General features: G+C 32.7%; 4 protein-coding genes across 11 annotated transcripts in view; 2 read left to right on the top strand and 2 right to left on the bottom strand.

Annotated features, from left to right (window-relative positions):
• LOC133669746 (F-box/kelch-repeat protein At5g60570-like) overlaps positions 1-900 on the top strand; it is a 2,779-nt gene extending 1,879 nt beyond the window's left edge. For all 3 annotated transcript variants that reach the window (XM_062090009.1, XM_062090008.1, XM_062090010.1), the window contains exon 2: positions 1-900. This exon is cut by the window's left edge. In XM_062090009.1, the coding sequence (XP_061945993.1) occupies positions 1-314 (314 nt within the window). In that variant the 3' untranslated portion in view covers positions 315-900.
• A 2,126-nt stretch (positions 901-3,026) lies between these two features.
• Positions 3,027-14,934, bottom strand: LOC133669745 (GPCR-type G protein 2). 6 transcript variants are annotated; one of them, XR_009833968.1, is made up of 15 exons: positions 14,482-14,934; positions 14,293-14,393; positions 14,083-14,190; positions 13,721-13,841; positions 12,286-12,415; positions 10,642-10,720; positions 9,534-9,622; positions 8,897-8,989; positions 7,385-7,411; positions 7,166-7,252; positions 6,409-6,480; positions 5,741-5,871; positions 5,030-5,199; positions 3,608-4,022; positions 3,027-3,316 (listed from the first exon to the last, which is right to left on the bottom strand). XR_009833968.1 is itself a non-coding variant. In XM_062090005.1 (14 exons), exons 1-13 carry the CDS (start codon positions 14,697-14,699, stop codon positions 5,046-5,048), a joined length of 1,410 nt encoding a protein of 469 aa, XP_061945989.1. In that variant the 5' UTR covers positions 14,700-14,934; the 3' UTR covers positions 3,027-3,326; positions 5,030-5,045. The 6 variants fall into 6 exon arrangements, 4 of the variants coding, with proteins under 4 accessions (XP_061945989.1, XP_061945991.1, XP_061945988.1 ...); XR_009833967.1 differs by having other exon boundaries at positions 5,034-5,199; XM_062090005.1 differs by lacking the exon at positions 3,608-4,022 and having other exon boundaries at positions 3,027-3,326.
• Positions 14,935-26,546: 11,612 nt separating this feature from the next.
• On the bottom strand, positions 26,547-32,201 carry LOC133669424 (growth-regulating factor 4-like). Its single transcript, XM_062089551.1, has 4 exons — positions 31,262-32,201; positions 29,891-30,245; positions 27,249-27,652; positions 26,547-27,066 (listed from the first exon to the last, which is right to left on the bottom strand). Exons 1-4 carry the CDS (start codon positions 31,515-31,517, stop codon positions 27,059-27,061), a joined length of 1,023 nt encoding a protein of 340 aa, XP_061945535.1. The 5' UTR covers positions 31,518-32,201; the 3' UTR covers positions 26,547-27,058.
• Positions 32,202-52,349: 20,148 nt separating this feature from the next.
• LOC133669369 (origin of replication complex subunit 3) lies at positions 52,350-66,953 on the top strand. Its single transcript, XM_062089469.1, has 17 exons — positions 52,350-52,457; positions 52,714-52,932; positions 53,304-53,478; positions 54,055-54,224; positions 54,323-54,453; positions 55,995-56,268; positions 56,374-56,448; positions 56,992-57,077; positions 57,170-57,260; positions 57,952-58,163; positions 60,894-60,963; positions 61,892-61,977; positions 63,671-63,757; positions 64,413-64,488; positions 65,535-65,662; positions 66,034-66,210; positions 66,586-66,953. Exons 1-17 carry the CDS (start codon positions 52,383-52,385, stop codon positions 66,689-66,691), a joined length of 2,238 nt encoding a protein of 745 aa, XP_061945453.1. The 5' UTR covers positions 52,350-52,382; the 3' UTR covers positions 66,692-66,953.
• The last annotated feature ends 5,136 nt before the right edge of the window (positions 66,954-72,089 follow it).

Raw genomic sequence — 72,089 nt, 5'->3', positions numbered from 1 at the left:
TAAATAATCAACTTTATTCTGCTGATCAAGCAACCAACGAGGTCAAGAGATACAACAAAACTAATAATTCTTGGAGTGTTGTGAAGAGGTTGCCAGTTAGGGCTGACTCTTCTAATGGCTGGGGATTAGCATTTAAAGCATGTGGTAGCAGCTTATTGGTAATAGGAGGGCACAGAGGTCCTCAAGGTGAAGTTATTGTGCTCCATACTTGGGATCCTCAGGACAGAAGCACGGGCAGATCAGAATGGAATGTTCTTGCTGTCAAGGAGCGAGCAGGTGCCTTTGTGGCCAACTGTGCTGTAATGGGATGTTAATGCTCTCTTTCATCCCTATCTTGGGTGCAAACCTTTGACTTACAGACAAAACCAAATGTTAAATTGATTGCGAAGGTGACACTTGTTTTGTCATTATCATTTTTATCGAGAATTTTACAATGTTAACCTGTACTTCATTTCTATTTTGATGCTTATTGATTTCATGGCACATGAAAGATGGTTTGTTATCCCGATGTGATTCCAACTGAAGCAGGATCTTGAGAGGAAGAACTTGAATGCACAGTCCTTACCTTCAGTATTTTTTATATGAAGTGGCTGCTCTCAAGACGTAAACCTGGACACATGTGATACCATGTGATTGCAAGCCCATAATTATCTATTTGTAGCGTTCTGTATTTGAGTTGTAAAAGGTAATCAGATGATCATAATTGACCACACGTTGGAAAATCTTTATGATTTGGTCTGGATCTCATTATGCTCATTTCTTTTCTTTTTTCTTTTTCTTTTTCTTTTTTTTTAGGAGGTGCTCTGATTTTATTTATCCTCACGGATTGTTCTTTTTTTGTGGTTTCGTTGTTGAATAGTATTTTTTTTTAATCCATTCATAATGTAGGAGTTATCTTTATGGCTGTTTCATGCTTTGCTTGCTTTTGTGGTTATGCTCCTTCTCTTCCCGGCATTAAATTTAATTTCTTGAAACTCATGTTTGTTCCATTCTGTGGATAGCAATGGCTTGAAACTGGGTAGGAGAGGGTATATTTTTCTGATGCGGAATTTTATTAAAAAAATGCTCTGTTGAGAACAGGATCAGCACTGTGAGTGTAGAAAAACTAACAAGTCTGTTTGAATCCTGAAAAGAAGCTTGTGTATAGAGTATTTCTCTTGCATCTCAATGATAGCACATGAAAACATCATAGTACTATATTAGTCTAACTTGCCGTACCAGAGTATAACTGGATGATGATGTCCAGAGAGTTAGGGAACAGTAAAATCTGGGAAAACCTCTTTAGAATCCAAATACCTTCTTTTCTTGCCGGCTAGAGGTTTAAGGCTTGGCTTGCAAATGATGTGGTGATTGGCTCTGGACATTATGTTTTTTGGTCTGAATTCCAGGTGAAACAGAGTCAGCATCTGGTTTCTTGATTGTTTGCTCAGAGGATAGAAAAGTGGAAGGTGTGGCGCCATGGGAACATGGGCCTGGTATAACTGCTCTAAGAAAGATACTCTGGACATTTTAGATGGAAGTCAGTTTATTCTTACTGGAGGGAATGAAGAGAATGGTGGCTATTGGAGGCCTTCGAGGAAAACTTTGCCGTATAAGTTTTGGCAGATCAGTGAGCTGGAGATTGCACGAGTTTTGCTGGGTCTGATTTCATCGAAGAAGCTTGTAAAGTTTCCTAAGTGGTTGATGGAGCTCTGGCATTGACAAGTGTGCTGAGTGAATGTGGTTAGACATTAGGTGAAGATAAACTTTGGATTAAATTGAGGCATTTGAGAATTCTGGAAGCCATGTCTCCACTCGAATTGTGTTCTTGGTAGCTTTTTGTATAGATAAAGAAACTGTAATTGATAGCTTGTCATGTCATCTGTTTGAAGTTGTTTTCTAATATTACCCTTTTTTAAAAAAAGAAAAAGAAAAAAGAAAAAAATGTAATGTTCTTTTAGTGGTATCTTGAGATTAAAAAGAAATCTTCTTTCCTAACAAAACCAAACTGACAATGACAAAAATGCAATGACGATGTTAGAATTGCTTGTAATGAGATATTACACACTCAGCATGACTTGTAAGAAAGACGACAAATTTGATATAAATAAGGTCCTTTACTTTTTCCATGTTCATTAAAATAAATAAATAAAATTGAGGGTCTAATAATAATAATAATAATAATAATAATACGACAGGGTTACTTGAGATTTTCTACTTTTATCTTGTTTTTTATTTGAGCAAACTTTGGAGTATCTAAAAGGAGAGATTGGTTGAATCTTTAAAAAATAAAAATTAAGGGAGTTGTAAACAGGGGTATAATAATAATAATAATAATAAAGAATAAATTTTCTGTGTGCCGTCTAATCTTTAGTTTCTTGACTCTTTCAACTCACCACCGCCGGGGGGGCAGGGCATGGTCCTTTCTGCAGGACAGTGATGCCATACAATGGTTGCTCGCCTGAGAGTGTTTCAAGATAATTACTCTGCTTTTGGGAGGAAAAAAAGGGTCTTCTTCCCTTCACCCCTGTACTTGCCTCAAAGATCTTTCAATTGCCGCCTCGAGGTCTTAACATTCCATTTGCAGGACGGCCGTCCCTGACTGAGAGGAGAATCGCTTTCTTTTTTCTTCCCCACTGAAATGAAAAGAAAACAGCCTATTTTGAGGGGAGGGTCTACTCTGCACTGCTTATTAGCAGAAGGTGCATGGTACGTCCCTTCAGAAGAAGATAATGATTGGGGTGGGGTGCCTCTGCGTAAATTTCACTCCCTCCCACCTCTGATGGGACGGGACAGTTTCGATGCTCTTTTGCTTTTTCATTAATGTTTTTGCTTTTTCAAAGTAGGTATCGGATGCCATCACAGTAGAAGCTCATTTATTTATTTGCTTTTTAGCAGCAAATGTCAATCAGTTCTTGCTAGCATGACCTGTCTGAGTGTGATCGATCCAGCCATTTCTTACGAGTCATCCAGTGGCAACCGGCGAGCCTCAACATCGGCGGCGGTCACCGCTCGCAGGTCTAATTTTCAATCAAGGAACAATCAAATAAATAAATCAGACTTTTCATAAACACCATCATTGACTACAAGCTGAAAAGTCACGGCTCAGGATTGGCAGTGACCCAGATCGTTGAGCCACAAGGTGTCATTTTCATTCATGGAATAATATAATAATCAGACACAAACATTCATAAAGTTGACCACGACGTTAATTTCCCATTACACATGTATCATATGCACACAACAAATGGCATACCAAAATCCTACGGTGGTACAGAGCTGCTGCTGTTGACCTTGAAAACAAAATCTGTCTCGAGCGCCTTAAAATCCTTTTAACCTGCAATAAGCTGTCAACAATTTATTACTCTCCCTGGATAGGAAAACATTATAAATGTCTTTAACGAGGCAAGTAGCTGTGACCCCAGCAAGGGTGGTCAAACATCTCAAAAGATCTGGACATTAAAGTAATCCAAGCATTTATCTTCGTGGTGTCAGAATGAAATGCACAACTTGAACATTTTGCAGTCATCCCAAAAATAATAATTAGAGAGAGAGAGAGAGAGAGAGAGAGAGCATTGCACACTACTAATTACGAAGAAACCAAAATAGGTGTGAATAATAGAGGTACCGTCACTCCAATGGTGATTGTCCTATTGCCCTTTTCTTTTGATGCGTGCATACGCACATTTTCTATTTCTAATTAGACAAGTTGTGGTACACAGCTAATGCAGAATCCAAGGAACATCCTTGGCTGGGGTGATCTACACGCCTCCACCTCCTTTTCCAGTCACAATTTAGGCCCTTTAGCAATAAGTGGAATCTGCCAGAGTAACCCGCTACCCATAGAATATCTACTAGCCGGTATCATCTTGAAATGCCAAAATACACATGTATTCTTGCATGCTAGCCCCTATTCCATCAATTTGCTTTGATAATATCATTGAAGATAGAAGAACATCAGAAACTTTTAGAGCCCCTTCATGCAAAACTGCTGAAATCTAAGACGTCAAGATCATCCCACCAAGGACTCTTCGTTTCTGACACTGTAACTTTTCTGTCAGAAACTGGTATCCTCCAAAAACAATTAAAGAACAGTTTTGGCTGGTCTTGCATTTGTGATATTGAATAACCAATGGCATGACTGAATGACCCATTTATGATGATAAAATTGGCAACAGTAAAATACTTTCACATGGCAATTACTGTATGAATTCAGTTTGACTCATTTCACCACTAATCTATCCAAGTTCATTCACTAATTCAAGCACAACTCACATGACCAAACGATTGAAATGAATTGCAAAACAGAACTCAACTCTGTTCCACAAATTTGTTTTAGCTTATTTAAATTTTGTTATCCTCGGGAATATATGAGACATGGAATGCTAGCGTGCTCATGATAAAAAGCTGGAGCGTATCCTAATTTTGCAGTCAGCTAGCAGCAATATGTTATTCATAAACAACTTTTTATTAGAACAGTATAGCCAAAGGTGGACCAGTTTACTATAAAGTGATGAAAAGGAAATCCAGTGAGTGGGAGTCTGAAGAAGTGGGTACCTAGTTTGGGATTGTAGTGATCATCTTACGAGTATGCTTCCTGCATGACAGACATAGTAGCAAAATACATGGTCCGCGTATGGAGTACTCGGCATGATAACTCTAATATAATGATGAGGTTACTGTATATGCAAGAAACACAGGAGGGTTCCAACCACCATAAGTGTTTTTCAGGCGATGCTAACTAAGGGCTGGTGCTGGGGAAGGAAGACAGACATCTCTCTTCCTTTAAAACACCACGATGGCAGAAAACAATTTGATTTGTCTCATGCATTTTGCCATTTTTCAACTTTTTTCTCATAGCAAGCATAGAACACAAACCCAGTGGCACCAAAAATGGATTGTGTATTGATTATGACACTACTTGAAAATCTCTAGCTTCCTAAATGTCTACCGTCAAATTTGTCGTTTCTTAAAATCTGGTCATCCAACAGTACACATTTGGGATGAGACATATAACGCAGGATAAAAGAATGATTCATTTAGCACATACTTACGCAACGCATGTATCAATCAATCGGGTGTTTGTCAGCCTGGCGAGACGTGTAATGTGCAGAAAGCAAAAGAAGAGAAAGGAAAGCACTTGCTACAAAGATCGCATCAAACCACCGGTGATAGAAGTCAAACTGAATTTCTCCACCCAAGACAGCTGTTATGGTTGTCCTACCAATAGACACCAGTTCAAACAAAATCAATAATGCTTTGAAAGCAGCCGACTCAAGCAAAAAATAACTAAGTAGCACAACTAATCTGTATTCGTGTAATGTTTTCACTTTGCATTTGCATAGTTGCTTTAATTTAAGAAAAGATCAGGTGGGGGAGATTTTCAGAAACTAAAAGGTTTCAGTAATCTGATTCCAAGCAAGATCATAGAATGTGTGTGGTTACCTTTAGCATAAACACAAAATGCTAAAGGCAAGCTAGCTGCTAAAGAACTGATCATGCACTGCATAAATTCTTCTAATTGCAAGGAAATTGTGTCACAGCTGCAATTTTGACAACTTTCCCACACTGAGAAAGTTATTGTTTCATTATGACAAAATAGGGAATGAGAGAGTTTTCTGGTTTTACTGCAAGGGTGTCCACTTGAAAGCGAAAATTAGTAACATGTTTAAATCAATCACAGAGACAATCACAAATAGATCGCTAACAAAATCTAATATGCAGAATCAGTTATTTGACCTTTCATCAACAATTAACATACCTGTACTCAGTTGCTAAGCTTTTTCTTATCAAAAGTATAGAAGAGACAAAGTACATTCCCATAATTTCAGACAGAAAAAGTACAACATTGCTTGAAGATCCACTCCCAACTCTGGAAACGGCAAAGAAGAACTGCATATAGCCAAACAATATATGTTAATTACTAAGATAAGCTACTTCTTACCTGCCATCTATAAAACCATCAGCTTCAATAGATTATTGCTAAAAGTTAGTTGAGAACAACTTAGGCATGCATCTGTAGCAGTCAAGTCAAAAAAACTTCACTACTTTAGGCTTGTGCATTGATTTGATCTGGTGAGGACAACAAGTCTAGTTGCTAATCATTATCATTACAGACTCTCATAGAGTTTGGAGAGTATCTTGTAATATGAATTCAGCATTCACCTGGACTAATTAAAGCCATTCATAGTTTAAGTAATCCATAAGGTGTGGACTCAAATTTGTCCATCTTTCAGAGGTTCTTTGTTGTCCATTATTTATTCACTTATCCGATAATAAAACAAAGGAAAGAAAAAAAAATACAGAGCCTTGTAGATTTCTCTCTTCAAAGAGTTCATGTCCTATTAAAATCTGTCATGATTAGCAAATAAGGCAAGATAAGTCTCCAATACACAAATTAACAAAACAGGAAATGGAAATCAAAATTACCTTCATGAGATTAGTTAAAAATCCTCGAACTGATATGACGACCAAGATGCCAATGAATAGTAGGGAAATGTACTGTACACCATAAAAATATGAAAGACAACAGCTTCAGCCGTGAAATACTTATTACAATTCTTTTCACAGAAACATCTTTCAGAAGAAACTCTACAGACTGCATTCAAAAATACACTCTTAACTTTAGTTGATGGTCAAGCAATAGTTGCATCACGTGAATATAGCTTTCTAATATAATCTAAAGCATCCACCATGAGCGAACAGTTTATTATGTAGAAGGCAAGAATCATCTTTGAATTTTGTAAGAATGCACAATCAGGAAACAATCAAACCAATTTTCATCATTTTAAAACCAAGAAATTTACTTTAAATTAATATCTGGTATTGCCACACTTTCTCAACATCATGTAAGGTTCACTTATCATTCTCACTTCAGTTAGCTCCAGCAAAAGGACATGATTTAAACTGCCTAAAATCCTACCATAAAACTCAGACCTTTTTGGCAACGCATCACTGACCCAACTGTTGATAGATTAACTTTGTAGCCCTGTCTTGCTGGAATTTTACTTATGTCACTTTGTTTATTAAGTTAGTGATCCTACAAAACATAACAAAATACAATGATAACCTTTAATCATTACAAAAGGTTGCAGGTCACAAACAACACATGCTGGGAGCTTGAACAGTGAAGAGTAACATGCAAGTGATAACATGTTTACTATTACAAGCAACATTTATAACCAACCTGCGATAATAATGCAGCATTAATTCCTATGTCAAAGAACTGCAAAAATAAGCTAATAGTCCTTGTCACAGGATCAACTGAGCCGGCCTGTAAAAAGAGTATATTGTATAAGCATTGTGTAAAAAAGTTGGTGTGAAATGATTTAGGATTTGAAATCATACATTGAATTACAAAGTTGAACAAGTCAACAGAAGGAATCATTTAGAGGCAGGAATTTACCTCCTTGAATATAACACTTTGCAAAGACTGCACCAAGCAAATAGAGTAATCAGTCACCTTACTTTATTCATGCATTGAATTGAAATTAGAAAAGGAAAAGCATATAAATGAACAGCTAAAAAAGTTCTTTACATTGCCAAGGCAAAAATTATAACATCACATTCAACAGAATTTTGGAATTGAAAACAGGAAAATAAATTATAAAGAAAATTATTGTGTTCACTAAAATGGCAGGTTGTAATTTAATGACAGATCAATTGTTTTCTTTGGTTATAGGAGGTAAACCTTTAGTTTTTTCACATTAAGTGACAGACTTCCACTAATCTCTCATTCATACTACAGAAAACATAACAATTCATCTCACATGAGAAAAGGTAGAACATCAAGAAAAGCAACTCCCTAAATCTGATACCACTTGACCAGAATCTGAATTTAATGACATTACTGCAGGATTTTGATTAGTTGCTAATCCATAAATTTAGTAAATCATTATGGGCTTGGCGCTTCAAACCCATTACTGGAACTCATTCAACTCACACAGTCGAAGAGCAATTCAAATCCAGATCTTCAAAAAGCACTTCTTGAACATTGTGTTCATAAAATAAAAATTTTGGGTGGCCAATATCCTTTCATTAAATGGGTACAAGATTTGATGAATAATTCAGAACTAAGAATTTCATAAAAATAAAAATTTGATGGATTCAAAAGTCCATAAAAATGACAACTCAAACTAATCACAACCAAAGGAAGAATTGAGATTTTTTGTTTAAAAACAAACAAATTTCATAGATTTGAGGTATGGCTATTGGTTAATGCTTGGGTTCTGAAATTGGAAGTGGAAGCAAAATTGGCAATAAAGAAGACTCGTTGTGTCAATAATACCAGCAGTTTGCAATGAGCAAAAATGTCATCTGAATTTTGTTGTCAAATATGAAATTCAGTTTTATACACTGCACACAGGCATTTTTCTCAAGGAAGACAAATCTTAAATGTCTTGAGTACTTGTTAAATGTCCAAAAGATAAATCTTACAAGTATTGGAAACTTGTTTATGGGTTAAAAAAGAAAAAGAAACCCTAATTGGTGCCACACTTTTGGGTTTAGTTCAAGCACTAAGGGGTGAGGAGGGATTTGCTAAGGTCCTAGGGAAAATCCTACCGATCAAAATTTATCTACTCTTCTCACAAATCTATCCTTTCTAGGAAATCAACCCATTAAAAAATCAAATCCAGGAATAAAAACACTTATCTGAAACAATTTTAATGGACCTTAAGGTAACATTTGTCTTCAACCCCCCAGCACACGCACATAGCCCTAAAAAACATGAGTATTAATGAGCAGCGAGGGTTTTTTCTACTATTCATTTCAATTTTATTCCGAGGGAGAAACACAATAGAAACTGAATATCACATGAGATAAATATTATTGCCACACTGGCATGCATAAATCAGTGCACACACAAAAGGCATCCAGAAGATCCTCATTCTTCCGTCAAAGAATGTTTCAACCATACCTTAATCATTTTGTACACACAATAAACAGAACATGCATAGCCAAGTAAATTCTGCATGTGGCCCCTCCAAGTTCGAGAAAAAGCAGCTGCCTCCTGCAAAGTAAAGGAAGCACAGATATAAAAAATTGGTTGTTCACAAAGAGGGGAAAAAAAAACCAATTATAGAGAAATCCATGAAAACATGTTCGTTGTTGTTGTTGTTAAAATGGGGATAATTAACACATCCACCTAGTCATATAAGTACCCCATTATCAAGACTCACATATAAAACCCTCTCTTCAAGTGACCAAACTCCTTTCTCTGAACCTGACTACTATTTTCCCTATCTCCAAATTCAGACCAAAATAAATCAAAGACTCAGAACACCCTAATTTCAGCTGTGAAATGGCATATTTTCATCACTTCTAAAGTTTGGCAAGTCTAACAAGTCTTAATCAAGATATCTAAAAGTCACAGTTTGACCAGCTAGACATCAGAGTGTCATTTAATGTACTCTCAAGAAGGGTCATGACCATCTGAAACTCCATCTAATAACTCTCCCACGTGTTTAATAACAAAATATCTCATCCATGAGCTAGAAAGAAATTGAGAATGATCAAGATTTGCTAGAGCCAAAGAGAATATACTAGAAATGAACCTTAGCTTGGCGAAGCTCATATATTTCCAAAAATAGCTGCTTTGAAAGCTCTTCTAAGGCTTCAACCTCTGCTTCCATGTTTTTGATATCTGAAAAGGGGGGAAAAAGCACTCTGTAACTATGAATCATAAGAAGCTTGGGGACAAACTAAAAGTTAAATGATTATATCGTGAATGAAAAAACAAAACCCATTATAATACTAAAAAATCTAAGGCCCTATTTTAACTGGAATGAAAAAAAGGGAGTAGAGATGAAAAAAAGGGAGTAGAGATGAAAAAATGTGAATGGACACAGAAACAGGGAGATGGAATGGGGATTAATGAGAATAGTTAATGAAAGGCCATCATTGTGTTTGATATATAACTGGGATTGCAGTGGCGTTGGCAGTATGGTGAGATGGGGGGTTGGTGGTGGTGGTGGTGGTGGTGGTCATGCTGGTTGTCGGATTTTGAAAGGGGTTTTTTTAGACTGGAAGTGGTGATGGCAGCTGTATGCTGGTGCTGGTGCTGGTGCGACCGTAGATGTGCTCAAGTTAATATTGTTGTATTTAAAACCACATCCCATGGTTACAGATAAAAAAAAGGCCAAACTCTCGTTCTCATTCTTTGATTTTTTTCTGAGCTTCATTTTGATATATTTCCCCTTCCTAGGCTCCAACTCCAAGATATAACTAGAGCTTAAGAGTATGACTACAACAATGACAAAACCATGTTCCAAGGCTATGTTGGGGAGAGAAAAATGTGTACACAACTATACACAAGCAGAAAAGGTATGAAGATTTTTAAGACAAGAATTACCCAGTAACTTCAGCCACCTTGCTGATCAAAATCTTCATCACCAATTCACTAAGATTACATTCACTTACAATTGTAACAACTTGTACACGATATCTAGATAATAACTGGAACTAACTAAACAATTAAAAGAAACATCATGAGATTACAAATAGCTACAAATTTAATAACCACTGAAAGTAAATACAAACAAAGTAGCAAGCAAAAAAAGCTCTTAGCCTGTGGAAAAACCACATCTTTTCATTTCGATATTTACTTGAGAAAAACATATCAAACAATATTATCATGGCCAGAAGAGGTAAAGCAACTGTTACCTTGCTCCTTTTGATCATCTTGCACGGATCGTACAACTGTGCCAACTATCCGTTTGAAGAAAGATCTAGCATTTAACTTCTGCAATGTACAACCACAAGTGAGAATATCTATGTGGTAGGATTTCTAACGATTGATAGTGATAAAAACCATGTGTAAAGTATAAGGTCTAAAATATTTAACAAGGGGGGAAAATATTTGTCAAATAAAACATGATGGCAGGCGTGTCCCCATAAATATATACAGACATGTTTATTCATGTGCAAGAGTGAGTGCATGTACTTGCAAACTTGCAAACACATGTGGGCAAATAGGATGGTGAGCCAAATGATGTCATAAAAAAGTGAGACAATCAGCAAACTCAGTTTTGCATCTAGTTTGGGCCTAAACCAAATACCTTATTTGTCACCTGGTCATTAATGCCAAGCAGAATTCCTACAAGAGCTTTTTCCCAAAGTCAGAACTTCAGGGAAAAGAGGTTGCAGCAGAATTTACACTTTTTCCTCAAACCTGGAGGAATATAAATGTCTAGACCAACCTCATTATGTCTAGTCTAGAAATGAGTTTTTTTGTCTAAGGAGATACATAATGTAGGTAATTGATAAGTGTTAAGATAACGGGATGAAGCAAAATTAGTTCAAGTTATCTTTTAAATGTTCCCTAAAACATATATTCTATCCACTAGAACTCCTTTAGGGTATTAAAAGAATTTCCTAGTATGTGGATTGATACTGACTTATGGTTCTACGATTTAACAACTTGAGGAAGGGAGCACAAATTTTTTAAAGTAATTTAAACATTGCTATACATTTTTCTCAACAACCACCGAGTGGAGTAACAACTATCCAATTCTGCCCCTAGCAATACATAATTGTTTGATATACATGTCAAATTAGATTTTCTCTTTTTTATTCATGTATTATAATGTCTTTTTATACACAGTCAAATAGCTATGCTCTCCCTAATAACATATTTGTTTCTGAAGTACATAGATTAACATTCTGCCCATGTTTCTAGTTTTATCTCTTTTAAATGTGTTTTATCCAGCCTAACTTTAGAACTGTATATAGAAAGTAAATTTTCAACACAATTATTTGTGCAATAGGTGTTGGTTGCTCCAGTTTAAACCTCTCACAATGAGATAACTTTTTCCGTGTTTTCTCTACAGATTTAGAACATGTTTGGGAACGCGATTGACCACACATTTCCAAAATTTTGATTTTTTTTGCTTTAAATTAATTAATTTTTGTATGTTTTTTGATCATTTTGATTTGTTGATATCAAAAATGATTTTTTTTTTTAAAAAAAAATATTATTTAGATGCATTTTCAAGTGAAGCATTTTGAAAAGCAACTACTACCACAATACCAAACACGCTCTTACTTCAATAATAAAAAGCTGCATTGTATTTCAAGCACAATGTCTCCCTAGGCAATAGATGCTTTGATAACTTTAAGACATTGAGCAAGAGTGGAGTGTAAATTGGAAATTGAATTTGATTAAAAAAAAAAGACAATGAAAATCAAATCTCATCCAAGCATATTGATTTTTTAAAGACCTGATATCCAACATTTGCTGGAAACAGAAACACTGCCATGAAAATGCACAAGAAAGAAAGTAAGAAGAAAAATAGCAAGATAAGAAACCTCCTCCGATCCCTGGATTCGTTCCATCTCCATTTGAGAAAGGACAATCTTCTTTTTCTTCGCAACACAAGTCTCAATGGATTGCATTAATTGTCTTTCCAAGGCTTTGATCTCTGAATCCCCAATTTCTCTACCATGCTCAACATATCCAGTCATTAGAACAAAAAACCAGCAATTACATAATTGAATAAACAACAGACACAGTGAAAGAATCTGAATGATTTTAGCTCCATAAATCTATTCAAGAATATAGCCAAGTGAAGCATCAAAACTACATGGCAACGCTGGTAGACAAAGCCATGAAATATCATTGGTGCAGAGAAAGCAAACAACTTGGTTATAAGAACCCTTTAGATGTCACACAATAATATGCTGTGAATATCTAATTTCTAGTTTGGTACAAAGAAAGCAAATAAATTGATTAAAAAACTTTTATATGTCACACAATAATAAGTAGTGAATATCTAAAATATATCGTCTGTACATAATGCAGCAAACTCAAGTGTAATTTTGACACTTCTGAAATATTAGCATGCATGGAAGAGCAAATCCGTATCGAGTGCGGTAGATACTTTGCTCAATTCCAGCAAAACTTACTTCCACCACTTGTGATTTACCAGAGTGTAATGAATTCCCACCAACCCACTCTTACCAATAATGAACCTTAAATTTGACGATGCATAAAAAAGCTAAGGCATGATCCCATCCACAGGAAGTGAGGAAGCTTTAAAATAATACTGCAGATAACCCACTGAACCTATTCTCTAATGCAAAATTTACACAAAGACACGTCCTCTTTTGCCATTTCTGATATTCATCCACATTTCTTGTCCAGATGAGATTATATGTTGACAATGTTTCTTCAATGTTCATTCCACTCTTTGGTCTGTCTCTCACTCCGCAGTATATCTGACTATGCTGATTCATGAATCATGCGACATCCTATCGGTGAAGGGTTCGGTTATTCTTGCATAAGGAAAAAATAGGTGAACGCTATGTGCCTTTCACTGATTAATTTGCAAATCATAAACATGTTCACTTGCTTTGTCAACACAGATGACTCTATATTGATATTAAAAGACGTGTTGTAAAATAACCTGGCACCTTAACATTCTCTAACAAAGCTACATATTACGTTTATACTTCCACCACTATTGCCTATCCAAAGATAGTTGCAATGTCATATAAAAATGTTGGCTATAGAAGAAATGGAGGTGCTACTGGGCAGAATTTGAGCCAAAGCAAACTCTTTCCACAAGAATTAAAAGACGTGTTGTAAAATGACTCTTTTTCCAGTTAATCAGCGAATTGGTTAGAAAAATGTACATAGGATGCACCTGGTTTAAGATAAAAAGTAGTGCCAACACACAGCCACACAAATGGTATAAAAATCTTGTAGAAAGAAACATTGACCAGTATTCTTTTATTTGATTACCTAATGAAGAGAGATAAATAACTGTAGGGTAAATTTACAGCTCCAAAACCAGACAAAACAGCCATAACAGTGACACCAATAACCCCAATTCTGCTGACTAGCTGAGGCATTGTGAAGAAACCTGGAAATAAAATTATGAAGCATAAAAGCAGCAAAAAATGCAGGTAAGCTTCTGAACCACCAAATCAATAAGTGAATTCTTAGAGTAACAACAAGGTATAGGTGACAGAAGTAACAAAGACAAAGGGAAATAAGCAGCAACTCGGGGAAAAGTAGATTCACTCCCATATTTGGAGTCATTAGAGAATAGAAATTATGGAGCCAAAAGAAAACTTGCATTCTCATTTGGGCTAAACAAGAACCTTTTTCAGGCGAAGGCATGGGGAAGTGAACGCCCATGCGCCAAAAAGCATAGAGAAAGGCCAACAAGAATATGATGGCTCCGAGTGCAGCCCTTTCCCTCCTCACGCCTGAAAATATATATCATGTATATATCAAAACAAATTCATCAATGCGATGGCACAAAGAAAAAAAACACACATACACACACACACGCATACATACATACGTACCGTTGTTGCGAAGCATCAAGTAGCAGTGATAATACGGCAACATGAAGACAAGTAACAATATTAAACAAAACAGATCCACCTTCCAATTTATCCATCTTGCCCTTCATTTTACCCCAAAAAACAAAACCCAATTATTAATTTGTGTAGATAGAAACAATAAAGAAATGAAGATTAGTTAGAGTTACAGACTGTTTGGAGAGGAGAGGGATGATTTCGAAGAGGACAAGTTGAAGGAGATTGCAAGAGAAAGCAAAAACAACACTGAAAATGATCTGAACCAATGCTCTTTTCTCTTCGTATTCTTTGTAAAGTCTTCTGTTTAAGAACCAAAGACCTGCCCATCCTAATAGACACAGTGATCCTACCACCACTATTCCTTCAAATATGGCCCCCAATCCCCAACCCATTTCGGATCTACTCTTCTTCTGCTACAGCTACAGCTACAGCTACAACTATATTGACAAATCTACACTGCCCATCATTTTCTCTCTCAATCTTGCTTTTGCTTTACCCGACTTTGTTCTGTTTTCATGGAAAATCGAGCGAAACGTTTCTTTCTTCCACTGTTTCTGTTCTCCTCTCTGCTTCCCTCTCTCTCTCTCTCAACCCCCAAGTACCAAGGACTAAGCTATAACTTCGTCACTGTAGTTTAATAATATTAAAATGAAACTAATAATTAATAAGTCCTATTTGTTTAAAAAACTATATGTATTTATTCTCTATATTTTCTTAATTCATTTATAATTTGCTATTTTATCTTTCCATTTTTCTTTTAAAAATAATAAAATAAAAGTCGGTAAATAAAGAGACTGATTAAAAAAATTATTTTGAAAAACAAAATATTAAATTAAAAATATTGACAAGATGAAGAGCACTATTTTAAAAACCAAACCAACAAGTTGTCCAATACTTAAATGATTCAGGGTTTAAATCAAATTGAGTTTCAACAAAATCCAAACTAATCTAATAAATTGCCTCATGACTGGAATGATTTAAAGTCTAGATCATGTTGAGTTTTAACAAAAAAAATAAAAAAAAATGACCTGAATAACTTAGTTACGAACTTGAATTGACTTGCACCTTGTTAGTCTAAAAATATTTTAAAAAAATCTAGGTAAATAAATATTTATTTTTTTTATATATTTTTTATTTTTTATAAAATAAAAAGTTAGATAAATCTAACCCCGTGACTAGAGACGGAGGATTGGTTTTAAAAACTAAAGTCAGGAGACTATTTGAATATTTCTAATACTATCATGATTAATTGGCCTGCAAGTCGAAACTAATCAAAGAGGAGGGATTTGCTTAGACAAAAATCAAATAAATGAGCTCGGGACTTAGATAGAAATTAGTTTAGGTTGCTCCCTTATACTTTTATAAAAAAAAAACTTGGTTTTTTATGCTAGTAGACCCAAGTCTATTTTAGGTTTGGCAACTGGAAGACTTAAGGATAGTTGGGTCTTAACACAGCTCAAACACTACATGTGCACTAGGGTATGCGCAGCACACAGCAGGCAACCTAAGCACCACATGTGTGATTGGTCTGCTAACATATAGACAACTCAAGCGTCATGTGTCCCATGTGGTTTTTCTTCGATAATGATAACAGTTTTTTAAATTTTATTAATAATAGTAGTAGTAGTAGTAATAGTAGTAATTTTTAATTTTAGCTTTCAAATAAAATTTATAAAAAAAAAAAACTTGGTTTTTTATGCTAGTAGACCCAAGTCTATTTTAGGTTTGGCAACTGGAAGACTTAAGGATAGTTGGGTCTTAACACAGCTCAAACACTACATGTGCACTAGGGTATGCGCAGCACACAGCAGGCAACCCAAGCACCACATGTGTGATTGGTCTGCTAACATATAGACAACTCAAGCGTCATGTGTCCCATGTGGTTTTTCTTCGATAGTGATAACAGTTTTTTAAATTTTATTAATAATAGTAGTAGTAGTAGTAATAGTAGTAATTTTTAATTTTAGCTTTCAAATCAAATTTATGGTTGTTTTTTAATAATAATAATAATTTTTTTCTAATTTAGTAATTATTTTCTTAATAATATTCATTATTATAATAATAATAATATTAATAACACAAAAGATAATATTTTTTAATAATAATACTTTTGATTATAGTAAAAATAATAATAATCATAACATAAATAATACTATTTTTAATTCCAAGAATATTTAGAACATAAATAATAATATTTTTTTATATTAAAACTTTGAATTATTATAAAAAATAATAATATTATAACAAAAATAATAATATCTTTGATATGAATATGTTGAATTATAAGAAAAACAATAATATTTAAAACACAAATAATAATATTTTAATATGAAGACTTTTAATTATAAGAAAAATAATAATATTTAGAACATAAATAATAATATTTTTTATATAAATAATTTGTATTAGAAGAAAAATAATAATATTTACAACACAAATTCTAATATTTTTTATATTAATACTTAGAAATGTTGACTATTTTTAATAATACTACGTCGCAGGCTCACTTTTTATTTTTACAAAAAATATCATAAAAATTTATAATATAAATAATAATATGTTTTTAATATTGATAATAATATTTTCTTTCAAATTTATTAATTATAAATAATAATATGTTTTCAATTTAATAATAATATGTCCAAGTCCAACATGGAGATGGGCGTGGTCGCGTCCAGACCCAACGTGGCGGTCGGGCGTGCACGCGTCCACGTCCAACACGGCGGTGGACGCGGTCGCTTCCAGGCTTAACGTGGGGTTAGAAAGATGATGAGTCAATCTTTGAGGGTAAGGAAATGGTTAAACCTAAACATTGCAAAGAAAAAACTGATTCCTCACCAGTATTTCCATTTCTTCATGTCATTACCAAACAAAGAAAAGTCAATCACAATTCTGAAATCTTTGAAACTTTCAAACAAGTAATGATCAATATACCTTTGTTGGATGCTATTAAACAAGTACCTTTTTATGCTAAATTTTTGAAAGACTTGTGCACCATAAAGAGAAAACTGAATATGAAAAGGAAACCCTTTTTAGCTGAACAAGTAAGTGTCGTTCTTCAAAACAATAATACTTTGAATATAAAGACCCTGGTTGTCCTACAAATTTATGCTTTGTTGGAGAACAGAAAATTGAAAAAGTTTTACTTGATCATGGAGCTAGTGTGAATTTACTTCCATATTCAGTTTTTCAAAGTCTCAATATAGGTGAGTTAAAACCAACTTCTGTAACTCTTTTACTTATTGATAGATCTGTAAAGGTGCCTAGAGGAAAAATTAAAGATGTGTTAGTACAAGTTGATAAATTCATCTTTACTATAGATTTTATTGTTTTAGATACACAACTTGTTGAATAATGTAATTCAATTCCAGTTATTTTAGAACATCCATTTCTTGCGACTTCTAACACATTGATTAATTATAGGAATTGACTGATGAAGTTTTCTTTTGAAAACATGACATTGGAGATGAATGTTTTTAACATTTACAAGCAACCTGGAGACGATAATGATTTACAGGAAGTAGATTTTATTGAAGAGCTAGTGTATGATCAATTTGAAACTACTTTAAGTAAAACTGAGTTCAATGAATCTGAAGATTTGCAAATGCATTATTCTCATAAAGAAATAAAGGACAAGACAAAAACTGAAAATGTTATCGCGGATCATTTGTCAAGATTAACAATAGATTCCACATCTAACATCACACCAATCAAATATTACTTCCCTGACAAATCTTTATTTTTTATTTATGCAATGCCTTGGTTTGCTAATATTGTCAATTTCCTTGCAACAGGAGATGTGCCAGCTCATTGGAGTACCCAAGACAAAAAAAAGTTTTTGAATGAAGTGAAGAATTTTTATTGGGATAACCCTTACTTATTCAAATATTATCCTGATTAAATATTTCAAAGATGCATTCCCAACAATAAGGTAAGTAGTATCATTAAATTTGTCATTCTAAGTCATGTGGGGGTCATTTCTCATCAAAGAAGACGACTGCAAAAAACTTACAATGTGGATTCTATTGGCCCACCATGTTCAAAGACACACATGCATTCTACAAAACTTATGAAAATTGTTAAAAGTTAGGGTCTATTTCAAAACATCACATGATGCCTTTAAATCATATTCTTGTAATTGAAATCTTTGATTGTTGGGGTATAGATTTCATAAGTCCATTTCCTCCATCATTTGGTTTTGTGTACATATTAGTCGCAGTAAATTATGTTTTAAAATGGATAGAGGCAATTCCAAGTCGAAACAATGATCACAAAACAATGATCAAGTTTTTAAAAGAAAATATTTTGAGTCGGTTTGAAATCTTTTAAGCCATGATAAGCGATGGTGGAACACATTTCTACAATAAACCATTTGAATCTTTCATGAAGAAATATAGAATCACACATAAAGTTGCCACCCCTTATCACCCTCAGACAAGTGGACAAGTAGAACTTGTTAATAGGAAGATCAAACAAATCTTGAAAAAAATAGTAAACCCTAATAAGAAGGACTAGTCTTTAAGACTTAATGATGCACTTTGGGCTTATCTAGCTGCTTTTAAAACATCATTAGGTATGTCACCTTATAGGTTGGTTTATGGAAAATCTTGTCACTTGCCTGTGGAACTTGAACATAAAGCTTATTGGGCTATTAAAGCTTTCAATTCAAACCTTGATGATGCTAGCCAGCTGCGTAAGTTACAAATAAATGAGCTTGAGAGAATAAGAAATGATGCATATGAGAATTCAAAAATTCATAAAGCAAGAATAAAAAAGTTTCATGATAAGAAAAATCTTGAGAAAAACATTCAATGTTGGTCAAAAAGTTTTGCTTTATAATTCTCGACTCCATTTATTTCTTGGAAAGCTAAGATCAAGATATAGCGGTCCATTTATTGTGAAACATGTGTATCCTTATAGGGCCTTTGATATTGAGAATCCAAATAATGACAATGTTTTTAAGGTAAATGGTCATCGTTTGAAAGCTTACTTTGATAATTTTCCTAGTGAAAATAAATCTATTGATTTAGGTGATCCTATTTATAAAGATTGATTATTTTGTTTTTATCACATTATTTTTGTGTTTTTTTTGTATGACTTTTTTTTTACTAGTTTCTCTCCAACCCCGATCAAATGGTGGATAACGATATATTTAGGGACTTTTTTTTTTGTATGACTTTTTTTATATATTTAGTCCTTTCCTTGTAAATTCTCTTTTCTTTGCATCTCTTATCCACTTCTCATCTAAAAAAATGGACACCACTCTCAAAAAATTAAAAAAGTATTTTCCCGCTTTACCTCAAAATGCTATTATAAAAATTTACTGTGCTAGGTGTGAAAGATTGAGGTTGTTAATGAATCATGGAATTCCTGAAGATATTTGCTAGATAATTAAAGCAAAGGTTCAATTATCATGTAAGTCTTGCAATTCTTTTATTTCATACATGTCTGGGACAGGTAAAAACATTTTTTGCGAAAAAACATCGTGCAAAAGAACTAAAAGTCTGTCACAGATGTGCCAGATGGATTGCATAATGTCGTTCTTTAAGAATGGTATCTATAAGTTGTCAAGATAAAATACAATTCATTTAGGGTGGCCTGAGTAAAAAGTCTTTAGATAATCTTATTTTGAGATGCATTCTAGTGGAGATGTGTGTCGTGCAATTCATGATTTATAACCCTATTTTCATAAAGAGCATGATCGATATAGTCTTGAGAATTTAACTAAAAAAGATCTTGTTTGTTAGTTTTTAAGAAAACTAGATGAGAAGCTTATCTCTGACCCATAGAGGGCGTTTAAGTTGTTCTTGAATGTAAAACCAATGGAAGATGTGAGCCACAATCACAACTACTTAGACATACACATGTTCTGACCAGAGAGAGAGTGAGTGAGACTCCAGCTGGCCTACATATAGGTGGTATGATTGCATATTCAATTTATCATCTATAAAATCTTCTCTTCCTTCCCTTTATTTCTACTTAACTCATACATTCAACAAAGTATAGATGAGTATAGCAATGACAGGTTCCTCAGGTCATCAAATAAAGAATATTTGTGTTTTTGGTGGATCCAATATCGTGAAAGAAAAGAGTGTTAAAATCAACAAATTATCTTAGTCGGGTACTAACTGAGAGAAAGATTCATTTAGTGTATGGGGGAGGCAGCCTTAGGTTGATGAGGAGTGTGTTAACAACTGTATTTTTAGGAGGCAGTTAAGTTTTGAGTGACAAAAAAAACACAGATAAGAAAAAGCAGTAGTACAAAAACAATCTCTGGGTTCTCGAGCCTGGATTTTTCTCAGTTTTAATTTCTTAGAAATAAAAAACCAGGACCTAAGCTGAATGGCCAAAAGGGTGTCTCTCAAAGGAACCCAAAAATGGTTATAGCACACCTAAAATCAAGCAAAATTAGTGAGAGTGCCTGTAAAACATGGACAAACAGAGCTTGTAATAAAAAAATGACAAGAAATGTGCAGCCTAGCCACACAGGAAAAGACCTCACGCCATGCATGAAACAAACAACAACAAACAGTGAAAAATAGATGAGACAAAGAGTTGTTGAGGAAAAGAGCTTGTAATAAAAAAAATGACAAGAAATATGCAGCCTAGCCACACAGGAAAAGACCTCATGCCATGCATGAAACAAACAGCAACAAACAGTGAAAAAAAGATGAGATAAAGAGTTGTTGGGGAAGATAACGTATTTGGTTCAATGAGAATGAGTTATTAACAATTTTCTCAGAGAACAACTAACTTGCAACACCAATGAAACATCTTCTAGGCAAAAACAAATATTTATATACATACATCATCTCATTTTATATTTTAAATTTTCACTGAAATCTCTGTGAAATCACCTTTATATTTTAAACATTTCCAAGTATCATCATTAATCGATCTCATATCAATCACAATATCTATATGCATATACTTAATGGTCCAATCAATCTAGTATTTTTTTTAATACCAATAAAATCTAGTATCCTTACATAAATACATATTAATTTGAAATTTTCAATTTGAAAGTTAATCAATCTAGTATTCTCTTTAAAATACCAATGAAATCTAATATCCTCGTATGGATACTTATTTATCTGGCATTCCCAACTTGAAATCCAATAAAACCAAGTATTCTTATATAAATATTTATTTATCTGACATTCCCAACTTGAAAGCCAATAAATCTAGTATTCTTTTTTGAAAACCAAGTCTTCTGGTAATCCCTTTTTGGATACCAATTATATTACATGTTAAATCATCCAAATTTTTCCCATCATGATCACAAACAAATACTATAATTAAATATTTAAGTAACTACAATTACTAACATCCTGAAAATTCAATTAACTCTATTCGAGATAAGAGTTTCATCTACCTATGATTGTCTGGTGTACTATGATTTCCACAATCTACGATCCTCCAACAACTTCTTATGCATAATCAAATCAAATTTATTTTAGGTTCATGAAATCTCTCCTTCCAAGCAATTCCATCTGCTCTCTTTCTTTCTTTTTCTTTTCAATTAAATTATTCTCTTCTATTTACTCTCTACTCAAGATTCCTTAGCTAAGATGTCCACATCATTTCTTGTTTTAATTAATTCAATCATTTCCCTTTTATATTCTACAAAAATATAACTTCATTTCATGATAATGCGTATATCTTTCTAATATTCTCCTCTGTTAATTAATATATCATTCATTCATTGGAATTCATTTTGCTTGACTCTACATATTTTTTTAACAAATTAAACTCTGATTTATTTGTTACTTCCTTCCCCTCTAGACCGAAACTAGTCCATAATGGGGTGAGCCTCTTCTTCTCTTTTTTTTTTCCTTTCAATTCCTCATATATTTACTTATTTAAATCATCTAATCAACGTAGTTCCCACACAATTTACATAACAGTTTAAACAATTTCTTTATAAGTTCTAAATCCCCGTTAAGGTTGAATGGAATTCTTGCCAAAACAAGGTATCCATTCAATTTTTTCTTTCCAGTCTAATCTTTATCCAATTAATTCGTATTCTAATTAACCCATATATACTCATAATTGCTCAAATCCAAATCAAATAATCATAACATCTCACCTATTGATTCCTGGTTAGAATTTAGTATACTCGCTCAACAAGTTCTTTCAATTACTCATTTACTTATTAGTTTTTTTTTTACATGTATATCAACATCAATTTATCACAATAACACTAATTTAAACATTCAATCATTCTACATATTGTTCTTTCATGCAAAACTCATCGACACATCATTAGAAGTGCATGCAAATCATAATCAAAACATCTTACTACTTATTCACAAGAAAAAATGAAGATGGAAAGCCCTATAATCAAGTTTTCTTTTATATTCCCCTTTTTTCCTCACACACCCAACACCTCCACACTCCAAAGCCTCTGAAAGTTTCTTGATCCTAGACCAAATTCCTTTCAAACCCTTTTTAATGACCTTCTCTTTATTATATAGTGTTTAATTTAATGCAATCTAGGTGAAAAATCACACAAATCCTTCTTTTCCCCTCTTCACTCTTCTAGTTAGTTTATTTATATCATGTAATTTTTTTATTCACACAATAACCTTAAGTTCCTTAAATTCTCACTTTAAACCCCACTATTTATCTCTTTATTTGATTCAACACCTCTATTATCATTTATTTTGTTCTATTTTATTCTATTTTCTTTCTTTTATTTTTTTTTATCTCTAAATCAATTTCTTTTTTTCATAGGTTAATCTCTACTCTTTCTTATCTAAAATATTTTTCTGACTTCATTAACATTTTTAATAAATTACTAATCCAATAAAATTTTAACCAAGAGTTTACAGGTGCATTAAATGATGAATGATAACAATTATAAAAAGTTGTGCACCAAACCCATGTAGAGATACAAAAACCCAAAACTCAGCCAACAATAGCATAGCCAAACATACAGCTCAACTGAGAAAACCTAGGTTGTGGAGAAGGCAACCAAAATAAAAGGCAAACAATAGATTTCAAAAGAATATATATAAAAGAACCTAGCCAAAACTGACACGGAAAAATGCAACTGAATCTTGCACTGAAAAGAAAGAATGCTCAAGGGACTGTTTAATTCCACAACCGTATAAAAACCTAACCACATCCCATTATGAGAAACCAAAGCAAGCCAACCCAGCACAATTGTACTATTAAAACCCAAACCAAGGCAATAAAGCCTTATCTTATGATTATAAAATGAAAGTCAAAGCTACAATAACTCAACTAGGCAAGCAAAGAAAAATAAATATTGCACCAACCCAACTGCATCCCATAATGAAAACTTAAAAGAAGCCAAACTAAAGCCCAAATTAAGCTAGTTACACAACATCTCCCATCATAATTAAATGAATCCCAAGCCTGTAACAACCAAGCCAACCATACAAAGTTGAAGAGACCTTGCACCCAAAAGATAAAACATTCAAGGGACTATTTCCATCCACAATCGCATGAGTCTTGGTGAATAGGATTTTCGCTACATGTTTTAGTTTTTCTGTTAATTATATTATAACATTACAATAACAAAATAAATTAAAACAAAACACCCTTTAACTATTAATTTTACTATGATTGAAGACATAATTGCATTGTGAATGGCTACAATACAATTTTTTTAACCTCTCTTTTATTTTCCTTTTGTAATAGCTTCGTTCAGTCACCTTTTTTTTTCAATTTGATCCTTCCATGTTATGTTCATCTAATTTAAAACCTAGTAATTACTTTCAATTCATTTAGTACATCATGATTACCATGTCATGGAATGTCTCGGCTTTGAAATTGTTCTCGATTTTGTACAATTGATTTAGTTCTATTGGTTAAAAAGGCTAAAACAACAAGGACCGAAGTAAACTTAGAAATTAAGACACAACTCCTCTCTCTCTCTCTCTCTCTAAAATTTTCGTAAGGCATATAAATATACATTTTGACCTTGAGTTTTTTAACATTTTTATCTTTGTTCCTAATTTTAGGATTTCCTATTTTAGTCCTAAATTTTATTTATGTTATATTTTACTCTTTGAAATTTAAAAGGAGAGAGAGTCATCGGAACATGGGGGTAGCAAGAGAAAGTTATCAGTTGGTTATATTTCAACAACAAGAAAAATTTATTTTGGTATCAATGGATTCCACTCGATGAGAAAAGTCAAATTAAGGTATTTTTTACCTTCCATGTCATCGAAAAAGGTAGATTAGGTCAAGAAAAAAATATTGGGTTTAATTTTGAATTGTTTTACTAATTTAGGGATATTTTGAGATTATAAATTGATTTATTGAGTTTCATAGGATGCTTGCTTGGCATCAAGAATTTCTTTCATCCCTTTTCCACTCATCCAAGACTTCTAGGCTCTTGTTTTATTTTTTTTATTTTTAAGGATATTTAAACCATTTCAATATGCATCTAAAACGTGAAAAGCTTGATTTTTTTCTAAGATAATGAGAAATAAATAAAATTAAAAAATCATTTTATTCCAAAACAAACATTTTACAATTAAAATCTACGTAATATGTGTCTTGCATTTATATTTAGATCAGGATGAACGATGTCCTGCAAGATGTGAGGTGGAGGCTGGCATATCTTTGATGCCTCGTGATCTCCTTGTCAAGCTCAAAAGCAAGTGGAAAGAGTCTCTGACTCTCTGTAGTAATAATAATAATAATAATAATAATAATAATAATAATAATAATGTACCTCTCACTTCTTTCCTTCTGCAAATGCCAGCTAATTTACCATCACCGGTTAAAACTAAAGTCAAAGTATACTCGCACGTGGCGGTAAATAAAGTTGTGTATTGAATTGATTTTGCTCGGAATCTGTAAGTGCATGCAAGCCATGTAGGAACAATGAGACGAAATTTAAAAACATTTATGATTTTTTTTGGGACCAATAGAAATCATGTAAAGTATCCAAAATGGAGTGATGTTCTTCAAATTCTTTAAATATATCAACTTTGATTAGGCTTGTTTTCATAGATGTCGGTAAAAATATTGTTTGTTTAAAATTTAATTATTTTTTAGTATTTTTAGATTTTTTTAACATACTAATATTAAAAATAAATTTTCAATAGAAAAAATATATATTTTTAATATATTTATGAGAAATAAAATATAATTTCTATTAACTCATGAGTAGTTGGTTATTGTGGTATCAGTTGTTTTTTAAAGTATTTTTATTATTGAAATATTTTTTTTATTTTTAAAAAATTATTTTTAACACCAACAGATCAAAACAATAAAAAACATCTAAAAAAATTATTTTAAATTATTTTAAAACTTGTAGGCTGCGTTGATTTAATATATTTAATAATAATTTTTTTGAATATAAATATTGAATCTTGAATTCGAAACAACTATAGGACTATTAAATCAATTTTTTAAATTAGGTTTTTGTTTGCTTGTTGATGTCGCAGTCGAGGGTATGCACTATGCACGGTAAAAGTAAGAACAGAAAAGAAAAATGGGAGGGCGCGGAGGGGGAGAGAGAGGGAGGGTGACCCGACCACGTGAGTGATAATTAGATACCCTAAATACCTAGCTGTCTTTTGGTGTGGGCCCCTTCTCTCTGCACTCCTGACGTTGACGTCACTTCTCTCCCTTTTCCCAATGAGCACGCTCGCCCACATTTTCTTTTCTTTTCTATTTTATTTTTTAATTTAAATTATAATACTCCTCCAATTGAATTGAATTGAATTAAATCATCCTATGCTGAAATACTGTGTTTTTTCACAAATATATTCAATATATCTCAGAAAGTAATATATCAATTTATAAATAATATATCATTTCAGTTATTTTATCCTGCTATAAAACCAAATTAATTTTTTATCCATGCAAGGAACGGCCAATATCCCTAAAAAAACTTCATTATTTTTCTTGCAAATTACATGTGTTTATAAGTTGTCAATTAATCTGTATTTTGTGTTCTTACTTGTAATATATATATATATACACACACACGGGCGAAAATTAAAAAACATTTTATATAAATAAAAATTATATATATATATAGAAACATTTTACATAAATATAGACTACAAAAATAACCATGTCATGTGTAAAAATTAATAAACATTTCATAAAATACAGGCTATAAAAAAATATATAAAACCATGTTATTCACAAATTAATTTTATATTTTTTAAATTTATTAAAATATATATATATAAAAAAAAAAAAAAAAAACCAAGCCTCACTTGGTTTTCACCGGATTTTAAATTAACTTGATAAATCAACCGACTTTAACCAGATTAATAATTACAAATCCATATTTTTTGAGCATTTAAAAACCAGCCAAGTCAAGGCAGGCGAGGTTTTATATCTATGCTTGATTCTGATGCAAACATTTGCCTTAAATCTGAACAAATTTTGCCAGTTGCCACCCTAGGAGTTAAGGATAGAGATAGATAATGTAGGCAGCGATGTCAGGATTACAAAAGCTATTAGTTACATGAAATGGAGCAGCTTTATTCAGTGTACCAGGGAGAACGTCTATCAAAACCAAGCTGAAAAAACTGCTACCCCTTGATTCACTACAGCCACCCACAATGCTCCCCGTTTCTCAAATCACCTGTCTGAGTTAGTTTTATTTCCGCAATTAAAACTTTGTGCTTGCATATGCAGCAGACGTCACCAACACATTAATGCAGAAAACCCACAAAAATTTAACACAAGTATGTGTTAATCTTTGGCAAGGACCACCTCTGGCTTTGTTTTGTGAATTCTTAGTGTCCTCTCAGTTATCTGCAGCAAAATATCCAGGCCTGGAGTTAGATAAAGATGAACATTACATGGAAATATATATGATCATCTTTTAAGTATTTCAAAGTGTTTTTCACTTTGAAATGCATCAAAATAATATTTTTTTAAATTTTTTTAACATGAGCACATAAAATAATGTCAAACACCACCTAAGAAAAACTCACCTCGTGGAGAACGACAACTTGTGGAGAAGTCAGATGAGGCCATTGGAATGGATATCGACAGCTGCGTTGTAGAGAATGAGGTCTGGTTGGAACTATCATTCTCGAGGCCAGACCAGGCATCTCGGTTTTTAGGCCACTCATCAAAGAAGGGTCGAAGAGACTGCCCGTCCTGTTTCACAGATTCCCTGGTGGTGAAATCACTACTGAAAAATGAATGCTGGGGATGATTGCTTTGCAACATCGAATTTTCAGTTGATTTCTCTGTGGGGAATGATGAGACTCTGGATTGCATCAAAGACCATGCATTGTCCAGCTGTGAGTCTATCTGAAGACCCTTGTTGCTTCCTGAGGCTTCAGACAAGAAGCTATGCTCCCCACCTTCAGGCGTAAGTCCTTGAAGATACCTGTTTTGGCATTAATATTACAAACTCAATAGAAATCTTCTTTTAATATCCATTTTCAACCCAGAAAACAATTTCCTGAGAATAACTCAATCACGAAGAGAGTCAGCAATGCTGGTAGAAGAGGTGTCAATCACCCATGACAATATTGGTCTAGCTAAAAGGCATTCAACATCTCACAAAAAAAAATCATGTGTTCTTTGTACGGATAGTAATAGAATTGCAACTATAGTCCTGTTTCTTTAGCCACATCTTCGTCTAAATTCAGTGTGGGATTTAGATGATTGATTTGTTTTCAGGGGGGGCCCTAATTAATGTGACACAATAAAATGAAAGGAGACCTTTCTTACGCATGTCAGGAACCAGCCATGGGATGGTTCAGGAGGCTGAAAAGGGGGATAAGATTAGAAGGAAAACAACAGGAATTAAGAGCTAAACGAGTTTTGGGATCCAAATATGACTAGCAGCATGCTAAGATGTCATGACACTATTACATTCATCTAAATTTCAGGTAAGCTCATATCCAGCAGCCAGACAATTTCAACAGCTCAAAGTATTTACATCATTACATTGTGAGACCCACTTTTGTAGCTTGACTAGCACAAGAGCTTCAAGTGAGTAAACTATGGTCAACAAAGAGAAAAGCATGGGAGAAGCTCCATGCTGATGCATAGAATTGTGTTGTACTGAAGACGAACATGTCAATCTCTTTCAGGTTGAAAAATGAGGTGGCTAATATACAAAGGGTTCAATATACAAATTGACAGTTGACAATAATAGTTTATTGTTTTTTAAATTTAAAAAGATAATTCTTTCAGATCAAAAGGGAAAATGGAGTAACAGAGAAAAAAACAAGAGAGACAGCACCTAGACATAAGAAAAAAGCTTAACGTGTTATTGGCAGATAGTAAAGAGAGTACATTCACAGATGTCTTCAAGAATACATATGCAGGATAAAATTGTAAAGTGCCCACCACACTTTTTCTCAGAAGATCCCAGGCAGCTAACCAGTCTAACATTAATTTCTGCAGAACCCAGAAGACCCCTTCTATCTTTTTACCCTTTAGACAGAAACTTGAGAGGGTTAATAAGATGCCAAAAATTTGCATGCTCAAGACAATTCAGGGTGCTTGTCAGAATTCCACAACAAACTTAACAGCAAACACAGAAAGCCAAGAAACAGACCCAAAGCAAAGACTCTTGACACTCTGTAAAAAGCAGATTTTGACGGCTATTCTTACAGACATCAGGGCCCAGAAGTCTGGACCTAGCTAAAATGAAAAGTTTATGCAGCACATCCATTTCCTGGATCACAAGCCTTCCATACAATTCCTACCACGCAATTTATCAATGGGCCCAACATACGTTTTCTGTGAACAGTTAAACAGATAAAGCTTTCCTAATTTCACAGGGAAACATGTCTGGATGCGAAAAAAGAACATAAAGCGCCTAGCAATGAAATCCACACATACTGCATACCTACACACAGGATTGAGTTACAAGCTCTAATCATTAAGCAGAAAGTCTGTTGTTTTGCATGAAGAGGTTAAAGGTTTTTTTATATAAAAAAAAAAAACTTAAATAAAGACTGAGCCCTGTAGAACTATCTTCAGAACCACCCAAATTTAGGTAGAAACTGACAACTCTCTATACTCTAAAAATTTCAAGCAATCCTTGAGCATAAAATATCTGCGAAATTACCAAGCTAACCCTTTGTCTCTCAGCCATCTTTTCATCTAGAGAGTGAAATTTACACCCAGTGATAAGCTGAAGACAATTTCTAAAGGCTGTCAGAGTTGTTGGATTATTTTTCGGAGATACAGAATGTAAAGTACCAGAACAAAGGAAGATGAAGACTGACAAACAAAAATACATTCCTTTCTGACAGTATTTCCTCTCCATCCTAGTGGACAACAGGATCCAGAAGTCGGAGCCCAACAGAATCATTAAATGTTTTTGAAACATTTCACCAACCAGATTACCATAATCCACAATCTACCTTCTAACAGGAAATGCGGTACGCATAAAAACCAAAATCTATATAGTAAAGCATATATTTGGATTAAATTCTTTTCATTTCCTAAATACCGATTACTCTAATGATACGAAAAACATGACCTTGCATGCTTGAATAAGCTCAGTGAATCATCTTTGTTATCTCGTCTCAGAGTCTCTTATTCAATCTCCTGGTCTAAAAGCATCCAAAAAGGGCATAATCCATAAATAAAAGGTCAATGATACCTGTAATCTTTGGTTGGGATTCCGTAGGGAATGGAGTTCATATTATAATATGATTGGTTAGTTCCAGAAGCAGTGCCCTGGGGATTGCTATATGTCTGCAATGGAAGATTCTGGAAGCTTCCAGTTCCACTGCTGCTTCCTGTAACAGTCAGTGATGTCACGGTGGACGATGACTGTGTCATGGTTTGTGATTCCACAGGCTTTCTTGAACGGTTGCGGCCACGGTGCATGTGGCGCTCACAGTACTTGGAGTCTGGGTAGGCATCTTTGGAGCACCTCCACTTCTTACCGTCGGTCCTCCTGCATCGACCTGGTTCCGGATCCACCTTCTTGCCATAGAAAGTGCAATAGCTCACTACAGAATCATAATGAAAATGTTATCTAAATCCAAAACAAACAACTTCGTATCGTCAATAAGACAAGCATGAGAGACACACAATGCCACATGTAATATAATATTGAACATTGTGAACAATGAGAAAATGATAGTTCATTATATTAAGAATGGTAAAACCTTTACAACCAGCAGTGTCAGAAATTGGTATAAAAAAGTGATATGGCATTTCATAATCAATACAATAACCATATCACACGACTAAAGAAATACTGAAGAGAGAATCAAATCAGTTGAAAACATCTTCTGATGTCAACAATTAGAAAAATAATAGTGTCAAATGCCTTGAATAAATAAAGTATAAAATTCTCGGAGAAAGTAGCAGGGCCATGGCAAGAAAGTTTATATTAATACAGTGTACAAAACCAGTAGAAGATTGGCATTAAAATTATTATTTCCTTAAGAAATTCTGCAGAATTGGAAAAATGACAAATCTTTTGCCCTTGAAAGCTGATATATTGATCAAATAAGTAGAAAGCCACAAACCCCAACTGTGATTCAAAATAAATAAATTTCAGGTGCGAAAAGGGTGGTTAATGCTTTTTGGGAAGATTGAAAACAAGCAGTAAAACAAACAAAAAACAGAAGTTCAGGCAGATTTAAAATCAATAAAAAAGAAAAGCCAATCTTTGGAGTTTTCACAATCCATATCTACCAGATCACAAGGAGGATACAAGAAGAAATTTATATTTATCAAAATAATACTTGATAATAAAGGGAATGCTTCTCCATGATAATCAAGAAAACAACATAACATCTGTAAACTTGAAAGTGCTTATCCAAAAAAGAAAATGTATAAAATTGAAAAAAAAAAAAAAAAATGGAAAAGGAAAAGAGCACTAAACTCAACACGATCCCCTAATCAAATCAAGAAAAATCCAATGAAGACACTAAATCAGTAAACAATAAAAAGAAGTGAGTGTACACACAGATAAATGCAAAATATGTGTGTGAAAGAATCTACAAAGCTGGCTTACTGGTGGGATGGTGGAAGAATCTATGAGAAATGGATTCAAAGCTCCTCTGAATAGGGAGCACAAGATCAGGTGGAACAGGCAGACCTGCCACCATGTACTTATAGATCAAAGCTTGATGTTCCAGTTCTTGCCACTGTGACACTGTAAATGGTGACCTCATTGTCATCACTGCTGTCCCCATTCCCCCAGCTGCCATCCCCGCTGCTCCACCACCTCCACCTTCAACCCCAACCCCTCCTGCACCACCACTATTCATATCCACCACCACCACTCCAATTTCTGCAACCACTAGTACTGGCCACTAACAATATTGCTACTACTCTAGTACTTACTGCTGATCACTGAGTTTAGCAGAAACCAAAAGGAAACACGGGCAGTGAGTGACAGGGATGAGGAGAAACATGGGACACGGATCAAGCTGTGTCTGAACCATTTAGTAAACAAGTGACTCTGTGTGTGTACGTACGTGCACTACTGTATGAGTTAGTGTGGGTTGTTGTTGTGTTGGGAAAGGGGAGCAGTGTCTATGAGGAGGGGATCCTTAGGGCCAAGTGTGGTCTGATTTTTATTGGGGAAGGGGAGGGGGCATAGGCCATTAATTGTAAAGCTAACTGGCTAATTATTAGAAGGTGATTTTGCTATAAGATGATGTTGTTCCATCTTCAAGCAAGCCTGTCTCTCATCAGATGTATTATTTACTGTTTAGTTGTTGGGGGGCATGGAGCTTTTGTAGCTTTTTCTCAAGTGTGTGTGTGTGCATATATAGAGCATGGAGCTACTTTGTAAGGTGTTGTCTAGTTTTTTTGTCTTGTGATTTTCTCTTCCTGTGAAAGTGATTGCCAACTGGAGAAAAGTATGAAACCCTGTCTGGTGCTTTGGGCAAGCTCTAGCCTAGAAATGGGGTGGTGACAGTATTTTCTGCTTTTCATTTTTCTTATTTCTTGGAGAAGTGATTTCCACTACTTCCCTTTCCCTGCCAGAACGTGGGTTTAATGGCTTTTGGACCCACAATAAGTTCAAGTGGTTGGCAAGGCCTCGGTTTTTTCTTCTCTTTTTTTCATGGAGGGATGGTGTTTTGGGTCAGCATGCATCACCCTAGTGGAGAGATGCTATGCTTCCTCCTCCCTCCATCAGTTCTTCGTCAACAGAAACCAATATAACTATTTTAGATGATAAACCAAACACGTATGGCAATTTCTCACCATGTCAAATTTTATGTTGTTCCTTCCAACAAGTCGAGCAAAAGACATTGCTATTTAATTCAGGCCAAGGAATTGGAATTCAAGGGGTGAGTAAAAAAATCAAAAAACCGATTAAACCGAGAAAACCAGAAAAGAAATAACCAAAAAAACCGAATCGTAAAAAAAACCGATTAGAAAAATTAAAAAACAAGCCGGTTCGGTTTGGTTTTGGTTTTAAAAGACTGAAACCGAATAAACCGAACTGAACCGAACCGGTTCAAATAAAAAAATCAATAATACTATAAATACCTACCTTTCTAGCTTTCCCCATCTACTTTCTAAACCTAACGGCCACCCATGTTTCACAATCTTCATCTCTCAACATAGGCCCCACCCCCATCTTCACTCTCAACCTTTCTCGCTCGTGTTTCTCAATCTTCATCTCTCAGCAAACCCCTCATCTTCATCTCTCAACTGTTCTCACAGCCCACATCTTCATCTCTCATCCCTCAACCTTTCTCATACCCCCCAACATCTTCATCTCTCATCTCTCTCAACCTTTTTTTAAGGCTTTAAGCACAACTCCTCTCCTCTCCCAAAGTAGATCTGGTGAACAAACCATCCTTATCTCTCATCTCTTTATCTTTTTGTCCTTTTCTTTAAACATAGCCGACTAAGCTCAGGGATTAACAACCAAACAGCAGCTTTGGAGCCCCCCTCTCTTCAATCTTTATCTCTTAATTTGTTTGTCCCTTTTTACTTTTTTTTTCTGATTTCTATAAATCTATTATGTATTCATTTCCTATATTTATTTACAAGGTTGTTGATTTATCATAGTATGCTCATGTTGCGATTACTGTAATGGATGTTGTGAGAATTATTTTTTCCAAATTTTCGTTTGACTTTTGTTCTTTCTAGCTTCCTTATTTTCAATTTCAGAAAACCTGCTTGATATGCCTGGCCAAGATGAAATCGGTTTTTTTTTTGTTTTTCCTTTCAATTAACCGAACCAAACTGAACCGAAAGTGGTCGGTTTGAACTGGTTTCAGTTCGATTTCGGTTTTGATTTAAAAATAAATAAATAAATTGGTTTGGTTATTTTTTTGGGTGAAAACCGGACCGAACCGGAAATGTTCATCCCTAAGAAATTCACCATAACAATAAAAACACTATTTGGCTCATCTTCCTCTGTTTCATGACTTGAAATTATTGAGTCATGTAAAAAATTAAAAGCTTTTAATTTATGTTAGGCTATCTGCGAACTTTAACTTAATTCTTAGCGCTGGTTTGTTTTTGTATTTTTTTTGTTTTAAATTAAATTTTTTTGTCTTTTTAAATCATTTTGATGTACTGATATTAAAAATATTTTTAAAAAAATAAAAAATATTATTTTGATGCATTTCCAAACAAAAAGCACTTTAAAAAGTAACCACTACCGCACTCCCAAACACCTATTTATTAACGCCCTCACTAAATTCTTGACCTGTGTTATGTCATGGGTCAGACTTTTTTTATATATTTGAAAGAATATGAAGATGCTAGAAAGTAAAAAATTGATGCATATTAGATAAAATACTTTTAAAATATCAAGTCACAAATATTATACTTGGGAGGAAAAAAAAAGTTCATCATGAACACAGACCCACTATCAAAATGAGCTTACCAAGATGGTTGTAATGTCACTGTGAAAGGTTGCATAACGACAACAAAAAAATTTACATGCGTTATTTGAGCAATGACCACAAAAGCAAACCAAACAAAATCTAATTAAATGAATATACCATGCCTATATTTAAGCAACTAATTTAATTTAATTTAATTAAAAACCAAATTTTATCTTTCTAGAAAAAGCTAAATTTAATATAAAAAAACGACAATAAAAAAAAGATCTTAGATAACTCAAGTTATTTTTTAAATCGGTAAAAAATCCTATATGAAGCAAATAAAAAAATAATGGAGTCTAGTCTCTAATTAAATCAAATGTTTAAGAATGAAACTGGAAAAAAAAACATGAGCTTAAAAAAAAATGAACTCAAGTAAGTCTCTTAAATCTGGGTTAATCTCTCAAATTTGCAACCCATTAAATTCGTATGCAAACCAAAAACAATATCATGAGGAGAGCATAGCATGCTTATATTTAAGCAATTAATTTAATTTAACTAGAGAACAAATTTTTTTTTGAAAAGCTAAATTTAATAAATAACAACAAATAAAAAGACTCGAGACAATTTGGGTCATTTTTAAAATTAGTGAAAGCCTAAAGAAAGAAAATAAAAAATTAACAAAGCCTAATTTCTAATTAAATCAAATATTGAAGGATGAAACTGAAAAAACATGAGTTTAAAAAAAACACAAATGTCTAGTTAAATCTTCTAAATTGTGGTTAATCTCCCAAATGCCAAACCTATTAAATCTTAGACATGGACTAAATAAAAAAAACTCAATTTAATATTGAATGATGAAATCAGATAAAAAAAATCAATTCAAAAACTTTGTCAAAGAAAAAAACTAGAAATAAAAGATGGAGGATGAAATCGTGAAAAATCAATTTTAAAATGATCTAAAAAATTAAATAGTAATAAAAAGAATGTGAATCCAATATGTCATATTAAAAAATTGAATAAGAATGAAATTAAAAATAAATTTCAATTCTATAAGATAATTCAAATAAAACATATCAAATGAAATAATATAAATGAAATCTAAAGGAAAAATAAATTGAAGGGTTATTGTGAAATTTTAGAAGGTGAAGCGCTGAGATCAAGAAGGAGAGAGAAAAAAACCATCAAATGACGACAAACCAAAAGGAAATCCACCAAATACGCTGCCCAGAGAGATAAGCCTCGCCGTGATGAATCAAAAAACACCAAGGAATGCCATTTTTTATTGCCACCCAAACACAGTGAGGCAGCTTACACGCTAGTGCATTAAACGCACATGCCAGGAACCTTTTTGTTTTTTGTATTTATTAAAATATCAAATCTTCTCTAAAACCACATGATAATCACATATAAAAAATCCAAAGTAAAAATACAAATAAGCACTTAGATGCAAAGTAAAGAAATTTTGAATTTAATGGCAATAGTCATTTTTATGTGTTGTTAAAAGTGAAATTTCAAAAAGAAAACCTAACCCAAGTTGAATAATTTTATTTTAAAAAAGCAATTAAGTAATTACACCGTACAAAAAATAAAAAAGTAGTTGCCCCCAATAAATCTCATAATGCCTAATTGACTTTGTGAAAAGACAATAATAACCCTCAGTGCAAGGCCATTGGATTTTCTTCAGAGGGCAAAATCATAATTTTATTATTTCAATTTATAATAAATCACACTTTGTGTACAATACTTTCCCCACGTGTTTTATATTTTTCTTTTAATTTTCCTAAAAAATATTGAATTTGATCCTCTTTTATATAATAATAATAATAACAACAACAATAATAATAATAATATGCTAGGGTAAAAGTTTGAAACAAATTTCAAAATATGATATGCCCACCTAAATTCTAACCCCTCAATTTTTTTACCTCTATGATATAATATATACTAGAAAGCTTTCTCGCTCTTTGCTATGGGTTGGGCCGATTTTTTTGTAATGTAAGAAAAAAATGCTTAAACATTATAAATGTATTTTAAAAAAGAAAAATATTAACAACTCGACATTATAGAAAGAGAATTGAAAAAAATAACAATTGACAATCCCTAAGAATCAAAACATTGAAGGACGAAACCGAAAAAAATCAATGAATAAATGAAAGTCTAAAAAAATTAATAGCAAACCCAGGTAAGGTAGCCAAAACTCGTGAGCAGGATCACGCGAACAAGATAATCTAATAGAAAGCAAAACAGGTAAAAAGACAAAGCTTAATTTTAAAAGAATCAATTTCTAAAGGACAAAAAAAAAGGAAAAAAAAGCAATCTAAAAAAAACTTGAGTCACCTTGCTAAATCTTCTATCTAGATTATGAGATGGAGATAACTTGATTGAAAGCAAACCAAATAAAATAACGAAGTTCATTACTCAAAATGAAAACCTTCGAAGAATGTAATCGGGAAAACAAACGATGTAAACTCGTGTCAACTTTTTCAAATTCATGACCCTAGCTAGTGATTAAATGAAAAGCACTCCATCTGGAAAACCATTATTTTAAAACCTGGCTTGACCTACAAGGTTGACCCGTGACCTAAGTGACTAGGGGCTTAGGCTAATCTGAGTTTTAAAAGAGATTGGGAGAGAATTGATCCAATATAGAACGTTAAAAGACCTAATTTGACCCATGTCTTGGTTAACCCGAGACAAATCCATTCAAAATTAGGTCAAAAACCTTTTACTATTTTCATTTATTTTAATTTTTTAAATGATGTCATTTCTACTTACTCATAAAATAAAAAATTATTTGATTGAATTGGGTTAACTAAAGTTAATCTGCTCAACTCAAGAATCAGTACTTGTCCTGATTTTGGATCGGGTCTAAAAACTATGGAAAAAACGATAGAGGCGAGATCCTAATAAATCAAATGCAAAATGATGAAAAAAATAGGATAAAAATAGCAATTAAAAGAATAAGTACATCATATAAAAATAATTGAGAAGACAACCTAAAATTTTGAATAGAAAAGAAAATCATAAAAAAAAATCTCATTAAATAGACAACCTAAAATTAAGATTTCAATAGTGAAAAGGTATGTCATGCTTCCTCCTTTAATCTCGTTAAAAAACATGATTGGGTTATATTTTGAGTATAAAGAGAAAATGAATAATTCACTATTATGTTTACTTTAACAATTAAACCCCAATTTTCATCTTCAATTCTACATATAGTGTTTTTTTTATATATACTCCATACTCCTTTTCTTGAAGCCGACCAATGCTAAATAAATTTATTTTCAATTATTGAACAAAGAGAACATTAAAGATGATATGAACAATATTTTTCTTAGTTTGGATTGCTACCATTTCTTTTTCCATAACAAGAACTTTAGACTCATCACCAAACTTCACAAAATCTTGATAAGATTCATCTAAATTCGAGAAGATTTATTTATCTTAACTCATGTGATTGCTATACCCAATTCTTAAATACCATAAATCTTGCTGATTTTTCTCATTTATATGACAAGACATGAATAAAAATGTTTCATCTTTCTTCTCTACAAAATTAGATTTTCTACCACCATTTCTATTCAGATTTGTAGTGTCCATACCTAAAATATTTGAAGCATGAACTTTTGATTTATCCACCGGATTTTACTTTTAAAAAGTTAAATAATTGTTGTCATATCCTTTTTCTTTTCTTTAAGAATTAGAATTAAGATTGATTATCTTTAAATTCTTGATGTGAAATCTTTCAATATTGTTGTTTGTGCTCATTCCTCTTTCTCGTCCACCTCTTTGTTAGGTAGAAAAATGATTATTAGATGAAACTCATAATGCTTGTTCATTATTATCTTAATGATTCAACTTTTATTCATGAATTAGCAAGGAATTTTGCAAATTTATAAATGGAAAGTTCATCAATATCCTTAACTTTCTTTATTGAACACATAACAAAATTGAATTTTAGCATCAATAATTGAATAATTTTCTTAATAATTGTGATATCCTTTGTTTTATCACTATAAATTCGCATCTTGTTAATGATTGCTATCATTTATGAAAAATAGTATATGACCAACTCTCAGATATTCATCATAAGCAATTTGAATAGTGTTTGAAATGCTTGAAGTTGTTGTCTCTTTGTTCTAATTATTCATTTGTATTTTTTTTTAATTGAATTCTAGATATCCTTAGAGGTTTCCTTACAAAGAATGGTTTCCAAGATTTCTCAATCAATCAATTGAAATTTTTAATTTTTTTACCTTGAAATCTTTCAATTGTTGCGTTTCTATCTCTCTTTTTTGCATATCCATTATGACTGATCTAGATGATGGTTCAATTATTCTTTGAGAAACAATTTGTCATTACTCCTTGGACCTTAAAAATTCTCCATAAACAGCTTCAATGATCAAAATATTCATCAAAACATGAAATGATCGATTGAACAAAGTTAGTGGAAGCCATGTTTTTAATTTATTGTGCTGATATTGCTTCCTTGTTTGTTAAAATTTTATTGATATAAAAGAACTATTAACCCTTATATTTATAGGGAGATCACATCTCTAACTACCATAATCTAATAAGAGTTCTAACTAACTAGTTAAACAAGAATCTAAATTAACTAGGCTAACATATTTTTATTTATTTATTAAAGATTCCTACTTCTGCTAAGATTTTAATTAATATCTAACATTTTTTACAAGAATAAGATTGAAAATAAAAAGAGAAGAGTTTTATGAGTTTTCAGTAGCTTTTGCTATATTTTCTTTTTAAATATTTTTGAATATGAACAAGCTTCATATCCATTGCTACATGCCACGTCAACATAACATTATAGAATTTTAATAGAGGCTAGATGTATATTGTACATTTAATTTATTACAAAATCAGATAAAGTAGTAATGGGGTGTTGTGTAGGGTCATCTCAGGATATGCTTTATTAAATCTCACTATTTGTTAATTATTCAAATTGCATGATCGTTTTATTTTTATTGTTATTTATGACTTTATACAACTAATTGTATTAAATTCTTCCAGTGCTACAAAAATATTCAATTACCATTAGACTTGCAAATTGAATTGCCAACCACACTTTCAATCACATTTAATTTGATATAACTTTCAATCACATTTAATTTGATATATCCATATTGTGTTATTTAAAATTAGATAGTTTTTTTTTTGAACAATTTTTACTTTATCAAAACAAATCTATTCTTCTGTATCATCAATTATTGAAGGTGATTATTTTTTGTTCGGTTTGGTTTTTATAAAACAAAAATAACCAAACCAAAATAAAAAAAAAAACCGAAACTGGTTCGGTTCGGTTCGGTTTTTTAAGAAAAAACCGGTTCAAACCAGTTTGGCTCGGTTTTTTCCAGTTTGGCTCGGTTTTTTCGGTTTTGGCTTGGTTTGACTCTGTTTTAGCTCGGTTTTTTCCAGTTTTTTTCTGGTTTAGGTTCGGTTTTGTTCGGGTTTTTTAGTTTCAGGCTTATAAAACTGAAACCAAACCGATCAGTTTTTTTAAAATTTTAATCGGTTTTTTTCACGGTTCGGTTTTTTCTGTTATTTTTTTTTTCTGATTTTATTGATTTAATCAGTTTTTCTGTTTTTTTACTTACCCTATCAATTATACTAATCATCATCATCATCATCATCATCATCATCATCATCATCATCATCATCATCATCATCCATCATCATCATCATCATCTAGGTTCTTAGATAAAATTTGTTTGTGGGATCAATTTCTTTTTTTTATTATCTCGTAATCTTTAATTTTTTAATTGAAAAAAACAGTTAAATAAATAAAATACACACAAAAACAATATATGTGAATGGTACGTGAAGCAACGTTTATGTAGCATAATAATAATAGTAATATCTGCTACTTCTTTTTCTCAAAAAAACAAATCAATAAATAGGGAAAAGAGGAAAATAAATCCTTTGAAATAAGAAAAATATAATAATAGTAATAAACAAAGGGACAAATAAAAGATTCCTCAAAATCCTTTTTAATGTGTCCCCTCAACCACCTACTGCCACCCCTTTAGCTGACAGCAACCTCACATGATGGGCTGTATTGGGACTGGGTCCACCGGGCCCAAAAAAAAAAGACAACCTACCGACTGAGAAAGCCTTTAATGGCCGATAAACCACCCAGAAGCCACCGGATGCTTGCTGAAAAGCAGGTGACATTCTATACTGCTACTCTTTTTTTTTTTTAATTAATATGGATATTTAGCCACTTTATATGTTTTTTAATTAATTATACAAATCCTAAAATTAACAATTATATAAATTTTTAATAATCCTAAAATTAATGAAATTCAAATGAATAACTTCTAAAAAATAAATATAAGAATTGATTAGTTAAGTTATAATCTTTTTATACTTTCAGATGTTTTGTCTTACTATTTATATTGGTGGTATTATTGGGTTAAATTTATTTATAAACCAAGGATCACTCATTTCTTGATTTTAGCACTTTTTCTTTTCTTTTTATTATTAAATATATATTCAAATTAGTTCTCATGAACATACACTAAGTTTTTATTTTATATAATTTTTGTAAATTGATTTAAGCTGGTTTTGATTTTTGATTAAAAAAATTAAAAATATATTTGGTTGAAAATAACTTCTGATTTAAATGAGATTTATTATAAAATATAGTCAAAATTTTGAACTTATGAATTTATAACTAGTATGGCTTTCATTCCTTAAAAAAAATCATTTAAAGTTATTTTTAGCAAATATAATTTTAATTTTAAAAGTATTTTAACTCACTTTTATCAAATAAACAACAATTTATAAATAAGAAGTTATATTTTAAAAATCATGCTAAACAAACTTCTCGTCCAATCGAATTAAAAATAAATGATTCGTGTAAATTTTACTCGTCAAACCCAGCAACTAATGTATCAACCATTGCAGTAGCCTCTTAGATCATCATTTTGATACCATAATTTTTGAGGTTTCTTCTCGAATGATCTTAAAGACTCATCCTTTTTGTGTTAACCTGATACTTTAAGCTCATGTCTGCTGCAACTACAACAGCTGAATTTCATGTAACAAAATCGCATTAGAAAGAGAAGAATTTGCCAACCCATCTTAGAAATGGTTGCTGTATTTGCTTGGGACATGTTTAGGGTGTCAAAGTCTTGAACTTCCGAGTTTGGCACAGAGAAAATTACAGGAGCATAGTCCCATGGAAACGCACAGACCATGCTCATGCATGGTTTTTCATCTTCATTGATTGGTCATAACCTGCTGTACTCATGATGTGGGTTTTTTTAAAACTGGTTTTTTCTTTGCTAGCAAATATATATCAGGGCTTTGTCTCTGCATTTTTTTATCCCAAAGAAAGATTCAATTGTTGATTTCCTGAATTGATTGATGGTAACCTACTCCAAAATCAAGAAAAATAAAGGCAAATGGAGATATCGAAAAATTCCCACTAAATAAATGATAGTATAGTATAAAATGGTGGTCTTTGTTTCCCTGTTGAACAACTAAGTAGTAGCATGTGTTAATGCCAAACTAAAGCATGAATGGATGACTACTTTGCCTCTTTTTTTTTCCCTATATAGAACTTTACTTCGTGTGAAATATTTGCCTTCTTTCTTTTCTTTCCTAGCATGGCCACTAGAATATATGCTTCTCATCCAATTACAATTCACAGCTTACTAATTTCAAATCCTGTTTCAAAGAGTTCCTTTCTCGCATTTATTTGTCATGTTAGCGCACAAGTCTTATATATAGAACTTCTTATATGTAGGATGAGTGGTTTCAAACCAGCAAATGCATTCACTCAACAACCAAGTCAATGAAAGGTATGGGAGCTTTATTAGCTTGCTTTGTACTATGACGTTCATCAACATGTTATCCTTCTTTTGCTATTTTGAATATTTGTAGTTTTCTCTCTACCTTGCAACATACACTATGGACACTTCTTTTTTGCTTTCGACTTATGAATGCATCTGCTTCGCCCATCATCTTCTTCTAGACGTATCATAGCTTCGTTTACGTACTGAAAGGTAGCCCGTGGCATAGCACGGGCAACCTAAGATTTCATGCTTGGCTACCACATGTTTGAGTTCCCTTATTTCATGTTCTTAAGCAACCCTTGGTGAATGTCTTTATATTCTGGTTGTTGTGGTTGACTCTGTGGTTCTAGCTACCACATACGTCCGAAGCATGCTTTTTACAATAAGTTCCTCTACCAGGTTGGATGGGAGTTGGTTCAAGGAGATTCTGATATGGAATGCTCAAACCCCTTTAGGAAATGCGACATTATCAGTGTGATTCCTATGTGTAAGGTGAGTATTTGTGTTCTATAAACTCTCTAAGATTCGGAGCACGTAAGAGTTTCAGCCCAGATTTGATATTTTCACCATGCTTCATAGAGTGTAGATGCTCTTCAACTGATGGACAAAATCTGTTGGAGCCATCGAAGGTCGCTCTTGATAAAGAAAAGCTCGAGAATGCTAGCTATTGGTTAATTATGAAACGAAGGTGATATCCCATTGAATCTAGCTATATGTTAATGCTATATGAATTCCTTTATTCAATTAGACATTGTTTAGTCTCAAAATATGAACTGCTTCTACTGAAGGCTCTAACAAAGATGATAGCTATGTGCGGTCCTTATCATCAGACCAGTACTGCCAGTCAGTGTAGTCTTCTAGCTGTTCTCTACCACACAATAGATTTTAATCGGGTATCAACTATTCTTTTTAGCATTCGTTTTGGTTTTATAGATTTTACATGTTTCCTTTACGAAGAGGGTATATCTATAATGATGCATGCTTCATGTTGGTTGAACTGCACTTTAATGGTAATTCCCAGCTTCTATGGAATGGTTGTTTGAAAAGGTGCGAAGTTTAACTCAAAAGCAGCTAGAGCTCTGCTACACTCTTACATACGTGTCTGTACTTTGATTTTAGCATTGATGCAATCCGGTAGAGAGTTTAAATGTTCTGGTTTCTGTTAAATTATTATGAATTTATGAGCTTTAACCAGACAATTTCTTACCAAATCTAAATTTATGTTCAAATTGTCCCTTTAGATGTTCGTTGTAATTAATTGTTGCCATGAAAACAGAGTTTCTACCAATGCAAGATCTTAATGGGAACTTGCCCTTCTCACATGTGTAATCATAACGCATTCTTTAAGGTTTGTGATGGGGACAAAAAGTTTAGGTGAAAGAAACTGCATCGCTGCATTATGGGTTTTATAGTGAAAATAAAGGCTTTAAGATTTTTGTGACGAGGACAAAAATTTACATGTGGGCCTATAAAGTTGTGGTGTCTACATGCATTTCCAGCCGGTTTGGAACCGGTTCAATGTTTCTTTAATTTTTTTTTTAAAGATTAATTAATGTTTATATATTTTTAAATCGTTTTAATACAATTATGTTAAAAATTATTTTTAAAAATAAAAAATATTATTTTAATGTATTTTTAAATAAAAAATACTTTAAACTATAATTGTTGCCACATTTTGAAACACAACTTTTTTCATGATGGATAAAACCTTTTTCAAACAATTAGATTGTCAGGAGCATGGATTGCAGATGTTAGTCAATATATAAAGTATAGATGTCTTCATTTCTTTTTAACATCCATAATTCAATAGAGAAGAGAACCACTCCTAATTAAACTGATAAACATATGGAAATATTAATTTATATAGCTAATAAAAATATGTCTATTTTACCTATTTTTCTTAAGGTTGATTTATTCATCCCACCAAGATATTCAAGCAAAAAATAGCTTAAAAAGGGGTGTATTTGGCTAGAACATACTCAAAATACATGGAGTATGCATATCGTAAGTTTAATTTGCATAGATTAGCAGTAACTACATATAATGGTAGTAAAGTCTTAAATATTTATGCATCTGGTTCTAATAGTACATGGATAATTAATTATGGTGTTACAAATCATATGATATTTGATTCTATTTATTTTGCAACTCTCAATTTGTCTACATAAAATCTTGTTTCTATTATAAATGGTATTATAACTCCATTCATTAGAAAAAGATCCTTTAAAGTTTATTGATACTTTATAAATTTAGATTTTGTTCTAGTTGTTCCATCATTAGATTATAACTTGTTGTTAGTTTCTCAAATGACCTCAGCTTTATCTTGTGTTGTAATTTTTTAGCTTAAGTTCTATGTATTTAAGGACATCCGAACTAGACAAAAAAGTTTGGTTATATTACTAAACAAGGGAACCTATATTACTTAGAATTAACATTAAAAAGTTATGATAAGTTACATCAAGCTTTTAACAATTGATTGTTTTGAGGGGAAGAAGAAGAAGAAAAAGGTAGTTGAAATCTATTTAAGACATCAACATCTAGGGCATGCTTACTTTGGTTATCTGAAAAAATTATTTCCTAGTTTATTTAAAATATTGAAAACTAATTTCTGATGAGATGTTTATAAACTAGCAAAAAAATCATTGTACTTCATTTGTATTGAGTGTTAATAAGAGCTCGTATCCATTTATGATTATATATTTTGATGTATAAGGTCCATCCAAAATCCCTACTTTAAGAGAATAATGTTGTTTTGTTACTTTTATTAATGATTTTATTAAGATGACTTGGGTATGCTTGATAAAGTCTGAAGGTGAAGTGAACTCGTTATTTCAAAAGTTTTACAAAATGGTTAAGTCTTAGTATAAAACAAAGATTCAAGTTTTTCATAGTGATAGTGGAATAAAATATCATAGTTTAGAAGTTCAATAATTTTTTAAAGCACATGAAACTATTCATCAAACTACTTGTTCCAATACACCCCAATAAAATAGGATTGTTGAGCATAAGAATTGACACTTATTGGAGGTTATTCATGAATAATTGATAGAAGCTCATATATCATTATCTTATTGGGGAGAATCAGTTGCCTCTGCAACATATTTAATCAATTAGGTATCTTTTAGTTTAATTAACTTTAAAATACCATTATAAACTCTCATTGATGTTGTTGGTGCCCCAACAATCCTAAATTTACCACCTTATACTTTTAGTTGTATCGTATTTGTACATATCCATCAACACTAGCATAATAAGTTGACTCCTCAAACATTGTGATGTGTTTTTCTTGGGTATTTCAATCATCAAAAGGGGTACCAATATTATTATCCTGCAACTCGATAAATGTTTATCACAATAAATGTTATTTTTCATGAAGTCATCTTATATTTTTTTTCTTTTAAGTTTGAACTTTAGATGAAGTACCATAACAAAATTCAAACTCTAAAATATGACTTTCTAGAAATCAATTTAGATTCTAGTTGAGATGATTCACAAATTGGACCAAATAATCAAGAAAAAGGTGATTTAGATTTCAATAGTGTAGTTTTAAGTCAAAATGGTGATGAACACTTAGAAATTAAAGATATGACTCTGACTAATACTTATATAAGAAATACTTCAACCAATTTAGAATCTCTCATAACTAATATACCAAACCCATTGATTGTTGAGGATGTTCATGACTTAATATTTGAGTTGATAAAAAACATTACCATATCTTCACACTAGAGGTATTCCTAAACCCACGTATAAGCCTAAACTTTCTATTAAAGTCAAATATATTATAAGTCATTATGTATCTAACTATCGGTTGTCAAAATTAAATGTCTTTTATAAATCAATTGTCTATTATATCTATTTATAAAACTGTACAAGAAACTTTAACTAGCCCAAGATGAAAAGTAATTATAAACGAAGAGATGAAATCCTTGTACAAAAGTGAAATATAAGAACTTATTAATCTTCTACCATGAACGAAATCAACTGGATGTCAATGGATTTACATAATAAAGTATAAGTTTGATGGCATAATTGAATGTTTTAAAACAAGACTAAAAGGTTACACTCAAACTTATAGGATTAATTACATAAAGATATTTACTCATGTAGTCAAGATCAACATAGTTTGAGTCTTATTATCCTTAGTTACAAACTTGGATCGACCATATAATAACTTGATATGAAGCATGTCTTTCTGCATGGTGGATTTCTAAAAACATTTATATGAATCTCTTATTAAGATCCATGATACTTGGAAGGTATTATTAGAAGGTGTGTAGGGTGAAAACAAATCATTGTATGGATTGAAATAATCTATAAGAGCATGGTTTGAAAGGTTCATAAAATATATAATAGTATTTGGCTATCATCAAAGCAATTTAGATAACACATTATTTTTGAAAAAATGATAAGATAAAATTACTGCACTTATTATATATATAGATGATATAGTGGTCACAGGAAATGATCCTGAAAAAAGGAGGGCCCTCCAAAAATACTTGGCTAGAGAATTTGAAATGAAAGATTTAGGTCATTTGAGATATTTTCTTGGAATCGAAGTATCTTGATCTTATAAAGAAATATTTCTATCTCAAAGAAAATATATTTTATACTTTTACAAAAAACATATATGTAGTTTATCAACTAATTGACACACCGATAGAAAAAAGATATGAAATTAAATGTTAAGTCCAATTAGATATCAGCTGATAAAGAAATATACTACAAACTTGTAGGGAGATTGATGTACTTAGCTCATACGAGACCAAATTTGGCCTATGCATTAAGTATTGTTAATTAGTTTATGTATAATCCAACATATAAATACGATCATGCATATTTTGTAATATCTTAAGGTTGTACATGGAAAGAGAATTTTATTCACTAAAAATATAAATTGTCGAAGCATATATTCATACATTGATATTGACTGAGATGGAGCGGTAGATGATAGACGATTTACATGTAGTTACTTTACTTTCATAGTGATAATCTCATTACATAGAGAAGCAAAAAAGAAAAGAAGGTATTGTCGCTCACTCAAATGCAGAGGTTGAATTCAAAGGTATGTGTCCTTTGGATTTTATAAAGCATTATGGTTAGGAATTTTATTACATGATTTAGGTTGTTTATCAAGGTAACAAATTTAATTATATTATGACAATAAAGTAGCATGCAATATTACCTATAATGTAGCTCAACATGATTATACAAAACATGTAGAAATAGACAAATTCTTCATAAAAAAAGGTTGAAAAGAAAAATTATGGAGTTGTCTAAGATCAAATATGAGAATGAATTAGCTCATATTCTCATTAAAGTAGTTTTAAGTTTGGTGTTCTCGAAGTTTGTAAACAAGTTGGGCATGTATGATATTTATGCATCAACTTGAGGGGGTGTTAAGATTTTCTAATTTCCTGTATAGGAATTTAGAGTTAATTTCCTTATTATTTGGTCTTATATATATATATATATATATATATATATATATATATATATATATATCTTTCATGGGTAATTGTTTTGTAACCTTTATCGCAACTTCTCTCTTTGCGAAGGAAGTCAAATGGAAAAGGAAAGAGAAGCAAAATCCATTCCTTGGTGATAATTATATTGTAATCAATGGATCCAAAAATATGGATAGGCTTCAGGTCTTGAAAGAACCCACTAACAATGATATCTTAGCATATTATGATATAAGTCGTGAGCTTGCTTGGCCATGGTGAGTTTGGTGTTATATATTTTTGTCCTATTATAAACATTAGTTAGAATTTTTCTTATAAGTTTATATAAGGACTATTATGGATATTGAAGGCTAGTTATGAGGATGATTTTGTTTTGCACTTTGTGATGGAATTGTGTGAGGGAGGAGATTTGTTTGATGAAATTATGACGAGGGAGCATTACAAAGAAAAAACAGTTATAATTAAGCGTATTATTGTGGAAGTTATTTCCTGATCTTCTGTAATAAAAAGACCTTTTAAGATCTTTATAATTGTTGGAGATGCTCTTACTAAAAAAAAATAAAAGAAAAAACATGTTTTAAATGGTTGGAGTCTCATGTTGCAATTCTCCAGTAAACTTGAAAACACAATAAAAGAGGCCAATAAGATAATATGCTATCCAAATTTCTTTTTTTAAAAAAAAAATTCACCTAAGCCAACCCATTAGCTTAGGCATGCCAACCCTTACATTCTAGGCTTGTTTTGCATGTGCCTTGCACGAGCTGACTTATTGCTTTTTTTTTCTTAATTAATTTGTTTAATTCATTGTTTTTTAAAAAATAAAATTTAATATTTATTTTATTGATTTCTATAAGAATTGAAAAAAAATTAATTAAAAAGATTTGTTTTTAGTTCGAATAAAATATTCATAAAATCATGCTTTTAATTCAAATTAGCCTTTTGGATTATAGTTGATTAGTATTGTTTGAGCTTATAGCATGATTGCTTATTAATTAAAAAAAAAAATTTGGTTAACACCTAGTTTGTTTGAAATCAAATCAAGTGATTTTTGTTTTTTAGAATTAAACAAAGACAAATGTTACTTCATAAAGAAACTAATATGTGTTTAGTTAAAGATAAGGGTAAAAAGAATATGCACTCATGTTTTTGTAACTCTAAGAAGTTATTATATCATTTAATGTAAATTAAAAGAATCTAAAAGGATTTTATTTTTATCATAGCACCAATTACTATTTACTGTTGGCCAAATTATTGTGAATTGGAGCAATGAATTTTTTTTAAGAATTTCTAATTTGATTTTTGAACTTTTATTTTTTATAATCGAGTCATTTTAAACCCAAATCAGGGTGGTGTTAGATTTGTTTAGGCTTTCCCTCCATCCATACGCAAGGCATGTTCCAAACAAACATCCAATTTAACGCGTGCGACCATTTTTGTTTTCCTTTTCTTTCCCTCTTTTCTCTATGATTTCCATGCTAACCCTACAAAAAACAAAAACAATACTTCATTTTGTTATTTATTCACATTTGATCCTTATTATTTTTACTATTAGATTTTTTTTATATGAGATGATTTATGAATTTTTTTTAATTTCACTCCCCTTTAATTTTTTAATCTTTTAAATTTGGTGTTCATTCATTTAATAGATAATTTTCTTACAATTTCATACTTTTTAGATTTTTTCCCTACGAATTTAATTCTTGTTAGTTTAATCCCTATTTTTCTTTGCCTTAGTAATTTTTTTAGATTGATCATTTTTTTCCAATTTCATGTTCGAACAATTAATTTGTTGGGAATTGAGCTTTTTAATTGAACCAAAGTCTAGAATTTCATGAGTTGCGTGTTTAGAAGATTAACCCAGTTTCAAAAAATTCACTCGAGTTTGCTTTTTTTTTTCTTTCTTTTTTTTTCCATAATCATGTTTTTTTTTTAATTTAATGTATCAACATTTATTTAATTTAAGACTAAATTTCAATATTTTTTTAAACTTCCAATAGGATTTTTCATTAGTTTTGATGATGACTTGAGTTATCTCGAGTCTTTTTATTTATTGTTCCATGTTTAATTTAACTTTTTTTAATATATTTTTTTAAAATTAAATTAATTTAATTCATTAAATATAAACATGAGACACTCATCTTATAATTTATTAAATATAGGAATTTTGGTTTGTTACTCTAACAACACGTGCAACCTCTCTTGGTGTCGACATGAAGCCTTTTACAATGACGTTTGAATCGTCTCGATAAATTATTTTTCTTGATGGAGTGGTGTCCAAGACAGAATGATGATATGTCTTTAACGAGCTTTTATTTTTTCTCCTCCTCGATATGATTAGTTATTATTTTTTATATTCATGTTATTTACGATGTTTTTTTTTAAATTATATTATTAAATTAATTGGGTTTATTGAACTCGTTAAGTCAATAATCCAAATCTTATATTTCTTTTAAAACACTAACATTAACCTAAAATATTTTTTACATCATGAATTTTTTTAATTGGTCCATAACACAACATTAACCATCCATCTAGTAATAATTTCTCTAACTTCAATAACTTAAGAACTCAACATTTTATTTTCATAAAAAATATATAAAAAATATAAGACCAAAAGTGTTAGGTCTAGCTGCAACGTCGGATCCAAGAGTTTCGAGTCTATTGAACTTGTCTACTTAAATTCTTATATTTTTTAATTATTTTTTTTAAAAATTGGTTTTTCTTCAATAGTAATAATAGTATTTTTTTAAAAAATTTTATTAATGATAATAATAACAATAACAATAACAATAATTTTTAGTTTTATCCTTCAAATCAAATCTAAGGTTGATTTTCAATATTGATAATAATTGTTTTTCAAATTTATTAATTATTTTACAAATAATAATAATAATAATGTTTATAATACAAATAATAATAATTTTTATATTATTACTTTTAATTATAATAAAAATAACAATATTTATAACACAAATAATTATATTTAGAAACCTAAGATCTAAGAACCTTGGCTCCTGACGCAGGACCATTTCGATTTGGTCCTGAGACAGAACCCAAGAGAATTGGATCCGGAGGCAGGACCCAATCGAAATGGATCCTGACGCAGAACCCAATTGAAATGGGTCTTGACGTTGGACCCAAGAGAATGGGGTGCGGAGGTAGGGCACAATCGAAATGGGTCCGCATGCAGGACCTAATCTAAATGGGTCTAGAGGCATGACCTATTTCCTTTGGGTCCTGACACAGGACCGAAATTAGATCCGGATTTAGGACCCATTAGTCTTGGGTCATGATGCAGAACCCAAGAGAATTTGGTCATTACGCCGGATCCAATCTAGTTGGGTCATGACATAAGACCCAAGAGAATTGGGTCCGGACCAAGTGCTTTTATGCCCCCAAACTTCTTAGATTCTTTTGTGCAGCTAGACTCAAAGCTATTTTGAGTTCTGCCCCCACAGGACCCAAGAGCACTGGATCTTGCGTAAGGACCTGTGAGCCTTAGGTTCTGACAGAGACGAAAGAGAACTAGGTCCTGACGCTGGAGCCATGAGCCTTAGGTCTCGCTAGGGTCTGTAGCCATGAGCGCGGGTCTGACCTAGCCCACAGCTAGGGCAACCCCAGCACCAGGTGTCGCGTGCGGGTCTGGCTTAGCGCCCAGGGCTTGCCCACCCTAGTGCCAAGTGTCCATATCTCAAACACTGCAACCCCATCAAAATTGGAACTGGCCGTTTTCTCCCCAGCCATCCTTTCAATGCCAAATGCATCTCAGTGAAATGATAACCCCACTGCAGGCCAACTTTTTATTTTTTAAAAAACATCAAGAAAATATAAGACCAAAAGTTTTGGGTCTGAGTGTAACGCCGGACCCAAGAGTTTTGAGTCTATTTAACTTATTTGCTCAAATTTTTATATTTTGTAATCTTTAAAAAAAATTTGGTTTTTCTTCAATAATAATAATAATATTTTTTAAAAATTTATTAATGATAACAATAATAACAATTATTTTTAATTTTACCCTTCAAATCAAATCTAAGGTTGTTTTTCAGTATTGATAATGATTTTTTTAAAATTTATTAATTATTTTTTAAATTTTATTAGTTATAATAAAAATAATAATATTTAGAAACCTAAGACTCAAATAGCACAAATAATTATATTTTTTATACGAATACTTTGAGTTATAATAAAAATAATAATATTTATAACACAAATAATTATATTAATAAATCCAAGACCCAAGAACCCGAGTCCTAATAAAGATTTAAAGAGACATGAGTCCTGACGCAGGACCCAAACGAGCGTGTCTGAAACCAGCTTGGGATGCCTTAGCTTTGGGTCCTACGTCAAGACCCAATAAGGCAACCCCAGACTTGATCGCCTAAGTCTGTAGCCATGCGTGCGCGTTTGGCCCTAGCACTCAAGGCAGCCCTAGACCCCTTCACTTGGGATCTTCAACCATGCATGCAGGTCTAACCCTAATGCCTATGACAACCCCAACGCCATGTGCCTGTAGATTGTGGCTTGTAGCCCCACGTGGTGCGCGGGCACCCAAGGCTTACCTGCCCCGGCGCTAAGTGTTTGCAATTCGGGGCTGCAGCTCCACCAAAATTGGAATTGACCATTTTCTCCTCAACCATCTCTTCAATGCCATATATTTTCTAGTGAAAAAATAACTTTACCCTCTTCTGCAGCCTTTTTAATTTTCTGTGGCAGGGATGACTCTATCATTATAGTGCTCAAATCTATAATAATTTGTATTTATATAAATAATAATAGGAGCATTGATCCTTTTAGTATACTGTATAATATAGTTATCTTAGAAATAAAAGTTACTGATTATTTAATCTATTTATTTATTATCGTTTTCTTTGAAAATGACTCTTGCTGAGTATAGAGAGTGACCATTGCGCAAATTTTTAATAAGAAAATAGGAAAAAGACACAATTAACCTTGAAGTCATTTCCCGCCAAAACGATGAATAGAATCCCTCACTACAATTGCTATAACCCTAACGACATCGAAACCTTCTCCTGAACTTCTCTCTCTAAAAAATGGCGCCTTCTGCCACTGCTTCTGAGTCACTGTCTCCCTCGACGACGGTGGACACTACCGAGAATAATCTCCAGGTTCTCACTCCCACTCCTCTCATTTTCTGTTTGTTTCCCTAGAAAATCCTCATGAAAATAAGTTAAAAAAAGGACTTAATTACGCGAAATGGGTTTGACTTTTTTTTAATTATTTTTCGAAATCTAAAATTCTCTTCGCAGTCAGCACTTGATTCTCTCTTGCGTTACGAGTTTGATTTTGTAGCAAAGTACTCTCTCTTTTTGCAACAAAGTGGAGAACTAATTTATCCGACATTTGTTTTTCTGTGCACTGCAGCCCTTTTTTGTTCTTCACAGAGCACGGTCTCGGAAATCGGAGAAAAAACCAACCGGAACCTGGAAAACCAGGAGGCGTATTGATTTGTCTCCATCATTACCTAAGAATGGTGAGAACTTAGACGCTGAGAAAGCTGAAGCATGGGATGATTGTCGGCATGTGAACATAAGAATGGAAGCTTTTGATGATGTTTGGTCGAAGATCAAGTCAACCATTAAAGTTTGTCTCCTTGATCCTTTCCTATCATGGTGTTGTAATTTTTGTTCTTTTATATTTTCTGCTCCATTTGGTTGCTAAGGAGATATGCATAAGAAGAACCAATCTAATAAGGGACTGCTAAGCAGTATGCAAACCAATAAAAACTACTGATTTCTATTCACCATGAGATGAGCATTTTCCCTCAATTAGCTAATTACTGTTACTTTTGGGTTGGTCGAGATATGTATTTTTCACATTCCTATGAAAGATGATTGCAAAGGAACATAGCATGTGAAATTTTTCATCATTTTCTCCACTTTATTTCCTAATCAACCAATCTAGTGGTTGTTATCCATCCATTAAAGAATTCAGAGTTTACAACCTTATTGCAGGATGTTTTGAGGGATATCAACACCAATGTATTCAATGAGATACATCATTGGGTTCGCGAGTCTTTCAACATGATCACATCATTTGTAATACCTACATTTCCTGAAGCAACGGGGTCTTTTCCAATGGTAACAGATGCTGCATCTAAACAACTATTCACTGGGCTGGTTCTCACCAGTAAGTTTTCCTCCAATCCACTAATGCGGTTTCAGGTGTGACTGTAGAAGAAAGAAATAAGGGATCAATTCATCTTCAGATAGATGTAATTCATGCACTCGAATTAGAAAACAAATTGAAAAACTCCATTTGCATATTTGTTCATGTGATGGTTAGGTTGTATTTATACTATCATTTGAAGCTGGTATTTATGTTGTTGTCATCTGAGTCGTCCCTGCCAAAACACATAAATTCATTCAGAGGATAAAAGTTTCAATAAATTTAATTTTAATGGTTCCAACTTAAAACTAGAATGTCAATTTCAATGACTGTATTAGCTTTAGCATCTCCCAAGTTTTGGACATGGCATGTAAGGAAGGAATGAGGGAAGAACACATGCATGAGATATGCAGCCATCGTTTGATGATGCATCGTCCTTTGTGGGATCTTGCTCTACTCTCGTGTTTTTATGTGTCTGTTATTTTTATGCTGTCTATGTTTAATATGTATTTGATGTATTAATTTGTAAAACGTACGAGTTATCATTTTCTGTTTCTCTTTAACCCCCAAATATCATTGATTGACAATTTATGTCAGAAAATATGGAGTTTGTTGATGATCTGCTGACTTTCGAAGAGCTAGGATCATATTTGAAATCTCAAGGATGCCATGTGGCTAACCTTTCCTCACTGGAGTTTTCAGTGAAAAACGGTATTGGTGGTTGTCTAAGAAGTTTATTGAGACAGTTCTTAATGGTTACTTTAGATGTAAGTAGTCACACCTTTATATTCCTTTTACAAGTGAAGTAGGTTCTTACTTGATGAGTTCATTACTTATACTAGTTTGCCATGCTAATGTTTTGCAGGCAGCTGATGTATCCATCTTAGCAACATGGTACAGAGAACAAGGAAGCTGTAATTATCCAGTGGTCATAATAATAGAGGATATGGAGCGATGTAGTGGGTCTGTCTTGTCTGACTTCATCCTCATGTTAAGGTATGCGGGTGCATTTTTTTCATCTTCCCACCCTCCTTTACTCATTTTATTTTGTGTCATCTTTTCAGTTACTTTGCCCAAAATACAGCAATCTGGTCAAAATATTTCATTATCTTTCTGGACACCAAATTTTGCTCTGGTTTCGTAATCATCATGGGCTAGTAATGGAGCCATGATCATTTTTACATGGGTCTAATATTTAGTATATCCATTAGGTTATCAATCATGACTTAGAATAAATTAGAATTACAATTCCCTTATTGCACAGCGGCTTTTCATACTTTATACTCAGATTTTATTGTTCTAGCCCACAGAAATATGCTTTTCTGTTACTTAAAGTTATTTGTACATAGACTTGGAATTTGCATTGAAAACCCCAAGTGTGCTTGGTGTTTGGATCTCTCTGGTGTTTTTGTTAACTTGGTCATGGAGTTGACCTGGTCTTTTCAGTAGCTTGGGAACTTTTTTCTCGATTTTCTGGAACTCTTTCCAGTAGGACTCAAACCCAAACGACTCCCTCTCCTTTGGGAGAATACCACTAGACTAAACACTCTTGTTTCAGTGGCATGGAGACTATTTGGTCTTAAGAACAACAAATAGTTAGAGTGGGATGTCAAGGAAGATATTTATTGGTATCTAGATCACCAGTTTTAAAATTAGTGGTGGTATATAAACTCCAACTGCAACTTTTTTGCACCCAAATCACCTGACTTTTAGATTATATAGGCCTTTTGTGAGGAAATATGGAACAGTTTCAAAATTGGATTTAAATTCATGGAAACCTAAATTACAAATGATGATGCATCCTTTTGGTAAATGAGCTAACTTCGTGATTATCCCTGCTGGATTGAAAAATAATGCTTTCATATGCTACAATCTATTTGTTCTTTAGTCATGGGTTAAGCAGTAAGAACATGATGTATTTGAACGATCATATGTAGTCTTGCAGTGAAATCATATTGTTTTGAATATTGTGCTTGAAGTAGACTGTTGACTCAAAGAAGTGGTTATTGTGTTAAATATTACTCCCTGCTACTAGGGTAGAATTGGTCTATACATCAGAATTTCACGACTACTAGATGATTTTGTAAGCTTTGTTTCTTGATTATTTAATAATATCTGAAAATGGATTGGACTTGATGATTTTGTGTACTTTGTTACTTGATTATTTCATTATATCTGAAAATGGATTGGAACTTTTGCACTAATGAAGTGCTTTGAACAACTAAAAAGTTTATTGAACAATGATGTTATTTTCTAGCCTATTGAGACCTTGTCATTTTATACAGTGCTTATGGGATCAATCTAACAGCTTGGAGGATTTGATAGTTTATGAAAGCTTGTCCCTACCCTCTAAGTTGCATTCCTAGTTTTTGCCCTTTAAATATGCGGAATTTTCTAATTTCTAGAATTACAAAGTGTTCTTGGACTTGTATTTACATTTATTCTATTGCCACTCTAATTATATAAGCATATCTGTTAAAATATCCTACAGCCAGTATACTTATGCAGTTTTTGCCTGTAACCTTCCATTCTATCAGTGAATGGGTGCTTAAAATCCCAGTGGTTTTAATAATGGGAGTTGCAACAACTCTTGATGCTCCTAAAAGTATACTTCAGTCAAATGCGCTACACCATTTGTGCCCTAGTAAATTCATTTTGGGAACTCCTCCAGAGAGAATGGATGCTGTTGTTGAGGCTGTTCTTGTGAAGCAGTGTTCTGGATTCGGTATAAGCCACAAGGTGGCAGTTTTTATGAGAAATTATTTTGTAAGCCAAGATGGAACTATAACATCTTTCATAAGAGCTTTAAAGGTTTGGATATGGTAACTGTTTTGTTATTGTATTTTACAACATCTGAGTTTTCCTCTCTGGTGAATATAATCAAATGCCATGTGATGTTTTGGAAGTGTTTTTCAGATAGCATGTGCTCAACATTTCTTCATGGAACCCCTGAGCTTCATGCTCTGGTTTCTTCTTGGAGATGACAATCTGGTAAATTTTCCTATTCTTCTCCCAAATACTTTAGTACTGCAGTTTTCAAATGTTATATTTGTTCGTAAATTTCACTTTGATATATAGTACATGCTTTACTCTAGTTGCAACACATGTATTCGCACATGCCATGGCAAAGACATCTACCAAATATTTTGTCAAATCTATATGTTAAGAGAAATCATCTGCCATGTTCTATAAATGAAAAGCATTGAGTTAGAGAAGTATCTTGGATGATTCAAAGAAAGCAGCATTTCTTTTTCAGCTTATCCTCGATCTTCTATCTCATGAACCATTAAGCAATAATAACATATGATGCACCTTTTCAACCAGCTATCTTGTTGTTCACTTGCTTTTTTTATCTGCTTTTACATGCTTCAGAGTGCACGACTAGCAAGCACTTAAACTTCTTCCTTGTTTGGACTGTTTTCCTCTCTTTTTTCCTTCCAATTTGGGAAAAAACCCTACTTGCTTAATATTATCATTGTTTGACTTCTCTTTCTTTTCCTTTTTTCTTTTGCATTTAACATTTCACCATTCAAGATGTTACAAGGTGAAAAGTGTGGATTGTCACCAGAATTGATGCTCAAGCATGCTTTGAACCTTCCATCTTATCAGTCTTATGGAAGGTACTTAATAGCATCAAAATATTTGTGTGAATAATTTTCCAGACATAATGGAGGAAGTTGTAGCTCATTTGGGTTGCAAAATCTAATTACAGAAATAAAATAGCCAAACAGCATGGCGAAACTTTAGTAAATGGTTTGGCAGAATTGAAGAAATTGCAGTGTCAATGGAGCATTGTGATTCTGGTGAGCCCTTAATCCTTTTTGGTTTGATGCATTTCATTAACATTTATGAGATTGAACATTTAAAGCATGCATTTTTTATATCATGCAAAGCAGCTGATTGCAAGGTTGCTATCTTTTCTTTTTATATCCATTTTAAAGGTTATATCACTCTTCCTATTCTCCAGCTGGTTACCTTAGCTATGTTTTTATGCTAAATTGATACATTTTTTAATTTTCAGTTCTGTTTTGAAATTTACATCTTCTTTTTGCTATGGTCTGTGGATATGGGAACCTGTATTCTGTTTCAACATAGAGACTCAGTGCTGCTTATGCTATGCATGTATGTTTACTATCTAGTAAATGTGGAGTGCATAATTTTCTTCTACTACTTAGTCTGTTATATTCAGAAGAGCCATGCTAAAATAAATGTGCCAGTTTCTTGAAAAAATTGTAACACACTAGCAATAAAACATGTGCAAACTTTCCTTGAGTGTTCGATAGGTATTGTGTTCTCAAATGTCTGATGCACTGACGTTCCAGTAGAAGTGTCTAGCAAATGATAGTCTCTTGAAATATAGAAATTTCAGAAGCATCCAATAAATCAGCTTTTTGACAATTATGTTTTTCTTAATAGTTAAATTCTGCTTCCACGAGCTGGTTTAATCCACATAATGCAATTAATCTCTGTTTCTGGGCACATCATGAGTTGCAGTGTCTATATGAAGCTGGAAAGTGTGATAAAGTCACACTATTAGACCTTTTCTGCGAGGCCCTTGATCCTGAATCATTCAAGTCAAGGGCTCCTGACAATGGTGGGGGCTTAGAAAATGACTCTGGAGTATCTTCAAGTGATTGTTACAAGCATCAGCAATATCAAACTACACGGAATAGTGGTTTTATTTGTCAGGCTGTGCGAAAGTTGAGGTAATTAACATTTTAGAATCCAGATTGTCTTTCATAAAGTTTACCTATTGAAGATTTTGTAAGGTCTATGCTAGAAACATTTATTCTCTAACAACATCTGCATTGTTTTGGTGTTTCCCTTTGTCTCTTCGGCCTTTTTTATTTTTAACAACCCTCCAACTTAAGCAATTTCTTTGGTGAATTTATCATGTTGCTCAGTGAAACTTGGAATGTGAAATGTAATAAAGAAAGACAGAAACTAAGATAACAGAAAGGAGAATAAGTCATCTTTCAAAGGAGAAGTACAAGAATAAGAGAATGAAAACAGAAGGTTTTTCCAGCCTTGTTGAATGTCCATTAAGTAAAACTTTTAAAAGCTTCGGAAATAATCCAATGCATATCATCAATAGCTAAATTTATGAATTTCAAATCACATGGGATTGCACAAGAATAACCATCTGCCCACTATAAAAACATCTGAAGCAAGCATCAGAAAGCAATGCCCCTTGGGGCCTCACTTGGAATAAGTCATTAGTCATAATTTTGGTCAAAACCACTAAAAAAATTAAACTGTAGTGTTAGAAGGTAACCTGATCTTTCCAGACAGACTGACTAAAAGAAGCCAAAAGAATTGGAGGACTGAGAACATGTATGAAACAGGCGTACAAGAAAAATTGCCGAACCCCTCAAAGTTCACACCATTCTATCAGACCTTAATGCAACCAGAAAGATGTTATAATAGGAAGGAGCAAATAGAGCTCAGATGCTACTTGCTCATTAAATACTGTGAGGTGATAGATCTTCCAATCTATCTTGTGAAAATGCTGATGTGAATGTTGTTTAAAGTGGATAGGAAATAAGATGTGGGAAATACAATTGATAAAGGTTGGTCCCACAACAAGATCCTCCCAGAATTGAGTCCGAGAGCCATTAACAACTCATAACATAAAAGTGGAAAGAAATGCAAAGAAACTTAGTCATGGGTTATTTTGTAAGCAGGTGCTGAATTGTAATATCTCTATGTTCCTGTAATAAGGGGCATTTTAGTAGCTTTCAGAGTTTCTTGAAGGTCTAGTCTTATTTAGGAAGTTGATGTCTTAGTTTTTAATAGTCTATCCTAGTTGTTTAAGTAGTCTTAATCTCTATAAATAGGGATGCCATGTTTTCATTTTCAGCAGAGCTGAATTCTGAAATAAAGTTGAATTGTAGCATTTTATTTTTATGGCTTGGTGCCTGAGGTTTCTTCTCCATCCTCTTGTTCTTCTATTTTTTAACTAATTTCTCTTCTTTCTTTTTTAAAAGTATTGCTGCTCGAGTCACTTGTAACCACCTAATTTCTCCTTATATTCTCTAATTCTGAGAATAACAAACCTAGCTTACCATAAATCCTTCGTAAAACATAAATCTAAAATTTGTCCTGCATCACACAATGCTCCTAAACAGACCTACTCTGGTGGTGGATGCTGGGAAGGTTTAAAGGCTCTAGTTGAAATGAAAATGTTATAACTAACTAATTTGTAAGCACACACACAAAAAAGGCTGAAGGGAAATGATTACATCCATGAGATGGTAGAGGTGGCACCACTTTAGGAATAACTAAAGGATAGTTGTTTGAGTTTGAGATGTTTAGCCATATCCAGACCTGAACTATAGCTGCACAAAGAGTGTTGAAGTTAAAGTATTGGTAGAAATGGGGAGAGGTTGATCAAAAATGAAATTGGATATGTAGGGTCGAAACAACGTATAAAAAGTTTAGCCTGTTATAGAACTTGTGGGAGGTGGCCAATCCATGTAGCCAGCTTCAACTAGCTTAGGTTTTTGATGTTTTGTTGAGTTGAGTTAGTTTAGTTTCACCACTAGTTGTTCTAGCCTTGAGCATCCCAACCATTCAGCTATAGGCCACACTTCCTGCAGGGAATTGCCAGATTCATGGTCCTCTGTCCTGGATCATAGAAAAGCTTCTGCCTTCCTCTCAACTCACTTGACAACTGCAAAGAGATCTTTTCATACAGGAGAATAACAAATGGGTAGGCTACTAGATAAGTATAACGTGACCTCTTAGGAGAAGAAAGTGCTTTTCTACCCATCTAGATACCTTGAAACCTGCTCTACCATATGATCTCAGAAAAGTTGCGGGCTATGGATCACTGCCAAATGGAATGCCTAGATGAGTGAATGCCACTCTCACTTGGCATACCTTGTGAGAGAAGCAAAGTTGGAGAGCACGTCAGATTCTTAGTGAGTACCTGAAACAACACATTTGGGCATTTTTTTTCCTTTCCCAGGTATACCTTCTAAAATGTGTGTAACGAATACAAAATGTTTGGGCATTCCTTTGACTGCGCTCCTCATGCCAGTTTTACATACATTTCCCTATACTTCCTTTGGTAGGTGTGAATGATCATCTGTAGGCCAAGCTCTAGTTTAATATATTCTGGCACCCTTGGTCACTTTTTTTGTTAAGACATCTTTTTTTATCCTAGATTCTTGTGGTTCTTCTGGTTTTTGCCTGACTTTTGTGAGTGTAGCAATTCATCGCATGCCCCAAAATGTATAGTACTCCAGTTGTGATGATTTATTTTCATAATCATCAAAAAACTCATAATGTCCTTTTTGCTTAAGACATTGGACATCTGAGAAAAAAAATCTTACAATCCCTTGCAACCTGAAGTTAGACTACTTTTCGTGTGAATTGATTGATTCAACTCTTTTAATAGATGTAGTAGAATGCTGAAATTTGAATTCAATCAGGGATCTTCCAGCAGTGCAGCTACGTAAGCTGCTGAAGGGTTGGGAAAAATATACTGTGAATGTCCCTCAGGTATGGTTATAATTTCAAGAAAGATATCACAAGCTCGAAGGATTTCTTTAACTCATCTAACTTATAATGGATCTATCTTGATGTTCTTTGAGTTATGTGAAACAAATCAGCTTTTATTTGCTTTATTGTATAGCTTTTGGCATCTGGTAGAAACATGAGATTTTTCTCTGAACAGTCACCCTTATCAAGCTTCTCAGAAAACAGTTATGCTCTAGAAGTGCTTGAAACATGTAAATACACAGTTTATTTTGTGATGTAGGGGCTTGCACGTTAATATTTTGGTGATTTCAGATAAAATAGCCTGCGTAGTTGCTTGTGCTTAGTCTTAAGGATTTGTGTGAGCTATCCAGGGATTGTTCCCGTGCTGCAGAAAATGAACTACCTTGCCTTGTTTCTTGCATTAAATTACTCTTCTTCTTTGCTTTGTTTGAAAAATATTGCTGCTCTAGTGTATGTTGGGATGATTCCACTCATGCTATCCATAAATTTGTTTACTTAAACACTCGACCATTTCTTTTTTGTCAGAAGATACTTGAGACTGATTTCACAACTTAAAGACAAGAAATTACCTTCCCCAATTTACTTCAGCATTTTGATTGATGGGTGGATACTGCATCTTTATGTTGAATTGCTGTTGGGGGGATCTAACTATATCATGACTTTTTATTTGTTTTAACATTTTCTAGGCACTCCTCATACTTGCATAGAAGCTGCTATGTCGGTTTTCTTGTCATTCGGCACTCATGTTTTTTCTTTTACTACCCTGGACTGTTTTTGGCATGCTTTGGTATTCTTTTCATCATTATTTGTCTTTTATAAGGTAGACCTGCTGATTTGGGAGGCTCAGATAAAAGATAACCTACCATTTTTACATGATCTGAAATTTGATCCTGAATCAACTTATCTTCATTGAATTATGTTCTTATAGATTCATGACAAAGTGAAGAAGTCGCTATCTGAAATGAAGTTTGAGGATGGCAAGAGTTTGGGGCAAGATTTAAGCACCATATCCAAGTAATGTTTTTGTATTTTTTTCTTTGTCCTGTATACAAATGTTGCATTTTCATCATTTTGTTATTTTTGGTGAAATTTGGCCTGCCATTAGGCAATTTATGAAGCATGTTACAATTGAATATTTTACAAGTCTTATTATATTGGATATCTGTTCAGCTCTCTGTCTAAATCTACAACTGAGTAGCTTAGCTTCATGATTATTTAAATTGTTAATCTGACGGTCTCTTTGTGGAACGAGAAGATAGTTCTTTTCTCTTTGTCCTGGCAATCAGTGGCAGAGGGTGGGCTAAATTGTTTTTTTTTTTTTTTTTTTTTGGGGGGGGGGGGTGGTGTTTAGAAAAGTCAGTCTTTAGGAGTATCATGGAATATTTTGAAAATTTTGGGAGGGCTTGGTAATTATTTTAAGAGTCTATATGAAAACATGCCTAAAATTTAGGGACTAGCACGAATTGTTGCATTTTTTTGGGAGTGAGGGGCACAGCTTCCTTACTCTTGGCAGTGACATGCCACCTCTGCTGGCAATGGTGGAAGCAGTTAAAAAAAAAGATGATTTCTAATAGTATTGAGTTTTCCAAGGTCATGTTATATGGAGGATCAGTTTGGATTTTTATCAGCGCTCTTAAGCTAGGAGGCAGGGTGACACTGAATTAAAAATAGAAGTCCCTTAAATATGAAATGTATGCCTTTGAGGTGTTTAATATCATTGAAGACTTATTGGATGCTCGTTTGTATGCTCTCTTCTTTCTTTTGGACATTCTTCAAATTCCCTGTAAGCTGTTTCACTTCATTTGCCATCATTAAAGCATCCATGTAGGAATGGTATGATTAGTTAAAAAGTTTTTTCTTTGAGATTTAAGAGAACTAGTGAGAATCTCTTTTTTTTTTGTTTATTAAACTTTGTGGTATAGCTCAAAACAGATATGGACGTAACAATAATAACTAAGCAACTTGCAGTAATATGGTATTAGTGAGAACTGACAGACATGTACAGGCATCACATCTAATGAAGAAGAGTTGCGATCCATATAATATTAGTGAGAACTGACAGACATGTACAGGCATCACATCTAATGAAGAAGAGTTGCGATCCATATAATATTACATTACAGAGATTTTTTTGGCATATACGGTGTCAAGTAGTGCTGTTATATTCCTGATGAAGATAGACAGCTTTTGTAGAGTTGTGACTTCCTCTGTTAATTTGTTTACTAGATTGGTTTTGTTGTACAGTGTTTGAGTATTTATAAAAACGAAATACTGTTAGCATCAGAATCACTACATTATTTTCATTAATTCTGCCATTACTATCAATTTCAAGCTAGGAAGGAACATAGTCAGTAACAGGTCATACATGGACCCAGATTTTAACTAAAAACGCATTTTTGTCTTGTGCATGTAAATGTTGTGAGATTTCAGTCAAACTTCATTTTGCTTTGCCATTTACCATGCATTCTTGTCCTAAATTGCTGGTTTACCTTGATTAGTTCTAATAGATGGCATCTCTTTCAAGAGACTCAGCAGTTTTAATCTCTGTTTCATATATATTACTTCTTATGATTCAAATCCTACCTCCGTGCTGTTGCTGCTCTTTTTTTTTCCCCTTCATAATCTTTTCCTTTTGACATTATTTTTCACTGCATGATTGTGAAATCACTAATTCTATCAGTTTCATCTTTGCTACCAAATGTGACAGGAGACATTCATCTCGTAAACATTTGAAAATTGAAGACTCCAAAGCAGTAAATGAGAAAGCTGCAAAGCTATTAGAGAGCATGGTTAGGTAGGAGTATCCAGTCTGTATTCCTTTTTGTTCTTGTCTTGGTTGGATACTTTCTTTGCATAGAATAGTTAACTGCATCGATACCAGCCAAACAAGTGCTCTTTTTTTTTTTTTTAATCTTTGAATTAATTATACTTCTTTTATGATTTGTTAGCATTCTGCTATAACTTGTTGAGTATTTGTCGTAAATAATAAGATTTAATTTCAAAGATGTATGCCTTATTTCACTCTGGCATGCACATATGCTTTGTGCCTAAACTCCAAGAATCCTTTTCACTTAATCGCACCTAATGCTTTTAACAACAGCAGGAAATGCATAATTTGCACACTTGCTCACCTACTATTGATCATTTTTTCTGCTTTCTAACTTCCACCAATGGTTTGTTTTTTTAGGCGAGTGATCCCAAGCTTCTGTGTTATAAAGCATGTTAAAAGTTTCATACTAGTTTCTTTCATGGTCAATCACTCCTACAATGTGTTTTGAATTCCATTTTTTTAGAATTTCATCATAAATCCTAGATTATTTTTCAAAGAAAATCCACAATTGTCAAATGTATGAAATGCATTTTTTAATTTTTTCATTTTTGTAGTTCAAATTAATTACAAATGATCCAATGGGGTTTGGTGTCTGAATTCTTATCTTTGTGTGAATCAGGAACTATATGCAGCCCCTTGAGTGTGTACCTTTCCATGAAATTGTCTGCTTTAAGAATGTCAATGCACTTCAAACAGTAAGCGTTTAAAAAACCAGTTAGTCTGATTTATGTACTTGCAGAATTTTTTTTGTTTACTAGAAAGAATTCAAAATTTCCTATACAGCTTCTGACCTGTGAGTAGACAACAACAGAAGACATTTGCCTTAATTTATGGTTGACATGAGAATTCGTCTGCCATTTACTACAAGTCAGGAAATTCTAATGATTGTAATGTTATCAATCAATCGATCTACAATAATTCTCTGCAAAACATGAATTTGTTTGAAAATTTTGACTGGTTTATGAAAGTTTGAAATGAGAACTTTCTTGGCATTTACAGATGCACAAACTCTCTGAACTCACTGGCCTATATGTTTAAATATAATTCATGGTATTCAAATTCAAGGGAAGTGTACTCTTTTAACCTGATATTTTAATGAAATTCTCTGTATGTCTTATTCAAATTGTTTTGTGGTGTGTTTTTTGCCCCGTATAATTGGTTTATTTTAATTGTAGGATAACAAAATGCTTAGAAATTTTTCTTGCAAGAAATCATCAATCTTTTTTAAATTAATTATTCAGGTTTGTTGAAGTTTTTACATTTGTTTTTGTTGCTAATGCTATCTTCTATGGATCATTCTTGTTGATTAGCAGTAAATTTGTTTCTCATGGAAATTTGTGTTAAGCAAATCTCTCTCCTATTTTGTTAAGAATGTCTCGTTGTCCTTTCAGTCAAAAAATTAACCACGTTCAATTTTAGAAGGATCTGGTATAGAGTGCATTTTCAGTTCATGCTTAAAGATTATTTTTCTCAATGATGGGATGTTCAGGGCTTGGCCTTGAGATGCTTTGTTGCTTCCTTACTTGCATATAGAATTGAATGAATTGCTAGCTACTAGCCTACTTCCATGGGGTGACTGCTACTGGTTGGTTTTCTACTTGTATCAATCGTCAATGGTGGAGATCTTTTCTAGTGAAGTTCTTCATCACAGGATGGGAGCAGCAAACCCTATTATTCATGTTAAATTGCCAAATTTTTGCATGCCAGTCTTTCAGCACTTCTAACCTCTCAGTTATGTTAGGCTTTAATTGGAGACCCAAGAAGAAGGATTCAAGTCGATCTTCTGGATGTTCGGAACATCATACGGTGCAGCTGTTGCATTAGCAGTAGCAATACACTATTGCCATCGATGCATGATTCCTCAATAATGTAAGTGGTCCCTCCCGTAAATTTCTTATCATGGAATTATGAAATGTAGAATTCAAAGTGCAAACCAACAACCCACCAGGGATTTTCCAGTACAAGAGAAGTTTGTAGACGATTTTTCTTTTGTATATCCCCTTTTTGCGTACTGCATTGCTACCTGTCTGTGCATTAGGCAATCTTTGGAATCAGTTCCCGAGATGGTGTTTAAAGCTTACATTATCAAATAGATGGATACCCTTGAATGTAAAATGATGGTACTTCAGTCTGCAACTTCTGACAAGAACTCAAGATTGCATGGAGGAATATCATGTCTCCTCGTTGTGCTAACAGTGAATGTTACATAGGTTGTGATTTGTGTTCATTCGTTGTTTCAGGTATACCTTGGCTCAAGAGCATGGTGATCTTATTAATGTTCATGACTGGTATCAATCTTTCAAATCAATAGTTATTTGCTTGAGCAATAAAGGGAAACATGGGTCAAACTATTCCCCATCACTGAAGAAAAGGAAAGCTACCACTGAACCTGCAAAGCCAAGTGAGGCATCAATTCAGTATCCTATTGGTATAGTCTTTCTTTTGCTTATCTTTCATAAAGTTATTCAATGTAATTAGGGCATGGTGAGTTTAATTTTAACAAATTCCTTGTGGTCTTCCGCGTGTCAATCACACCCTCATTTATTTATGGCGCATGATTTCAAGCTATATGCACCTAAATGTATTGTATTTCCATCAAGGATCTGTCAGGATGGATGTAGTCATCTTGAACTCTGATGAACTACCTTTAGTCAGATTTTGGCAAAAAACAAATTGCTAGTACCCGGAAGGTTAAAAAGGAGGGGAAGAAAACAGTGATTTGTAAACCACCCTCAATTTTTTATTTTTCAATTGATCATTTCCCATGAAGATCCTTAGCTTGTTTCCTACAGAGCACGTTTTTGTAGGGCAGTTACAGAGCTCCAGATTACAGGGCTACTTCGGATGCCTAGCAAAAGACGGCCTGATTATGTGCAGAGAGTGGCCTTTGGACTTTAGTTCAGAATTATCAAACCGGTCTAATCTCTCTCTAACTCCTTTTCTCCTGAATATAATTTTGATTTTGTATTCCAGTATATATTTCTTATCATCTTAATGACCCAAATTTTATTTAATTACTTGCCTCCACCCAACAACAATTCCATTGTAATTCTTTGTTTTGGTATGTATGTAACCATAGATTTTATTCTGGCTCTTACCAACAGCTTCTGGAATTTGCACTAATTCTTTTAGAAAAAAGGGAAAACCCAAATTTATATTTCCGTTTTCATTTGCATCCCAAACTTGTAGCTTTTGTTAATTCTGGCAAACATTTTCTACAGTTGCATTCTTTTGTTAATTTTTTTTTATTAGTTTGAGTTGTATTTTACGAGTTAGAACAACGCTGATTTGAAGAAAATCTGATGAAAAAATTATTGATTAATAACATTTTGTCTAAAGTGAATGTTTTATGAATACGAAAAAATTTTGATAAAATTGTTAATGTTTATTAATCGGAAGACAATTGAGGATTTCTGAAAAGAATATTTGGAATCAATTTGACTCAAAGTGCAAGTTTGGGTATAAATTGAGAAAAAATCTTTTTTAATATTATTATTATTTTCTTGTGGCTTTTCAGTCACCATCACAGATGAGTGTGTGTTATGTAAAATATTAACTAATTGAATAAGGAAAATTAATTTTTTTTATAAAATATTGTTTATTGGAATGATTTTTTTTTTGTTTTGAACTTTTTTTTAATTTTTTAATTTTAATTTTTAACATTTAATTTACTAGGTATTGAACTTTATAATTTATTTTGGTTTATATTTTGGGAGGTTATTTTAGTTTCATGATGAGTTTTATGAATTAATATAGTTGATTTGAGTTTTTTGTTTTTTGTCTTTTTTGTAATTGAATTGTTTTTTTTATTTTGTCCTTCAATATTTAGTCTTAATAAAAATTAAGTTTTATAATTTGTTTTAGTTTGTCTTTTATGAAGTTATTCTAGTCTCATGATCTTAGTCAAGTGTTTGGTTGGTTAACTTGGATAGACTTTGATTTTTTTTATTTTTTTTTCAATTTCTTTCTTTAATATTAGATTGATTGAGAATTGAACTTCAAAGTTATTTTGATTTATCTTTTATTGAGTTATTTTGATCTCATTATTCATATTTTACAAATTAATCAGAGTTGACTCGTGTCTTTTTTAATATATTTTTTAATTGATTTTTATTTTATTTTTCAACATTGAATCAATTGAAAATTAAGTTTCAATATTTGTTTTGATTTGTTTTCTATGAAGTTATCGCAGTTTTATAACTCAAGTTGATTTAATATATTGTTATCTCAATATTAAATATAAAAAATGTCACTTCTAATTTTTTTTTTATTTCAACTGTTCTTTCTAGTTTTTAGGGTTGTTTTTGGACTATTTAAGTTAATGGAGTGATATTGAATCAATCCTTACATGGTTGGTTCTTTTAATTTATAAAAATACATTAGTAATGATTGAATATATGTTTTACAATATTTAATATGATTCACAGCTTAGCATATTTAAATTATCCAGTGAAAGGTATCCAAGTTGTATCGGTGGGTGATAATTGGTACATGGCTCATGTCCAATAGGAGCCAAAACACCCAAACATCAGCTTCACTTGTATCGGTGGGTGATAATTGGTACATGGCTCATGTCCAATAGGAGCCAAAACACCCAAACATCAGCTTCACATACCCACTTCATCATTAACAAGACTTGCTAGCCGATTGCTAATTGACAACTAAAATAGCATTTAAGATTGAAATCCCTTTATTTTCTTTGCTGGTGTTTATTGGTGTGAGTTGTCATACAAGAACCAGAACCAAATCAATTAATAAGTGAGATGTCTTCAAGTGATAGCTCCTGTGATGGTGATGCAACAAGTAAAAATTCCCTTTTACATGTACTTGAAAGGCCCTTACCTAAAAATATAACTAAGGTAAGTTCACCCTGCCATACCTCCTTCAACTAATAACAAGAGTAGTGTTGTACCATATACGCTACCTTTCATATATAGCCATGAGAAACTACTTAAGCCGATATTCTCTAAAAAAATAAAAGATAAAAGATCTATATATCTTATTGCTAACGACATGTCTATTTACAGGCTATCTAAATCACTTAAGACCTTTGCATATAAATTGTCCACAGATTACATCCCTCGGAATGCAGAAGAGTCACTATTTAATCCATGATGGAATCAATCTATACAAGAAGAACTAAAGGCTTTACAGAAAAACAAGACTTGTAAGTTGGTTTCATTACCTAAAAGAAAGAACATAGTATGATGTAAATGGGTCTTCTCCAATAAATATAATGTTGTAGGATCCATTGATAGATACAAGGCGAGACTTGTTGCAAATGGGTACACACTAATGTACGGGATAGATTATTAGGAAACATTCTCACTAGTAGCATAATTGAACACAATTAGAGTTTTGTTATCAAATACAATAAATCTGGATTGGCTATTACACCAGTTTTGACGTGAAGAATGCATTTCTCCATGGTAATTTAGAATAAGTTTCCATAGACATTCTGTCAGGATACTCGACAACTTTAGAAGACAAAGTAGTATGCAAACTACAAAAGGCCTTGTATGGACTAAAGCAATCACCTCATGCATGGTTTGGTTGTTTCAGTGCAATTATAAAAACATGTGGATTTAGATAGCGGACCTCAAACCATATTCTTTTTTCTAAAAACCAATTTAGAAAGGTGCTAACATTGATTGTTTATGTATATGACATTATCATCACAGGTAATGACAGAAAAAATTCTCAAATTCCAAGAGCAATTGTCAGCTGAATTTTAAATAAAGAACCTAGGGGGACTCAAATACTTATTGGGAATACAAGTCTCCAAATCAAAGCAAGGCATATTTTTATCCAAAAAAAAAAAGTCTTGGACTTGTTATCTGAAGTTGGGTTGCTAGGTGTAAACTAGTCGAGACTCTCATTGTCCAAAATCATCAACTTGGAATATATGTCGATCAAGTACCCATGAACAAAGAAAGATGCCAAAGGATAGTTGGTAAACTCATTTACCTATCACATATTCGGCCAGACATTGCTTATGTTGTAAGTGCGATGAGCCAATTCTTACATAGTTCTAGTAAAAATCATATGAATGCAGTTACTAGAATCCTTTAATATTTAAAGTCCTTTCCTGTAAAAAGGCTACTGTTTACAAAACATGATAATTTAAATGTTGATGGTCACATCGATGTAGATTGAAAAAGAAATATTTCAAATAGAAAGTCAATGTTAGGCTACTTCATTTTTGTAGGGGGTAGTTTTGTCATCTTGAGAAGCAAGAAACATAAAGTTGTTATGTTGTCAAGTAATGAAGCAGAGTTTTGAGATATGATCAAAGGAGTGTGTAAACTCCTTTAAATGAGGAGGCTACTAATAGAAATAGATTTTTTCTTCCTAGCTTAGAAATGAACCTGTTTTGCGACAAGAAAGCAACTATTGACATCTCTGATAATCCAATCAAACATGATTGAACTAATCATGTTGAAATTGATTGGCACTTCATCAAACTAAATATTGAAGAGAAAATTATTTGTTTCATATTTCTCAATTCAAAAAACCAGCTAGCAGATGTGCTCACGAAGACAGTATCTAGAAAAAAAATTCTAAATCTCACTCAACAAGTTGGGCATTAGAGATATTTATGCATCAATTTGAGGAGAAGTGTTGGCGTGAAATGTCATACAAGAACCAAATCAATTAATTAGTTTAGAAGTGTTTTGAGTTAAAAGATTTTGACCTCGTAAAGGTTCTTTAAAGTATTTTTAGATAAAAATAAATTGAGAAATATTTTTTAAAATAAGAAAAAAACTGACCTTGATTTTTTTATGACCTCTGCAATATTAAAAAACTAGACTTCAAGATGATGCATTATTTGATTTTTTCTAAGAAAAAGGCGGACAACATATTGGAGTAGTAAAAAGCGTGTTATCTGCTCCTCAAAGTAAGAAAAAAAAAGAGAAAATGCCAAGCCCAAAGGCCTTGCCTTGTAAGGCCACACATATGGCCCTTTCATTTCATAGGCCAACCACAATAACCCCCCTAGACCCAAACACTTGAATTTTTTAGCCTTTAAACTATTTTTTCTCCTAGACTTAAATTTAAATTCAATAAAAATATGTTTTTTGTTTTTATCTTTGATTTGATTTTATCTTTTTATTGTGAGTGTTTATTTTTAGTGTCATATAATGAAAGGTAGATTTTAAAAATATTTATTAAACTTGAGCAAGTTTAAGACTCAAGACTCAGGTTATGAGTTTCATGTATTAGCTAGGTTGACTTGTTTTGATCCAAAACGTCGTTGTTTCAATATTTTTAAAAAATAAGGTGAAACAATATCATTTTGAAATATATTTTTTTTAAAAAAATCAACTTAGGTCTTGAAATTTTTTAATTGAAATTTATTTAAATTAATCAATTAAAAACATATTATGGATATTATTAAATTAAGTATAATTGAATTTTTACTTTGTTTTTTAAGATTATAACATGTTTTCTAATATTAACAATTGTTTTTATGCAACCTTCAATGGTATTGTTTTTCTTAAATTTTATTATATCATTTTTCTTTGTGCATCAACTCTTTATCCTATAATTAGATCAAAAACTTGATTGAAAAAAAAAATATTAAACCCAATAAAGTTTATGATTTGTATGATGGGTTTGACGGATTAACTTGAATTGATAAAAAATATTAAAATTAATTTTGTATTTTTCTAATCAAATCACTGTATTGGGCGTGCATGTTACTGATGTTTTGAAGTCACACGAGTCATAAGCAGGAGCGGAGTTAAAAAATTTAATGTGAAGGGTTAAATTAAAAAAAAAATTCTAAAAAAGTGAAAGTTCAAATTTTCCTAATTTTAGAACTAAAAGTTGAAATTATTTAAGGAAAGGGCAGGGGAAAAATAAAAGTTTTGCAGGGGCCGCCCCCTACCTCCACCCAAGGTCATAAGTGTTATAATTTTCATGCACCGAGCCTTCTGGCCAGCGGTAGAGGCAAGATTTTTTTATTTTTGTCACCTAAGTTCGAGACTCAGTGTGCATTCTTATTATCTCCGCGGTGTCTTACTTATCTATTGGGCTTGCATGGTGTTTAGTGGGTCCAGAGATTAGTTGTGGTGCGCGTAAGCTGGCCCGGACACCTCGGATTAAAAAAAAGTTTTATAATTTTCATTTTTAAATTTTAATTGTTTACGCTATTACTCCATATAATTACAAGTGTACAGTTTCACGTGAATAATATAAATATCAGGATCATTATGAAATGGGCATCCGTAAAATGCTAATATTAGTTAACCTATTAAATTTGAATTTGATTTTTATATTATTTTATTCAAAT

This window comes from Populus nigra, chromosome 12 (assembly GCF_951802175.1).
Source record: "Populus nigra chromosome 12, ddPopNigr1.1, whole genome shotgun sequence".
In the NCBI taxonomy this organism is placed as follows: Eukaryota; Viridiplantae; Streptophyta; class Magnoliopsida; order Malpighiales; family Salicaceae; genus Populus; species Populus nigra.
The sequence above is the reverse complement of the archived record's forward strand: the minus strand, read 5'-3'. Positions and strand labels throughout refer to the sequence as shown.

Bases quoted from the DNA above. Each gene is read 5' to 3' on its own strand.
- LOC133669745 (XM_062090005.1), bottom strand. From the start codon at position 14,699: ATGGGTTGGGGATTGGGGGCCATATTTGAAGGAATAGTGGTGGTAGGA. The intron at 14,394-14,481 runs GTCTGTAACTCT...GGTAAAATGAAG, and splicing joins ATCCCTCTCCTCTCCAAACA to GGCAAGATGGATAAATTGGA. The intron at 5,200-5,740 runs GTATGTTAATTG...GTCTATTGGTAG, and splicing joins AGCTTAGCAACTGAGTACAG to GACAACCATAACAGCTGTCT.
- LOC133669424 (XM_062089551.1), bottom strand. From the start codon at position 31,517: ATGAATAGTGGTGGTGCAGGAGGGGTTGGGGTTGAAGGTGGAGGTGGT. The intron at 30,246-31,261 runs GTAAGCCAGCTT...ATGATTCTGTAG, and splicing joins ATTCTTCCACCATCCCACCA to TGAGCTATTGCACTTTCTAT. The intron at 27,653-29,890 runs GTATCATTGACC...ATGCCAAAACAG, and splicing joins ATCCCAACCAAAGATTACAG to GTATCTTCAAGGACTTACGC.
- LOC133669369 (XM_062089469.1), top strand. From the start codon at position 52,383: ATGGCGCCTTCTGCCACTGCTTCTGAGTCACTGTCTCCCTCGACGACG. The intron at 53,479-54,054 runs GTAAGTTTTCCT...AATTTATGTCAG, and splicing joins CACTGGGCTGGTTCTCACCA to AAAATATGGAGTTTGTTGAT. The intron at 57,261-57,951 runs GTGAGCCCTTAA...CATGAGTTGCAG, and splicing joins AATGGAGCATTGTGATTCTG to TGTCTATATGAAGCTGGAAA.